A 65,385-nucleotide genomic window follows, 5' to 3' on the forward strand; every position below is an offset into this window, starting at 1 on the left:
ATGGCGAACATGAATGATTTATATGTGGACAAATGTCATGTCATTTAGTATGTCTCATAAACCACACAGTCGGTTAATATTAAATGCTCTTACACGCCCCCTCGCTCTTACTATCTGACCACAAAGCAGTTAAAAGTTTTATGATGGCCAGCTGGTGTTGATGATCATGAATCATTATTAACCAATAATTGGTTAGCATTAGAAACTCGTGTATGCACATGCAGTACGAGGAGTGCAAGTAAAAACAAACCACACATAAATTTTGAAATGGTAGTGATGATGATTTATAATTATGGTGATTTTATTATTGCCTGGATGTATTTGCAGATTCTGATATAATGGTTATATATATTTCATTTTATCATGCGGTCATTAAATAGCAGCCGATTTCTTTTAACAGCCGTTGAGCCTCGATAGACAGCGCATTTCTGCCAATCTGAATAACTTAGAGCGCATTATCTTTGAAACGGAGGTAGTATTTTGGGTTCCTTGTTTATAGCTTCTTTTTGAAAATTTAGGTAAGTGTCTCTCTCCTTTAACTACACATAACTGATGTACTATCAAATGAGATGAAACACTGAATCCAACATGAAAGAAACTATCTAATATGTGACATATTGTATTGTATAGCCTCCAAACTAGGCTCCTATTGAAATAGTGACCTGTTGTCAATGAGTAAGCTAATCACTAAAACTGAGTGTCTCAAAATGGTAATTTGAGGTTGGAAAGAGAACAAAAGTCAGCCGGTGCCGTATCAGTTGAATATGATGTTATTTTGATATTGAATTATAGATCGGAAACTCGTTAACAAAGATAGCGGCTTTATCAGATGGTGCATTATTATGAAGTAAAATCCATGAGTTTCTTCTCCACAAATTTGTAATTTTTCATCAAATTCGCAATCACAAACGCCACCCAACTTTCGGCAAATATTTTTTTTTTATTTATCTGCGGACCCTTATTCGGCAATTCCTGTAAACAGACGTTTTTAATTCCCTCCCGGTTTTTGGGGTTTTTTTTTTGTTGTGGAAATGGGAAGGATGCAAATGTCAGAAGCATTTTGGGTATTTATGTATGTTCTCACTAAAAACTTCACCTGACTTTCCACCGGAGCCGTGATTGTGTCTATGAACCCCAAAAGAAACGTGCGTCCAGGCTCTCTACTTATGACATACGGAGGATATATGTCGCCGATGGTCTCCATTACGTTCGTTGTGAAGCAGATAGAACTTCGTGCGATAATGTCTTGTCTGTGTATGATACGGTTGTGAGTCGCTAACTCAAGGGTTTTTAGTTGTCGCCGGTACGTCTGAGCTGATCTCCTCTGAAACACTATTTCATCTTCAATTCAGCACTTGTCGGGAAGTTCGGTGTTATCAGATGCGGACGAGGGTATTGATATTATATAGCTTTAGCTGCCGCTGCTGAAACAGCTCTATTGTTCGCCTTTCTTCGTCCTGCTTGTGTAGCGTACGCAACACTTGCTTGACAAACTTGCAGGTGTCATCCCAGCAATGTTTTGAATTGCACATACTGCCAATTAAATTTGTCAAACTTGGCTGTCTTCTAAAGATCGTGGCTAACTCCTCACGTTCACTTGCGAACTGTGGACAGTAGAAGAGAACGTGTCGCGCATCTTCAAACTCCTCCGTGTTCGTTTTTTTTATAGTATGTAAAGTGCTAGCAATGTATAATCATAAGCTATAAACTTCCCGAGCTATTCGAAATATATATAGAATCACTGGCACTGTTTACTGGGCTGACGGAATGGTGGGGTCCATGTTAGACTTTCAATATCATACGGTAACAGCGCAGCTGTCACTGGTCGTTGTGTAAAGTAGAAATATTCTTTATACTACCCAATTCTTATCTCAATGTAAGATAATCTAAATTCGACATAGATTGAGTAATCCAAAATCCAAGGATATTTTTTTTGTTTTTTTTTTGTAAAAAAGTATCAACTTTCTAAATAATATAGTAATATTCTCAAACATTTCTCACACATTCCGAACTCGTCTATGCTCACACGTTTCTCACGTCGTACTTTCTTTCTCCCCAACAGAACCCCGAAAAGACAAGACTGATGCACCATACGGTGGTAATGGCACACTATCACCCAATACCGAACAGCCATCATGTCAGAATTCGATGCTGCCACCACCAGGTGGCGGTAGTAGCGGCCCGCAATCAAATCACACTCACGTGACACATGTCTCTGGTGGCGGCAGCGGAAATAGTAGCAACACTGGCGGTCGTGATCAGCATGATGGCGGTCATACACAGAATTCCAAATTGGAACGCCCCAATACGCTTGGCACCAACAAAGTGTCACGTCGCGTGAACATTTGTTATCATAATGAGCATTGTAAGTTTCTTTTTGGCATTTCTTACTCGTAGTCTTTTGTTGCATTTAAGGATTTTCGAACTACGAATACACAGAATTGTATTCGTTACACTGTATGTAATGCATACATACAAAAAGTAGCGCAAATTTTGTAGTTTCAGCATATATTGTTCGATTTCTAAAGGAGATCATACACGGTTACTAATATAATACACACACACACACACACCCACTTATAAGCATACAAATATGCAAATGTAGAAAGTATTTTTGAAACTGCTCGAATTATTAACTCAGTAGAATTGGGCACTAAACTATATTTTCTAACAAAAACCAAATATCATTTTAAAATATTATATTGTGAGCTAAAATCGTAAATGTTCCAGGTGTGAGCGTAAGTGAACTCTGACCAAAATGAAATTAGAAACCTAAACGCAACTTGCTACATACATGCAGGCGAGATGGAAATTAAGCGCAAATCATTTAAACAATTTTCAATAATTATTACATTATTTCATTTCATATCATTTTCATTTTAATCGGCTTACGGCCACAGCTTATTTATCAACTCACTGTTTCCACCATGCAATTTATTTTATTGATTCTAATCGTTTACTAAATTTAATTCAATATAATATTAGTTTGTATTTAAATGTGTATGCAAAAGTCTTAGAAGCTGACATACAAATATAAATTTGATTAAAACTTAAAAGTAGAACGCTTTTACATACAACTGTACGTGGCGTGCATACTAACACAACGTAAGTGTACAGTGCAATCCAATTATGCAAATTGCCTGCACTATTAACATTTTTCCGCCATAAAATTGCTGCAATAAGATTATACTTAGTACATAGCGATGCAGTAAATCATATTCTTGTGAACTAAAGCAAACGTTTTATTGCCCTGTTTGCTTTATACGAGTACATAAGTTACATAACATTTAAGAGAATCTGTGGCGGATAAGTGGGGTATAAAGTAAACGTTGTACGTGTTTGATAGTTTTATAAGGAATACAACAAAGTTCGTAGTCTACATACTTTTTCGTGTATTGTGCACCTGATGCATCTAGCGCCCATACAGTTTCACTTTGGATACATTTTATTACTTGGTGGGGGTTTGGCCGAGTCCAACAAAATATGCCAGCCATTTAGCATTACGGTGTAACCGACTCCAATTAGAATTACCACGACAACGACAATCACTTTTACGTTACTGGAACGTTTCGGATTTGTAACCTGGAACAAACACCAGGATGCACTCTGAATCAACTGTTGAACAACTGATTTGAGTTCTGTTTTTTGTTAACCTGGCACATCTGTAATTAAAATTGCTACCAAAATTGTATCGTCACTGCTTGACATTTCTAAAAGTCACACCGTCTTGAGTAATCTACCTTGCGTTAAAAATGGATTGTATGTTGTGAAAACCTAGAAATGTTGGGAAACTGTTTCGATAATGCTACTCGAAAGAAAATAGCCGCCACCGTTTACGAGTTGCATAAACGCGTCGAAACGGCAGGCCGTCGACATCGAAAACTGGAAAAAAACCTCAGAAAGTACAAGAAAAATTGATCAATAACCGCAAATTAACTATCAGAGATCTGGTAGAGTACTTGAATTCTACTTATGGATCCGTTGAGGACATTGTAGTTAATTATTTGGGTTCGCGCAATCTTGCTGCAAAATTGGTCCCAAAGGACCTGAATTTCATGCAAAAAAGGGAACGCGTTGATATCGCCAAAGACATGATTCCCAAGACCGAATCCGACCCAACATTCATCAAACACATCATTACTGGAGATGAGTTGTAAGGGCGTGCAAGTGGAGAGCTTCGAATATAGCAAGGCCAATAAAACCATGTCGTTTTCCGTCAAACATTTGTCGGATTTATATTTGGTTAAGGACGGTCACTTCAACAGTATGAATTGTTTTGGAAGTTCTTATGTCTTTAGAATGTCTGGGGGTTTGTTAGGATCTTATGCTCTGATAACGTTTCATGAATTATATTCTACTGGACTCTTTTGTTTAGTCAATAATTTAAAATAAAAATTAAAAATATAGATTTTTTAAGGTTGCACTATTTTTACTGAAAATACCGTTTTTAGCATTTGTATGTGAAAAATGACATCGTCATCATTTAAGTATTCACCATGAGCACGTTTATAGATAAAATCCGTCAAACAGTCAATTCATAAATGCTTAGTCGTTGAAAACGACGAGATATCGATGTTGAAAGTTGTTTAGCAATACTTTGTGATATGGTGTGGTTTGCCAGTCCTTTTTCTATTCTCGACAGAATCAGTTTCTTGAAATTATTTCCCCAGCCTTTGATTTTTGACTCATCCGGACAATTACTTCTACCAAACAAATTACGCATTTTGCGATATGTTCTTTTAAGAACAATCAATCGGCCATTTTCATAATAATTTTGTGTTGTTCTATTGTGTAAGATTGTACATTTGTCTACTTGGCAAGTGTCAAAGATGGCATAGAAAATGGTACCGTCTAGGAATTATGATATATAGGGGTCACTTTTGAAAGACCATTTAATACTTATGAACGGCAACCCAACCGTTAAAATTGTTTACCGTTTTAAACCGCTTTAAAACTTTTTAATTCTACCAATTGGATTTCTGGGCTGCCTTGCTTGCTTCGATATGATCTGTGTAGAAGAGCTGGATACTTATCCTCTGCACTATAACGATGTAAGCTCATACTACTTGTCCGTCGATAGCTCGCAAATTTACATAAATTATCCACAAAATCATACTTTCAAATACTCCAAGGTCCGTCCAATTGGATACTCTTAGAGCTCGTACTTCTGCATTATATACACAATAAAATAAGCACAATGCGAAACTAAGAAAATGTATTTTCATTGAACGGTAGAACACTTTACCGCCAAGTCGCCTACTTTGTTCAAAAACACACTTGTTGACAAGAGAGATTATGCTTGGGATTTCAATGCTGGTACTATTATCTGTGTTAATGCTGGTTACCGAAGTCGTTTACTACTGCACATTTATAACTCTCAACAGTGACATGGGTATGGAGACTTGCGTGCACTCACTGTTTACTTGATGAACACAGATACTTTGTCTTATTTTTCTCTTCCATTCCAGATCCATTCGTTTCACCTTCTTTAATGACTTGCTCTTATAAAATATGCTGGAGATGTGTTTCACCTTCTGTAGCTCGAATAATATTTTGCAAACATCGGATCAAAGAAGTCACACGATATAGAGGCACCAAACGCATAGGGATCAAAATAAGCGAAGTGTTCCTTCCCTATTCTGATCAAAGTTGTTACTCAATATTATGTTAAATATCTTTAACTTTGCGAAAATACCAACCTTAGATCTAGCAGAACGACAGAGTTTTTGCTAACGGTTTTGAAAACTAAAAATTTGTTATTTAATCGGATATCAGGGTATCTGCATACTACAGCTAGCATAACACAAAATAATAATTGACATTTAGTGGCCGAGCTCCTTCTGCTATTTGTGGTGCGCGTTTGGATGGAGAAACCTGCAACTTTATTCCGTTTCCAAACGGCAAATTGTTTTATTATTTGGTGCGCAGAGTTTCGAATTCGAGCACTAACGGGCATAAAGCTCTATGATATCATAACTTTATGGCAGTACTCCAATTTGTGGCGCGCTAAATCTTAATACGCGTCTAAAATATTTTGTGCTTTACTCGTGCGCAATTTTCATAAAAATTTCAAAACTTTTTAATCAGAATTTTTAAAAAAATTGCAAATGTGCAATTTTAAAGCTCATTGAATTTTCCAAACTTGTAGTAGCTCACGTTGATTTTTGAGATTTATTTTTCTGGTTGTCTTGTGCATTTTCTTCATATATCAAACTTCGAGCAATCGTTAAATAGAAGAAATTGCATAACATCCTTAACCGAACAAATTATAAAAAATGTACGCGAATTTTTTAACCACTTTAAACTGCCGCAATACTTTATAATATTCAATGAGCTACAAAACAGCATAACCAGAATTTTGCTACAAATTTTGGCGAACAAATTTTAAATATTTAAAACTTAAAAAAATTTTATAAATATTTAAATTTTTAAAATTTTATAAAAGTTTGCAACTAAGGTCAAGTTGAAGTATGAATTAAAATATATTTTTATAATAGGACTATGAATAAGTTCGTGCGGTTTTTTTCGAAATTTGAAACTTTATTGACGTAAAATGGTTACAAATTTAATATTCAAAATATTGTCCATCGCTTACTACTACTTTTTCCCATCTTTCTGGCAATTCACGGATTCCCTTTGTGAAAAATTCGGTCGGTTTTGCCGCAATCCACGAATCGATCCATTTTTTGACTTCATCGTAATTACGGAAGTGCTGGTCAGCCAGGCCATGTTGCATCGATCGGAAGAGATAGTAATCGGATGGCGCAAGGTCTGGACTATACAGCGGGTGGGGTAGGACATCCCATTTGAGCGTTTCTAAGTATGTTTTGACCACTTGTGCAACATGTGGCCGAGCATTGTCATGTTGCAAAATAACTTTGTCGTGTCTATCGGCGTATTGCGGCCGTTTTTCTCGCAGTGCTCGGCTCAAACGCATCAATTGTCGTCGGTAGACATCCCCCGTAATCGTTTCATTCGGTTTCAGTAGCTCATAATACACAACACCCAGCTGGTCCCACCAGATACACAGCATAACCTTCAGGCCATGAATATTCTGCGCCGACGTCGATGTTGAAGCATGGCCAGGGTATCCATACGTTGCCCGACGTTTTGGATTGTCGTAATGGGCCCACTTTTCATCGCCAGTCACAATTCGATGCAAAAAACCCTTTCTTTTGTGCCGTTGAAGCAGTTGTTCGCATGCCATAAAACGGCGTTCAACGTCTCTTGGCTTCAATTCATACGGCACCCAATGGCCTACCTTTCAGATCATTCCCATGGCTTTTAAACGTTTGGAAATGGTTGATTGATCAACTCCCAAAGTTTTTGCAACCTCTTCTTGCGTTTGAGCCGGATCTTGATCGAGCAATTCCTCCAATTCGGTATCCATGAACTTTGGCGGCGCACCCTCGCGTTCTTCGTCTTCCAAGCCAAAATCACCACTTTTAAAGCGTGCAAACCACTTCTGGCACGTTCGCTCAGATAGAGCATGCTCACCATAAACTTCCACCAAGATACGATGACTTTCGGCTGCTTTTTTCTTCATATTAAAATAATGAAGAAGAATTCCCCGCAAAAACACATTATTTGGCACGAAATTCGACATTTTCAAGTGTGGTAAAAATATTGTTGTTTACGCTTCAAATAAAAAACTTATACTGACGTTTGTGCCTTACGACAGTAGCTCTCCAATGAATGTTTGGAAATGTGGATCGATGGAATAATAATCAAGTTACGCCATCTGTTGTAAAACCGCACGAACTTATAAATAGACCTATTAAAAAATATATATATTTTTTCATGAACACAGATGCACATTATATCGTATTATTATTATATTTTTTAGATGAACCAAAATGTGCCAAAATTTGAAGTTAGTATTCAAATGCGAGTATTAACTAATTAAAATAGTAATAAAACTATCAAACACCTATTCAGTAAATAGTCTTAAGAGCTTTACGCTTAATACCTAGTCGTTGGCAAAGAATTTATGAAGGCAAGAAGCTGCAATACTTTTACGTATGTAGTTCGAAGAAAGGACTTCAAGAAGGATATTAAAATTAATTACAAAGTTTTTTTGTTGTAGCGAAATCTCCTTCTGTCGTTGTGCTAGCAGAACAAACCTATTTGCACCTTCTTGTTTTCATTGTTCGTTTTCATCAGTGATTATTTGGTTTTAATTTTCTTACAAGCATCGAACAAGAAATATGAGCTTTAGATGAATATCTGTATCTACTAACTTGTTAAGTATCAAATTCCAACGCACTTACCCAATTTACAGATATCTTCCGTGAACATAAATACATACATACGTAATTAATTATTATTAATTATTCCCACATTCACTCATTTCCCTGCACTTATTATCTGCTATTTTTCTCCATCTTTTCCGTTTTCAGATCCAGATGGCGGCGCTGTAGTGAGTAATGTTATCGGCGGTCCGCCCGGCAGTACGCCACCACCCTACTCGTCCGATGGCAAAATGGCGAATGCCCAAGGTGGGGGCAATGTAGGTGCTGGCGGTGTATTACTCTCCGAATTGCCAGAACCACCGATACCAGTGTCGGAGATTGGTCCAATCCCACCGCCGCCCATGTTCTCCACACCGAGTCCAACACTGATAGCTGGCCGCGCACATGGGCCGGGTGTGATGAATGATCAAGGCTATCAGGATTATGATTATGATGGTAGGCATTGCGAGAGTTAATAAAAATATAATACATAGAAATATATTTCTACAAATGTAACATTTAAATGGCACACGATTTGAAGAAAAAGAAAAACGATTATTTGAAAAATAAGGAATATAAGAATTAATTTTTTTTAATATTTTTTATGCATATGTTACATGCAAGCATCATAAACTGAGTCCTCCTAAAACGTTATTGCTCTAGATTACATTGAAGTTTGGGAATTTTGATTAGTTCAATTTAAAAAAAATGCTGTTATAAAGTCGTTCAAAGCTTTCACTGTTTTCAAAGTTTCAACTTTTTTTTTTGCAGGTGGTGCTCTCTCATAGAAACTCTACAGTTTTTTAGCTCATACCTAGGACACGAGTGTACTGATAGTTCTTCTCCTTTAATTCGGTTAGGCTTGTTTTTTATTGACAGATATTCTGATACTTTGGTATTCTTCAATTGACAATTTCAAGAATTTATAGCTTTGTTATTTTACGACAACGTTTGTAAACCCGAGCATTTATACGAAACAAAGAAATATACAGATTTTAATGCACTTATAAGTTTTGGAAAACTCCTTTTATGTGCGGTTCTAAAAAAGTCAACTTACAGTTGTATACTTTTTCATGATCAAATAACATCTTGAAGGTGAAACTTGTAAGAATTATAAAAAAAAAATACTTACCGAAGTGATGGAGAAGAACTATAAATACACTCGTATCCTATGGACTACGGATTTTTTATGTGAGAATGCCTGCTCATTTGTTTTTACTTTTGTATCACTGTTTTTGTTTTATCAGAGATAATGTTAAATAAATAATATTTTAAATATGCGAGTTGGTCCATATAGCGTTTGGAATGTGAATTATCGATTTGATTTTTACTTCAATAGCTGAAATAACATTCGTAATATATCAGAAATTTAAAAAATTGAAAAATGATTTAACATTGATAAAACGGTTAGTTTTTCGCTTGAACAAAGTTGAGGCCAGTTAACCCAGAGCTGCAATTTCACTCTGTGAATTGATTCTTTGTGGTGTGCCGTGAAATGTATATCCTACGCCAGCCACCCAGATATAAATGATGGCCATCCATGAAATCGAAATTTGTATGTGCGAAAATATACTGAAAAATTGTGGTGACCGTCATGAATTCAAATGGAAGTATTTTCAACGAAATGGTTTGGTTTCCCACGCTTATTGGCAAGGTCTGCTCTTTCCATATAGAAGAAAGTTTATTGGAAAATATTTTGCGAAAAATTTCATTTATTGCCAAACTAAACGCTAGGTGGACCACCTCGAACTCGTTGCCAATTTTAATATGGCATTGATTGACTTATAAATTACATACATTCACTTGACGGCATTTTGCTTTCATATTGAAATCAGAGTAATAAAGTTTTGCCGTGTTTGAGTGAACATAAAAACGGGAAACATGTGGAATTTGAAAACATTTAAAAATCGAGTGTTTTTCTTAGGGTTTCGAACCGAAATTTCTAATCCAAAAAATTGCCGGAACTAATTTATTTATTTTACGTGGGTACAATTGCACAGAATTAATCATCCATTTTAACTTTTTTACCAAGTACATAACAAAATGAATTTGAATGATGTAAATCTTTAATTTGACCTACACGCGTTCCATTGCTTGTCTGTTTCTATACGACAGCTGTCTACTTCAGTGGGATGATTAATCTATACCATATAATTTAATTTTCTTGACTTCTTCAAAAAGTCAGCAATTAACCGACATTTTCTGACCAATTATTATTTTTTAAATTACAAATGACGGGCTATTGTAACTTTGATTTTTTCGGTGAAAAAAAAAATAACCGCCAAGATTTTAGTTAATTTTTTTCGATCAAAAAAATAAAATTTTAATTTAATTTTCTCGGTCAAAACTTAACCGGTCAAAAGCTAGAACTTGAGTTTTATTAACAGTAACAGAAGGGGACTGAATTGGACTCAGAGGGGGGAAGCCTTGTTAAAGGGGAACTGCACAAATTATTTCTCAAGAAAGCGTAGAAAAGATGGAGCTCTATTTCTTCATGTGCTATTTCAAAAACCCTTTGGCTCCAATACGATATACGAAGGACTCAGAAAGTCCTTTGGACTCCTCGCCATGCAATTTCCAAACTCGTAACTGTATTTACCCGTAACTGGACAATCGGCACACTCTCAGAAAAGCTAGGTTTAACATTTAACCCCCATTGCAGAAGCTGTGGGGAGCTTTCAGAGAAGGAGACTGTAGAGAATTTTCTCTGTAAATGTCCGGGTTTGGCAGCTAGACGACTAAGGTCACTGGGGGCTCCTTTCTTCGACAGTCTGGGGCAATGCGCCAACCTAAATCCAATCAATCTCCTCCATTATATCAACACCTCTAGCTGGCTGTAGGTCTCATAATGCAAGTTGGAGGTCTCATAATGGTATCAAAACGGCGCTTTAATGCTACTTGAGGAGTGCCAGACCGGCACTTCAACCATTTCACCTACCTAACAGTAACGGTTAAAATTTCACATTTCGTTTTCAATTTAAACTTTTAAAATTACAGCTCAATTTTTCTTGTCAAAAATAAAAGCTGAAATTTTAGTTTACTTTTCGATCAAAAATAACAGTTAATTTTTAGTTAAATTTTTTCAATCAAAAATAGCAGTTTACATTTTCATAACAGCACTTCATGTTTTGATTTAAAAAAAAATATAAAAAAATGCTCCGTTGTTCCCCTTTCAGGGCACCGATGACAGATTTTACTACAATAACATAATTATTTTCAGTATTATTTTTTACTCCAAAAATAAAAAAAAACGAAGGAAATTTAAACTTTTAATGTTTTTTTGCAAAGAGCACATACATTTTTAAGTTTTACTTTCGACCGCAAAAATAATAGTCAAACTACTTTTATATTTCATGGAAAAAATAAAAGCAAGTTTTAAATTTTATATCTGACTGAAAAAACAAAAACCAAAATTTAACATTTTTTTAACGAAAAAATATAAGACAGATTGTTTTTTTTTTTTTTGTTTTTGGTTGCTTTTTTTTATTGGCTGAAAACATATCGGTGAAAATATAGGAATTACTTAGTGACTCTTTTGAAAAAAGCCTAACAGTTACGCTACCTACATTTATTACAAATGGTCCTTTGTTCTCTTATCTTTAACCTTTATTATGATTATTTACCTTACATTAAGGAATATCGTTAAATTTATGCTGCACGTTTTTAACTGAAAAAGTTCTTACTGAAATTCGTTTATGTCTGCAGAATTTTTTTCTTTTATTCATTTTGTTAAATTTTGCATTTCATTCACCTCTTCCATTGTTTTAATGCCCATCCAATTTTTTTCTTTACTAATTTCATTTACTTCATCGGCCCACACAACTCTAAAGCTCATAAAAAGTGTTATTGTTCCATTTTCATGTCATCAGCTTTAAATGGGCGTCGTTAAAACAATTTTTATTGCGAATTATTTACTTGTGCTAAAGTGTTAATGATGCTCTTGAGGATTCCTTTATGAACATATCTTGTACTGTATTCATTTTAGCAATACCTATGCGTACACACATACATACAAATTACATTTTATTTTGATTTTCAATCAAATTTCAAACAGCTCGCTTGTCATTTCCAATGCTTGTAGAAATATATACTATATTATTTTAATTTAAATTATCTTTACATGCATATATGAGTAGTTGCATTTATACAATTATATATATTTCCCAGATCATGAACCTGACGATGATCAACTAGACTCCGATGAGGAGTATATGTTCCAGTTGCGACAGCAACAACAATCATTACATCCCAATCATGTCGATACACAGCGCGTTGAGGAAATTCCAGCCAAAGAGCCAAAACCAAATGCAGTTCCTCTCAAGTCGGCACTGAAGAAGAAGACCGGCCAAACGTCCACCTCATCACCAGCCACGCCCACACAGGATCACAGTAACGCCAATGGCAATGTACAACAAGGTGGTGGTGGTGGTAGCGGTAGTGGTGGCGCAGCCACATCGGCTAGTCAGCGACCATTGGTAGTGCGCCAGGATGCAACCAACAGTTATTCGCTAAAGTGAGTATTTATGGAAATCATGGCGGCGAGAGGGCATCGAATTGAATATTGAAAAAGTCAATGATTGCAATGCATAACAAATCAGTCCGGGAGAGTAAATTTTGCAAATTTATATGTATGCGGTCTACACATTTTTTTGTTTGTGTGTCAAAAAATGAAATATAAAATCGTGATTTGCGTAACTCCAAAAACGCTTCGTTTTCACTTTATTATTGTTATGCATTGAAATCATCACTTTACGTAAAGAATGTTTACACAATTTTGGGTTAAAATATCGTTTCTTACATCGTATGAAAAAAATGTAAGTTTCGAAAAATTCTATTAACTAGAAAAGTAAATGAATGCAGAGGAGAGGTCTCTGGAGATGAGTCGCAAAATTATCATGAGCTGCTTACCACTTCTCAGTCAGTCTGATCATGGCTCATGGGGATGCCTGTAAGCACTTTGAGTTTATTAATAGGAAAATTTGTAGTGACAGTAAAAGTATATTAGCTTGCACTCTGCTCTTTTATGGCTAGTTGCCCCACCACAAGAAAGGGATCCAGGCCTATTGATATATGTATACCGTTATAGCGCACTCTGTAGCTAATCTATCAGCTTTCTATTTCTCACGAATGCCTTTGCAATCCGGTATCCAGAGGAACCGAGAGTTATTATGAGCCTTCGGGCGGCTTAGTCTCTCTGTGCACTTTAGGATTAGTACAGCATTTACCTTAAATAATAGAGGCTTGAGTGTAACTTGAATGAGGTGTTGAAGTCGAAATGTCAGAAACATTATCAAAGGTACCATCACACCAGTGTTATGTGCGGTAAGCTGCCACTAACACTATAACATTCCTCCTCTTCGGCGGATTTCCACCCTGGAATCGCCTGAGCATTTCTTTAAGGAGGAGCCGTGTTTATGTATATTGACACAATAGGTTCTTGCATCTAGGTTCCACTCCTGTGTGCGTACGAAGACGTTACGTCATGGATATCCACTCCTTCCACTGCCTTCATAAGTGGTTGTGGAGGCAATGAAATATCTATTGTCCTATTCTCACAATGTATTGTCTTGTCTTCAGTTTGAGTGATTGACTCAAGCGTTTCTCTCAGTCAGTGGAGTTTTGTCATCATGACGATGTAGCTGCGAACGAAGAAAAATAAAACTATGTTTTCTGAGAAGCTATCAGAGTGTGTGGCGCTTAAATGAGAGGTTAGTTTGAAACTTAGCTGCAAAGAAAGAAAACCACTATCCTTCCCCTCTCTTCTTCTTATATTTTTCTAGTTAAGATAAGGGTAGGAAAGGAAAAGTTCAAAAAAACTAATTACACATATATTATTATACTTTTTAATCAAAACTCAATTATAAAAATAATTTCATAAAAGTTTAACCCAAATTGTGAAAACATAAAATTTTTTTTGTAAAAAATTTTGAGCTTACTTTATTTTTAGACTTAATTCACAAAAAAAAAATCGACCTAAATGTAGTTTTCCCAAATGACAGTGATTTTTTGCCCAGTCCATTCCCCATGCATTTTTTTTTAATTCCTTATCTGCATTTACATTTTTTTTTTTTGACTTTTCCCTCTTTGGCTCAAATCTTATAAATATTTTAACAAATATTTGTTAGTTACAAATTTTTGTACTAATATAAAAAACGCAATACCAAACAAACGCTACCCTCCCTGCAAATAAAAATAAACTTGCATAATTTTATTCACTATATTTTCTTCTTTTCTTTCTTTTTCCTACTTATTTTCACTTGCAAACAAAAAAAAAAAAAAACAAATAAAAAAAATAAAAAATAAAAACAATCAAATGAATGCAAAACGATATCGAATCGAACAAAAACCAATCAACAAAAACCAAAAAATAAAAATGAAACAAAAATCGGTATAAACCGCATTTGTTGTTTTGTATTCGTACTATCCCCGAATTAGGCCAATACTACGACCACGGATTAGAATATGGTAATAATTTAGATTCTTTTTATCAATTTGAATGGTTTTTTGTGTGTATTTACTTTCTTACTTACTCTGTCTATCTATCGCTGTCCACCAATATCAGTCGCACACAAAACAAAGTCAATCCACGAAAATAAACAAATTAAAAAGTATTTAATTTTTCCCATAAATATTATATTTATAAAGTAACACATGCATTTTTCCTAACTCCAACGATGTTATGACTTTTATTTCATTTTTATTTGTTTATTAGCAGTATTGAAAAAAACATCCAATACCCAGCCCTACGTCCTGGTTTCCCTACAAATATCCCTCCACTTTTATTGAACCCTTCATTTTTCGCTAGAAATCATTCCACTTGTATGTACCTAACTCTACGTGTATGTGTGTAGACTAGCGAAGTCACTTTGCCAATTGTTACTACACTTGCACTTGAATGTATTAAATGCATGCCCAAATAAATGTTTTATTGAGTTTTTTTGCCTAACGTACATTTCATTTGCTTTAGTATGCATGTAAAATATACATTTGTGAGCCGTAAGCCCTGGAGAGCTAGTACTTTTCGTTTGTATTTAGGTATAAACATTTTTGGTATAATAATATTTGTAAGTGCCTTCGTAAAGTTTTATTCGAGTGCGTAAACATTTTTCGTTAATACTTTTTTGGACTTTTGATGCTAGAAAATTTGTCTACGCAAACATGGGCTTGAGTAGCTTTTCTACGTTCGCAACTCATTGGCATCGAAAATATAGGCGCTAGTGTTACATCTGCATTTCTGCAGTAAAAAATGTCTTTATACTTTGCATTTATGGTCAAACCGGGCAATACCAGGCCAATGGTAGTATACAATCTGTCTAAAAGAAGCGTAACCGCCATAACTTAAAAAATGTTTGACCACTTCGATTCTGACAAACTGCATCGTATTCGCTTTTATAATACGCAATATGAATATTCAACAAAATGTAAAGTCACAACCATTAACTTTAGTGGCTGCACATCTGTGAATCATACTTTGAGTTCATTTTTGCTCAAGTTGTGGAAGTAATCGACTCCAAATGAGCCGAATTTGCCTTGGAAAATTTTTGAACGTCGATATTGGTTTTCCTTTCCCTATTTTCCATAGGGTTGGCACCAGGCGCCTGTGAAGGCCAATCCATCATTTCAAACACATTTTGCTGTTTTCTCTCTCCACACCTTCAGCTTAGATGCCTGGGATCGTTGCCTTCTTATAAAATTCAAGGTTGTCTAGTTCTTCCAAGCATTCTCGCAGGTGTCAGTAATAATGCTTTGTGCAAAATTGTATTCACCAAAACTGCATTAAAATTAGCGATAAACACAAATAAATGGTCAAATCCTTTTTCTAAAAAGCATCCCCAGACATGAACCTTAACTGGCTGGTTAACAGTTCGTTGAAGTTGCCAGTTATTAGCAGTATACCAGGGCTGACGTATGCAACTACTCACTCAAAAGGAAGATTTATTCGTGAATATTACGTTTGCCCAATACCGTTCCTTAAAAAATTTGAATATTTGTTGAAAATCTATCGAATTTTTATAAATCATTTAGAAAGCTTGAAGCTTGGTTTAATATTATAAGGTAAAATAAACAGTTCTGAATGTTTTCCCCCAGGTGTCGTATGGTTGATATAGATTGTCAGCATATTGTAAGTATACGCAAAGGATAATACTAATAAATGTCGATTTTAAGACGGCAGAACGCTTCAAAAAATAATTAGTTGTGTTTAGTGACGCCAGTTTTGTGGTGCAAAGGTCCAAAATAAAGGTAAAAAATGGGGAATTTGAATGTATAGAAAAATGTAACCTCTGAAGGTGAACTTCCACCAAGGTGAAAATTCGTTTTATATGACTAAAAAAATGATGGCTGTTAATGGCCTTAATGTAGTATCTAACGCAGCGATAAAGCGATGGCTTCTACGATTCCGTTCTAGTAGGATATTCGTCGAAATTGACATTACATTCATATAAAACTACAAGTCAGACCAGCATGTGAATGTGAGCGCTACTCAGGAAATAAGAATTTGTCAGAACACTAACTATTTGGAATAATTTGTATCGTCGAAATAAACCGAAAAATTATCCAGACCTTTCTAAATACTTCACCTAATTTATATTTACATATTTATGCATTTGCATATTTCTCCGAAAAGCCAACGGAGTAACCACAAACAGTTATTTTAAAGGCTTAATTACGCACTGACTGCAGTGTATGACCTGTTAAAGAATACTAAATGGTGCAACTGCACCTAAATGTAAAGTATAACCGATTTTGGGTATTCTTTTTGCAGGTCGAATGCAAAAAAATTCAGCAAATGAGCGTGAGTGAAGTGCACTTCAAAAATAAGTAATCAATCACGGATTTGATGCATGTTCTTTAAATCAATCTTTATAGAGCAGTTTTTATAAGACTGTACATGTTGTGCAGACTTTTAACCTTTTTATTTCTAAAAATAAAACATGAAAAATATTGACTTGAATTCAAAAATTTTTTTGATTTGCTTATTTATGACAACCGCTGTATGTATTCGTATACTTTTTGATTATGCAACGTAGAAAATTCTAAAGCGACAAGGGGCAAAAAGTCATCTTTATTCAAGTATTTTTCATTTCAAACTCAACAAAGTGAATAAGTCACCAGTTGTTATATTTTTCCAAAAAAAAAATATTTTATTTCTATCAATGTGTTCAACAATGACTTAATATACACACATATGTATGCATACACATCAGGGCGAATCAGTTTGTATAGAATAATTGTTTTCTATGATGCATCGTTCCTAGCAGAATCGGATCCTAAATAAATGTATAAGAAGAAAATTATATTGGAGCTTAGCGCTAAAGTCAATTTCAAGTGTTTTATATGTAATTATAACTAAAACTTGCAAACAATAAAAAAGTATTTTAAATATTTAGCGCCATTATGCGTTTCTTTAATTAAAACACAGATATAAAAAATAAATTCTTCGTACCCTATGAATCCCTATGTACAAGTTTGTACTAAAGAAATATATATTTTCTCGGTAGATGGCTGTAGTGATCGATATCACGCAAAGTATCGATCAAACAATTTAAAGTTTATGCTCATTGCCAAGGCTACATTTCGTACTAAAAAAAGTTGTTGCTGTTGTTTTTGTTTTCTCCATTTGTGAGTTACAGGGTGTCAACAAAGAGAAAATTGGCTACATTTTAGAGTTTTTCTTTGATAAAGGCATTGAAATTGTGAATCGTGCAATTAATTACAAAAATAATGTCTTTCTTTTTCTCCGAACTAATATATTTCTATTAATTAAATTAAGCTTCTTTCAAAATTTGGTGGGCTCGAATATAACTTTCTTCCAATTTTTTCTTTTTCTTTAATCTGTAAGCAATGATGCGCAAAAAAATTCGTCCACCCTAATGTGCATACCATACATTTTCTTTCAAAGAAAATGTTGTGATGGAAATTGCATTATCCTTTATTGGCATGATGCCGAACTATTTGTTTCACAACAAAAGATGCACAAACCAGTTTAATATTATATTTCAAATTATTTGCCACATTTCACAAGCACACATACATGCATAAATACATATGTACACAAATATAAAATTGCAATTATGGGGAACTCTGCAAGCTTGCAATCAAAATAAAGAAACAGTTGAAATCTAAGCCTAAGCGCTTACGTATACTTATGTACTCGTATGTATGTAATGGATATTCAGTTTTTATTAGATTTTTTAAACATATGTATGTTTATGTTCTTAGTATAAAGAATTATAATGTAAAGAATTTTTAAATGGATCACACGAAAATGAATTATGAGGAAACAATAAATTCTGGTGTGATTCATTTTCTTCAAATGCTGAAAGAATTACAACAACAGATGCCTCCTTTTGCAATTGCAATATGCTGCGAGCGTTACGAAACTCACTTATTAGGCATATTTCGTTCTTTCGATAAGAATAAATATACACGGAGGCGCAAAATTAATCACCCAGTCAGAAGATTTATAATTTTCGCCATACATCACATACAATTGAAGTATACAAACAGACAAGCAAAGGAACTCGTAAAAAGAGTTATTCAAAAACAAAATTGGATAACTAATTTTGTCCACCTTGTAATACCTACATGAATATAAATGGAAGTGGCACATGTTGCGTGTTAGCCCATTCGAGAGAGCACTTATGTCACAGAATTCACATTTTTTTTTTTTGCTGAAAAAATGTTTGCAATAAAAATGAATCGCTTTGTAACTTCCTTTGTACAAATAAGATGATTGCACACCGTGTGTGTAGGTAGCTTCTCTGAATATTTTTATTGCGAGGGATGGATTGTATATGAAATGCTTATTAAATTGAATAATATTCATCCAAACAACATCAATCCAAAACTAGTCAGTTAACATGAAATCCAAATTTTAAGTTCATTATTATAGTATTATATATACAAGGTGAAGTCCGAAATAAACAAGACCCGCGTCACAAAAATATTTTTGATGGTATCATCCTTTTAATCAGAAAGCTTGGTGACATTCGATTCGGTGGAAGCGAAGTTATTGTGTCTAAAGTGTCAAAGTACCGAAAGTGTGTTTACCGAAACATTTAAATTGATGAAAAAAGGTTATGGCGATGATTGCCTATCCCGTGCTAGAGTTCACGAGTGATTTACACGTTTCCGAGTTGGTTGTGAGGGCATAGGTAAATGACAATGAACAAACTCAGTGAGCCCCCAAAACTCCATCGAAATTCTTCATAAATTTTTTATAAATGAATCGAAATCATCGTTGAAATTCATGGAATCTGAGTTGAATATCTCCAAAACATCGATTTATCGCATTTTAACTGATTATTTGTGCTTACGAAAGGTGTGGGCACGTCTCATTCCGCACAAGTTAACTGGGGGCCAAAAATTGTTCAGAATTGAACATTCGAAAGACGTAATTGAAGAGAGGAGAGGCCATCCAAAAGGCTTGTACCGACATTCTGAAGGACATTCCGATCAATGACTGGAAAACTCTTTCGAAAAGCATTTAGATTGGACAAAACTGTGTATCGAGGCCAAAGAGGAATATTTTGAATAAATAAACTCGAGATTATCAGAAAGCTCCTGCCGGTTGTAGTTTAACTCAGTTTTGTTTATTTTGGACTTGCATTGTATTATTTTAAGATCATTTCGCCGTACTTGTTTGTCTCACATATAGTCATAGAGAAAAGTTTATCATCAGATAAGAGTTCGAAAAGTTATACGTATCACCTCTTTTAGGTACATTTTGGAGACCGGGCTTGCTCACAAAAGGTTTTTTTTTTAATCACCGTCATTCGCGCTTCTCTCAGTATCTTCACCAACTTTAGTTTCACGTTCTTCAAATTTCGCTTTCACTTTCATCTTCTTTAAAATCTTACCAATCGTTATTCTCAAAAATATCATGAAATCCATCATCGAACTGTTCTGTATTCATATTAATTTCCTTCTCATATTCCGAATCACTATCTCTAAACATACATATGACACTTCGGTTCTTTTTTATCTTTTCTGCAAACTACAGCACTTTCAATATCACTGCTCATTTTCTGCCAAACCTGATGACTTTGGCTTTGGGTCTCTCCTTTTAAGGGTTAATTAGAAACTATGTAACATTAAATATTATCTTAACACACTTCTAAGACAATTTTTATGTTCATAGAGTCTTGTCTACGGCTGCTTTATCCAGACAGACTGATAATTGCAAATCAATATCATTGCACACACGGTGTGCTGTCCGTCTCGAGTGGGTTAATTCACCTTAACTTTTTATTCGACTTCAATATCATTCGCTACGTTGAGAGCTCTTAAATTTTTTACTTTACGTAACCATTACGTCCTTAAATTTGATGTATAATGTAAATTTATGGAAGAAGATCCCACAGCACTTAATTTCACACACACACACATACAGCCATTTATTTAATAACTTAAGCATTTAAGGGGAAAATGCATTACCACATCAAATATACATACAAAAGTACAATGTGCAGTTGATGGGACCTTTTTATATGGTAACTTACCTGTTTGCCGCGCCGTCTGTCCTGTTAATAAATATCCTGTTGCATTGTTAACTTTCAGCCTTCTTAGAAAGTTTAGTCTATATTTATGTATATATCTATATGTTTTGTATAAGAAGTTTTTCCATGGAGGTGCGCTATTACTTACCGTAGAGTGACCACTTTAGAAAATACAAATACAGAAAATACGAATACGTGCCCAACCGAATTGTAGCCACGCACAAATCCATTCAGCTATGGCGGCCGGTAATTTTACTGGTGTATAAATGAGTACATTGGAGTTGTAATTTTTCATTACCTTCTCTGAAACGAAATGAGCGAAAGCTGTGAAAGCCTATTTGTACACGTAAATCTACTTAAAAAATGCTACAAAAAATGTTTCACTGTTTGCTGTGGCATAAAATTGTTTACGCCTTGCGCATTTCCCTTTTTTTGTATGATCGTAATTTTCCTGACATTAACTCTCAGAATTTCTGTTAAATTTTGCTTATGTTGTTCAATGTGTACTGGTAATTGTATGTAAATATGTACGCAAATAAATTGTAAATCGCAAAAGTTGGAATGCATTAGTGTTAAATTGAATTAAAGCACCCGTACATTTTGAATCATAGTTTTTACTACTGGTGCCGGTAGCATTTGACTGACCAATGATTATTAATTTTTTGTAACCATAAACCAAAAGTTATATTATATCTACCCCATATGTACGTACAACAGTTTCTATTTGGCAAACAATGGCAGGCAGGTCATTAACTTTGTGTACGAGGGTAAAAGGCAGCTTCTGTAAATTTGGCTTACACACTTACATATATGGTATACATAGCCTAACGTTAGCAAGAGTAGGAAAGAAATTATTTATGTAAAAAGAATGGCAGTATTCAGCCCCTTTTTTCAATACATTGAGGATTTTGACTCTACTGTGGTATCAGAGATTTTTTGATTAATTTGCGAACATAGTGATGAATTCCCGTATTTAATTTTACTTTTTCAATCAGAAGGTTGCATAACGAATGATTACCAGCCACTGGTGGTAGGGGGCTTCGCTAAGAATGTACAAATAATTTAAGTGGCTATACGAAGTCAGGAGGCCGAAGGAAAGTATTTGCCAATAACATTTTCCTGGAGAAACATTTCACTGCCTCAATGTAGAAATGTGCATTCGGTTACATACTTTTATTAAGGTTATACAGTAACTTTTGTGGCAGCACAGTGACTTGCCCTGATAACCATGACACAAACTCTCACATTTATATACCATACATTAAATTCAAAGAAATTGTGTGCAGATAATCTTCGTGCATAACTCTATAATATTATAAATAAAAATAAAATAAAATAAAAATACCTATACAAATTACAGACACTCAAAGACAAAACTGAGTTGCTCTTAATCAGGAGACATTTCGTTGTCTAATTAAAAAATATTTTTCGTTAACTTCTGATGCAAAAGAAATCGTTGTGCTTCACTTACTTCGGCAGTCACCATTATCAAGTGCATTTGTGCGTGGGATTCCATATCTGTTGAGGGCATAAATCACTGAAATAAACTGCTCGAATCACTGAAATAAGCTGTTCTATAATAGAAAACTTCCAGCGTATTTTTACACTGAGAAATCTACTCATAAAAACTATCTAAGTTCCGAAAATTCGATGCACTAGCAGCCGTCCGTTCTTCTTAAATGGTGATTAAATTGAGAAGGTTGACACCTTTACCTACTTGGGTGTTATCATTGCCGCTGGAGACAATGTGAAACAAGACGTTATCGCCAGAATAAATAAAGCGAACGGCGCGTATGCGAGCTATTTGGTTTTCGAGCATCCTCGGCGTACATACAAAATTACGGACCTTTAAGACAAATGTGCTATCAATACTCTTATATGGATCGGAAACCTGGCTCACAATAATTGGATAAAAAAAAAATTCAAAGCTGTGTGAACAGATGTTTACGAAGGATATTGAAGATCTGGTGGCCCAACACCATACGTAACGACGATCTATACGTGAGGTGCAAGGTCCAGCCGGTAGCTCACATGATAAAACTGCGAAAGGGGAGGTGGATTGGGCATACGCTTCGCAAGGACGCAAATAAAATCTGTCGTCAAGCACTGTATTGAAATATCTTGAAGGAGTACAATTCAGAAGGTAGTTGAAAAGTCAGAAAAAACTTGGAACGAAATCAAGCTTCTTGCAAAAAATAGAATCAGATGGAGGTGTTTTACTGAGGCCCTATGCTGCAGTGCGAGAAACAGGAACCGATGATGATGCTGATGATGAAGTTCCGAGGTGGCAAAAATCTGTGTGATCTCCTATTTATAGAAGAACATTGAAAATGTACCTATGGCTTGAACTAAAATTCCATGTGTGTATTTGCCACTCTTTTTGTTCGCAATTTGTTTTTTTTTTTTTTGTTTTGCCGTGCAATATTTATTATTATACTTACGTCGGGGAAACTACTAAATTAAACTTTTTGACTCCATAGCGCATCGTTCGTTCAGCGCGTTACGAGTGCAAATGCTGGGATTTCCTTATTATTATGCATGCACGTGCTGTATGCTTTTGTGTGTAAAACATTAATACAACAACGAATTTCAGCAACAGATTCACAAAATTGTATGGTTTCCGCACACTTGCATGCTCTCATGCACAAGAATACATGTATGTGCTTTTCATTTCATCTTCGCTTTTCACCGCATTTCATATTAAAGCACGCATTTCATATTACTGCAGGGCTCTTGTACTTGTATGTATGAGTACCTACATTAAAGGGTCTGAACCGAAAAAAAAATTTAGTTTTTCCCCGGCAAATCGTAAAATCTGGTATGTTCGAGGTAGGGTTTTTAGATACAGATACTGCGAGTCTTGGCTCCTCAGGGTACGTGCCAACGTACATAAACAAAAACTAATCAGATTATTGAAACAGTAATATTAGAACGCCTTGATGTTTTACAGAAATTAGAGGAGGAGCTCGGTCGGCCAAACATTGAAACTAGGAAGTACGCGTCAAATTTAATATATACGTGGTGCAAAATTAATCATCCCATGTTGTTTTTCTATTACTTTATTACTAACTAAACAGAAATATTTTGAGTGACCTTTACTTTGACGCTTACACCCTCCATTGTTTGTCTGTTTGTATACTGCAGCTGTATACTTCGAAAGTTTGCAATGTGATTGCTTAGTGCTTAGTTCTGCCATCAGTTCTGTTACAAGTTAAGTCCGTTATATAAGCAGATATGAAATTATAATAGTTTTTTTAATAAAGTTAATTTTATTTAACCATGTAAATAATAAAGAAAAAATTTACATTTTCATTCGTAATCGTCACCGTTTTATTTTATACAAGCCTTCAAACGATAAGGCCATTTAGCTGTTGCAGCACGCACGGTTTCCATGGATATTGACGTCGCTGCTCGAACCAAAGTTTGTTTGAGACTCACCAAATTTCTGTGAGACCTTTGGCAGGCCATGCTCTCCAATTCTGACCACAAACAGTAGCCCAATGGATTCAGAGCTAGGGTTCCAGGCGGCCAATATTCTGCGGCTATGAACCCATGAATGTTGTTTTTAGCCACTGCTGGGTGGGTTTGCCGTATGGGCTGGGGCGCAATCTTGCTGGAAGATCCAACGCTCTCCATTGAAAAGGTTACTGCTTAACTGCTCCACCACGCCTTATAAGACACCCTCCTAGTACACTTTTGCCACCATCTTAACCTCTTTTTCGCAGAAATGAAGAGATGTAACGCCTTTACAAGACGCTTCCCACCAAACTATTACGGAGGCTGGACGGTGGCCACACTAAACCCTTGGAACAAAATTTTTGCGTCTTTAGAAGTCTTAGCATAGATTTTGTCGTTTTGCTTATTAAAAATTCCTTCAAGAGTGAAAATTATCTGATCTGTGAAAATAATATTTTTATGGTCGTTGACCGCGTGCCACCGGAGAAGCTGCTTGCATCTGTCGAGTCTAATTTTCTTCAAGCGCGTGCTGACCAGTTAAGCAACGAAAGGCTTTCATGTGGATATTATGTCTAATTAGTCTTGACATGGATCTGGTCGATACATCCATTTCCCTGGACATGATTTTCTGCTTTCTAAGGGAATTTCTGAGAATTCTTTGGCTGCACAGGTTCGAACGACCCAAATTGGGGGACATCAGAATTCGTTTTAGAGGTATGGTTCCTTCAGCAAAGTTTCTTATTTTGATCCCTAGAATATGATTTTCACAGAGCAATGGGCGATTTGTTTGCCTCCCCACAAATCGACCCGGCCTAATATACATGTTTTTTTTTTTTTGTTTTTCATTTTACTTTTATATGTAGGTATGTAAACTTATGGGGACGTCAAAAGTTTAAAAATAAAATAAATAAATGAGAAAAACATGGTTGCCTAAATAAAGTAAAATTGGCTATTTTTATTTAATATTATATTTCCATGACATACATCTTTTAAAATCTGTGTTTGTGCTTTCAACTCACACAATCACCATCTACATGCCAACCAACCCCTTACATGTTAACTGTTTTTGCGCATTTTGTATTAAATCTTCTATACACACACAACCACACCATATATAATACTTATTTGTTCTGTACACAAATCTAAATATGGAAACCTCATTAAATTGTAATCAAATAAATCATAATAAAAATATTTACTTACTCTTGTTTTTATACAATTTTCTCTCTCTTTATTTCAATAAAAAACACTCTTAATGGCGCTGCCTACATGCATCACTTGCCAAATACACACAACCTGCACCCGCATACTCACGCTTATACATATATACATATTTGCAAAACTGTCAACTGTGCTGCGCCACATTTTTGTGGCTTTCACTTAACGCAGCAGGCAGCAAGTGTTCAACATCAATCTGCCCAGCACCGTTGAGAATAAGGAGAATACACGACCGTTTGTGATACGCGAGAGCAGCAGTGACAGCGATGAAGGTGATGGACGTATTCTGTATCGTGATGATGATAATGACCGGCAGGCGAAAATTGCGCGCAAAGAGTCATTATCGCTGAAGTTGCAATTGCGGCCAGATAAACAGGATTTGATCAATCGAAATATCCTGCATCAGGTCACCGATAATGAGCTGAAGGAGTCAAAGGAAGCCATTGGCGCACGACTCATACGTCGACTGTCAATGCGGCCCACAGCTGAGGAGCTGGTGGAACGCAATATATTAAAGAGTGAGTGTTTCAGTGTCACAATTATGAATTTTACAATATTTATACGAACATACAAATATACATGCATACACTTACACTTACCTATGTATGCAATAAAATGTTTTTATTGTATGAATTTATATGATTATTGCTTATTTCTTATTGGTTCAGCACAATCACCCGCCGAAGAGAAGAAACAAAAGGAGGAAAAGAAATCGTATTTGTTGCGAAAGCTGAGTTTCCGACCCACGGTCGAGGAACTGAAAGAAAAGAAAATAATACGTTTCAACGATTATATTGAGGTGACACAGGCGCATGACTATGATCGACGTGCTGATAAGCCATGGACAAGACTGACGCCGAAGGATAAGGCCGCCATACGTAAGGAATTGAATGAATTCAAATCATCCGAAATGGCGGTACACGAGGGTAGTCGGCATTTGACAAGGTAATTAAGAATAAACTACATAACTATAGTAGCTCCATATTAAAAACGTCGATAGTTTTGACTTTCAACTGTATATAAACCGTATTCGTTTCGCCATGTGTTAGCGAGTGGCGAATAGACGAAGCAATTGGGATAAATAAACTAACTCTGGCAGGTATGGAAACTGTCATTTGTTTGGAGGCACGTAATCAGAATTAGTAACGAAACTTGCTTAATATCAGAATAGAGAGTTGACAAGATGGAATGTAGTGATTTATTCCAGTTTCATGAGATATAACCAATGGCGAACCTTGCTCGATGACATTTTTGTTGCTTTCACGTACAAGTGAAGTTATTCTTTCGTCAAGTGAACAGAGAAGTGGCAAACCGAAAACGGCATTCTACGCGAGTATATCGGCCGCCACGCTATGGCCTGTAAATCTCGAGTTTTTGCTTTAAACCTGAAACATCAACTTCTTTAACAACGATCGACGCTCGGAAGCTAATGTCGAACCTTTGAGTACATTTATGCCATGAAAAAGCATCTCCTAAACCAGCTGCTATTCGGAGAAGGCGTAAAACTGTAGGCTCCTTCATTTTTCTATTTGTGGGATAACATTAAGAGACACAGAAATTGAAAAATATGCTAAGATAAACATCCGACAGAGGATTTACGCATACGTCTCAATTACATGTTACGTGAAGCCCTGACTACTAGTTGCCTTTAGTGAGCCCTAAACCTGTGTTCACAATAACAGCAGCCCCGACCATATATTCATTTTTTATTTCTATTTTTTTATAAAAACATGGTTCATACTACAACAAAAACTTTATAACTCAGAGTTTCTAACTTCGAATAAAATGAAAAAAAAACTAATTTTCCTCAAAATCTCAAACTTTTGTACAGAATTTTTAAAAAATTCTGGGTATGTAGTTTTGCAGCCCGTTCAATTCTGATATTATATTGTGTGTTGTACTGGCTTAAAATTCGCGTTGATTTTTGATAATTATTTGTTGACGGTGCTATGCACTTTCTTCTAAAGATTCTTATTTACAATAAAAGGTTAAAAATTTGGTAAAAGCTTCTCAATTTTTTTATATACTATACTTTCTATTGTATAAGTAGTATACACTATATTTTTATAAAAAAATTAAATTAAAAATTTATTAATAATCAAAACTTTCCAATATGTCGCATTGCTGTTATTGTGAATGCAGGAACATTTATAACTCTTTGACCTTTATATTCACCAGGTGTGTTCAAAAGCTAAGGTGAATTTCATTATTCTCAAAAAATATTTATTTATTCATCAATTTCTATTTTATCCCCTTCAAAGCAGACCCCCCACTTGTGCCAGCTTTTTTTCCAATCCTCGAAGCAGTTATGATATGCACTTTTTGTAAAAACTCCTGATACACTACTCCATGGTAATTGAAGAAAACAGTGAGTAAAACCTTGACATTTGATCAAACCTGGTCTTGGCTCTCCTGGACTCTTTCATTGCAACGATTGGGTTTTGGTTTCGATGTCATAATCATATACCCATGATTCGTCACTAGTTATTATCCTTTTAAACAAATCTGGATCATCGTTGACATCACTCAACAATTCCTGAGCGATGTTCAGCGATCCTAAGCGAATTCGCATGCGACGTTGTTTTTGGTCAAAATTCAGCAATTTTGGAACAAACTTCGCTGCCACACGCTTCATGCCCAAAATTTCCGAAAATATTGCACCTAGCATATGTTTTAAAATCCATATACTTTTGTTCAATTACCAATTTTTTTCGCTTCTTTTTGAGTTTTAAATAAATACAATTTCGTTTTGGAAAAAACAGATACTGAACCAAAGGAATTAGAATTTGTTTCACATTTTTTTCAGAATTTTTACACAAACTAATATTATTCTGCACAATTTAGGATCACTCCCCAAGATTTTTATTACTGGTAGCAGATGCAGTACCATATATAAAAAAGCAGCTAAGGGTTTTCTGTTTGGGCTGCATGGAATTTGTGAAGAAATGCAAGATGATGATCCTTTAGATGGCCGTTTTATATCAAATGTGAAGAAAATCTTTCTAAAATCTCCAGGACGCATAAAAATACTTAGAGCATCTGCCCCCCACGTTCAATATAAACACGGTGAGGGACGTGGTTTGAAATTTAAGATCATCAGTTATTTCAGTCATTCTCTCACTTCATTGTGATTCACAGTTGCCCACCCTGGACTTTTTCTGCAACTAGCTCGACAGCTGTGAAGAAAAATCGTATGTAATGTATGATATGTACTTTACTGAATGATTCATTCGATTAATCGAACGCAATAAAGGAGACAAACGACCGACAATCACACCTATGTTACGCGGTTAAGTATCATATATCCGGCCAATATGTATAGGGAATGTTTTATGCTATTACATCAACATGCAAAGCCCGGATTGTCTTGTTGAAAATGAAATCGGTGACTTATTTTGAAAGGATATTTTATGGCACATTTTCTTGCCTCATTGTATACCATCTAATCCAATTGTTTTTTTTTTTTCAAAGTTCAAATATCAGTCTTTTTAAACGAAAACGCTTCAGTAAAACTAGCTAAGAATTTGATGTGTTTTAAATTGAAAAGATTCCGCATTTTACAATCTCATCCCATACACAGCTCGCTCACTACCAGTAAGTCAGACTCAGCTTATGCAATACCCAGTACAGGGAGCTTTCGCTGTCAATTGGCTTAATTAAAATGTCATTTGGGCATTACTTTAGCCAATAAAACACCGCCACAGGTCGAACTTAAATTGCCAACTATTAACGACGAAAAGTATCTACACAATACACAGACACTTTTACATCAGCAGAAGGCATCTCAAGCAAAGGTCAGTTAAAGTGTGAGATGGACAATTTGAAAAGATACTATTGTTGTAATGATGAAATTTAGTATTGTAGAATTGTAGCATGAGACAGGGAAGTAACTTTGCTCTGCGCAAAAGTTTAATTTCAATGCCACTTCCTGTCACACAATGTCACTGTCGAGGGGCACATTTGTTACAAGCATTCGCCCTCAAATCCGTTTAAGCTCACATAAGTATGTGAATATATACATATGTATGTATATGCGAGTGTTTCTGCATAGAGTCCACTTGCATTTTTGCCCTATGCTATGTGTGTATTCTATACTCGAAAACAATTGAAGCTGGTTCAATAAAGTGCAAGGCGACAGAATGTAAAGAAATTAGAAAGTAAACATTTATTGTAGTCGCAAAGTGACTTGAATGGGCGGGCGAGTGAAATAAATGGCGAAGTTGTTAAATAGTACTTATGCATTGTAACATACAATGGAACAGTAATTTTCCACAAAAAAAAAGAAACAAAAAATGTATTTCAAATCCTTGCACTTATGTAAATCTTTAATTAGTTTTGTTGGGAAAAGTCTAGATTTCTCTCAGAAAAAGGACTATAATTCAATTAGCACTTTTTCTTCTAAATGAAAAGAAGCTCCAATTGTAGTCTATCTGACGATACTTCATTCCCATACAAAATAGACTACAATCGGGTATTCTAGGAAAGAAGCCTTTTCTGATTTAGGCGAAGCTGAACTTTTTTTAAGACGAGCCCTAACCTAAACTCACACACTTTGTCAAAGTACGTTTCGCCATTTTAGTAAAACGACTTTCATCGGGACCATAATGTTTCCAAATGTATGTGTAACGCGCGCTTTTTAAATGAATAATTCCGATCGTTTTTTGGCAGGAAGTAAACTACGTTTTTTTAAATTAAAAAATAAAAAAATAGTAAAAACCTTGCGCTCCCGTTGTTTTAAACACAGGTTTCATATTTTGCACAAAAGTTAAAAAAAATTTCAAGCAGTTTTCAAAATTTGTAGTTCAAATTTTGTAAAAAATTCTACGAGATGATAATTATTTTTTAAGGTTTTATGATCCAAATGATCACAAATGTTGCTTCACTCGTACCACAACCGTATGAATATGAAATATTGATTACTAACTACTATGCTAATACTCGTACCTTCTGCTCAAATATGAACGAGACGTTATCAATAAAACGGTCCGCAGATGACATATGGCAAAAATAAATTTTTTGTTTTTTGGTAGGACTGTTATAAGCTTACATGGCAAATTTCAGCGTGATATGTCACATAGTTTGTTTTCTGTGCTACTGTAAACAAGTCAAGCTCGAGTGTGTTCTTCGAATTTAACGATGGAAATTCAAGTTGAACAAAGAATTTGTTTGAAATTTTGTTATTCCAACAAAATTTCGGCTTAAAAATGTTGCAGACAACCTATGGGGACTCTGCTCTATCGCGTGCACGTGTTTTCCAGTGGTACAAATCGTTCAAAGACGGCCGTACATCGGTTGAAAACTTGCCTCATGAACGTCGTCCAGCAACATCAGTAAACGACGAAAACATCGGAAAAGTAAAGGAAATTGTGCTTGAAAATCGCAAAATCGGTTAACGCTGAATATTATTTAGACGTTTTAAAGGGTTTGCGCGAGAACATTCGTCTTAAAAGGAAGGAATTGTGGGACAACAAGTCATGGTTCTTGCATCACGATAATGCACCAGCTCACACATCACGTCTTGTTCGCGATTATTTGAACACAAATAATGTTAATATCGTTCCGCAAGCACCGTATTCGCCTGATATGGCTCCATGTGACTTTTTCCTGTTTCCCAAGCTCAAGTTGCCGCTCCGTGGAAAACATTTTGAGACAATTGAAGTCATAAAAGAGAATTCGAAGAACACACTCGAGCTTGACTTGTTTACAGTAGCACAGAAAACAAACTATGTGACATATCACGCTGAAATTTGCCATGTAAGCTTATAACAGTCCTACCAAAAAACAAAAAATTTATTTTTGTCATATGTCATCCGCGGACTGTTTTATTGATAACGTCTCGTTCATATTTGAGCAGAAGGTATGTATACCACACCAAGTGTATGTTGTAAAATGCCTTTTTCAAACAAAACTGGCGCTTACAGCACATACTACTTGCACCTAGCATGTGCTCAAATGTGGCAGATTAAGTGTCCCAAAAGCACCAATGTATAGAAATGTATGTTGTGATCATATATGCAGCATTAGAAAGAAAACTAACGTGAAAAGTATTAGCATTCTAAACACTAATAAAAGAAGGCCTACATGAAAAAAAATATTTTCTTAGCAGCCACTAACCCCAGCACCAACTGCCCTCTTCCCCTGCTATTTGGTGTGCAGTTCATGAACAATATTTTAACATTTCATATAGCTACAACTCCAGTAGTATCGTTTGATTTTGTCAATTGTTCAATTTTAAATTTTCATTAATTGGTCTGCTACCCACCCAGAAGTAACAAAGCAAGAGCAGCAATGAACCGCATGCACTTTTTTCCTTTCATTTGCCATCACTGAGCTAGGACTTTTTATTTTAGAAACAGAAAATACCAACCTTTTGAGTTACATAAACCATAAGTGAATTATTTGCCCTTAAATCTTCTTCGCTGCCTTGCCGCCTACCAATAGAATGGACACAGCTATGGCCTCAATTCACACAGTTTTCTAGTTGGCTCTGTTGAACACATTCTGAGTCGGCTATTTCAATCAAACATTACTCATTTATTTATGTACCTTTCTCTTTTTTGTTTTTGTTTTTTTTTTTGCTAATATCTATGTATTATTCAATTTTGGTCTTGAAAATTGTGCAGTTTTTCGATTTACTCCTAGCTTTCATTTTGGTTGAGTTACCAAGTAATTTTTCAACTGAGCGCACTCAATTTATATTCGAAAAGGGACTGTGTATACGAATGTGTGAGAATATGTTTAAAGCCCTGCAGGAAAATCTACTAGCATAGGACATGTGCATTTGCAATGAATTTAGAACCATAACCATGGCGTTTATTCACTTTTCAACATCAGCAACCATTGCAGTAAGAAGTGTCAATTAGCCACTGCTGCATTACTTTTTCTATAGACGAAATAGACGAAACAAAAAATAATTGTTTTAATATTTAATATGAAATAATGATATTGTATTATAAATTAAATTTATAAACAAAACAGCATGCCAATAATTACCAAAACATATTAGTTTTAAAAATTTAGTTTCCTTATTAGCTAAAAGCTTTCATATTATTCATAGAAGGAAAACGGTTGTAATATAGAGAGTAAAGGGTGCGCCATCTTTTATGTCGGTATGAAAACATTCAATAACTTTGAAAAAAAAAACTGATTTGTGGAAGTGAGGTATTTTTATTTGGTTTGATTGTTTACAATTTATTAAAACTATTTTTTGAATATAATATCAATCAAGTGTCCACCTTTATTAGCAATCATAAACTGCGATTTTTTTTGCGTTTGTCATCACCTTGTCAATCATTTCGGGTTTTATAGCGTCGATTTCGGCACGAATGTTTGTAAACCTTACTTTCAGATAACCCCACAAAAAGAAGTCCGGGGGGGCCCGTCGATGTCGCCTCTTTTTGACACTAGACGTCCCGGGAATTTTCGTTGCAGAAATTCAATTGTTGCATTCGCAGTGTGGCATGGCGCACCGTCTTGTTGAATGTAGGCATATATGTAGGTACATTGTATATAGATGCCAGTCACATCCATCGTCAATATATATGGAACATATCCGCGGGAATAGTAAAGTTAAATATATAAATAATTAAGTGTCATTCATAAAATAACTTTATGTTATTTTATGGCTTACAACGACCTTTTCTCAATTTGTACTACCTTAGGGTATAAACTTATGCCCCCTTTCCCGTACTTTTAAATTGCATCATAGGTTAAGTATAAGTAGCGTCCGAAATCAGTTGTCAAACTTTACACAGTCTTTTATTATTGCTTCATGCTGTACACTTTCTTTTGACACTGACTGTAGGTATTTTAGAACACTCGCAAATTTTCTTTGTTTTTCTTTTTTGTCGTTTTTTTCTCATATCAATAAAATATTAACCTAACCCTCTTCTTTCTCTTCTTGCTTGTTCTGCTTGCGGCAGGTTCCATCGGCCATGACAAATGCAAGGGCAGCAAACGACACTTGCAACAGCAGCCACATCAGCAGCAACATCAGCGAAAAACTCATTTTCTAAATGCAACCAATACAATTTTGTGCTTGAACAGCAAAAGCGGCAGCAGCAGCAGCAGCAAAAGTTTGAGCGAGATGGCATAAAAACGAGAAAATGAGATTTAAAAAAATAAAAATAAAAAAATTTACAAAAAAAACTTCAAAACTTCATCAAAAAATGTAATAAAAAAAATTGAAAAATAATAGCTCAAAGGCGGCAAAGTAAAAAAAAATACAAACACAAACAGACACACACACGCATACACAAATGCGAATTAGATTGTTGAAAGGATGGAGGCAAACTGAAAAACAAAAACGAAAGTTAAATGAGAAAATAAAGACAAATTGTAAAAAATGGCAAATAAATTTCTATTTCTACAATAAAAGTATATAAAATAAAAAGTTGATAAGAATTGAAAATAAGTTAAAGAATAAAGCAAGAAATTAGAAGCAGAGAAGTTTAACAAAAACAAAAAAAAACAAGAAACAGAAAACAGAAAACTGAAGTAAATTGAACCAAGCCAATAAATAAAGTTGACGACAGCAGAAGCGGCATACGTTACCATACAGCGATAATTACAACATCAACAACAATAATAACAGCAAATTAAAAGCAGCAAGCAATTTGTAACAACATGGTACGTGGAGCACCACCACCAACAACAGAAAGAAAATAAGAAACAGCAAGGCTAACAAGCAGCATTGAGTACCCGTAGCCTGGCAACTCGGCAACGCGACCATTCTGACTGTTGACATTGAGTGTACGATTCCTGGCACGCTTAAATAAATACATACTTGTCACTTTGAACAAAAATGCCAACAAATAAACTACTTGTGCCACCAACAGGACACCAACAATCAGCTGCAGGTAGATAGAAAAGCTGCAATGAGAGTGTGTGATGATAAGCAGCGAACTGTGACTCTCAAAATTTCTTAGAAACTCGTTCAAAGAGTCAAAGCCGCCAAAATATTCATTCCATTACAAAACAACTACAACAACAATTATAATACGCAAATGGCTTGCAAGATTCGCCATTACGATAAATCCCGCTAGCAGCAGCGTGGCAAAACTAAAGCAACAACAACCACAGCAGAAAACAATATTGTCCGCAATAGCCATGTTCAATGCAACAGCACCAGCAACAGCAAAAATAATAGCAACAAAGCAAATAGCCGTACATTTTAATTTGTCCATTATAACTGTAAGCTTGAATGGCGCACACTTTCGGTCATTTAAAGTACCCTTAAGCACATTATTGTTATTTATTATGTAAATGTGTATAACAAAGGCTTCCGACAAACATACTTTCATCCATTCAATAACTCAACTCGCCCATTAAATCTAAATACAAAGTTTTCTCCTTGTCTACTAAAGACTTTGAAAAGAATTTTCTACTTTTCCACTTTGTGTGTGTTAAAGCCGTATTTATTGTTGTTTATCTTTTGTAACGCTTGTTTACATCTTCCGCAAAATGGTAGCTGCTCTAAAAAGTTGAAGATGCAAGTATTTTTAAATATAATCTGTAACTAGCTAATGTAATTGTAATTCATACAATAAATTTGTTTTGTAATCGTTGAAAGTTTCATAGTCGAAATAAAACAATGACCGCATATGAAATGAAATGGGGAAAACAGTTTCACAAATGCTTACTTTCTTGAATTCACCAAGAGGAAGGAGAATTTAAACAAAACAAGAAAAACTTATGCGTAAATCTTTTAAGTTAAATTTACACAAAGAACATCGGCTAGCAGAACATCATAATCCACCAGCTTTCACTCTTCCGTTGCGTTAAAACTTCACAGCGATTTCTATTAGCAGCATCTAATTAAATGGAAATGTGTCTTTGCTTTTACTTAGAGAGATATAGTAAATTGAAATCGCTGAAGCCCTTCTTCGCGAATTTTTGAAGTTTCTTGGGTTATGATCGAGGGATGTAGGTGGTAGCGATAGTACGAAAACGAAAATTACACGTATTTCATGTACAGGGTTGGCCATATTAAACTGACCCATGTGATTATTAAAAAAATATGGAAAAAGAAACATTTTTTTGTGTTTCATTGTGAAAAACATTTAATTTAGTTCAAGGAGATTCGTTTACATCACTTTTTGAATATGATATCGCGCAAGTGGTCGCCCTTAGCTCGTATAGCGTAATGTGCCCGTTTTTCGGCGTTTTCCATAGTTTTGGCCAGCGTCTCGGCCGATATGGCGGCTATTTCCCGTCGGATATTGGCCTTAAGTGCGCCTAGTGTCTTTGGCTTGTTGACGTAAACCTTAGATTTCAAATAGCCCCAAAGAAAAAAGTCCGGTGGCGTCAAATCCGGTGATCGTGGCGGCCAGTCAAAATCGCCGCTTTTTGATATCAAACGGCCAGGGAACAAAGTCTTCAATAAGTTGACGGTGGCTCGTGCTGTGTGTGGTGGTGCGCCATCTTGCTGAAACCAGAAGTGCTCCGTACCATTTTCACGAACAATCGGCGTCACAAAATCGGTTATCATGGCCAAGCGACGAGGCTTATCGGCCGGCAACAGTTGTTGATTTAGTTGTATTTTGTACGGGAATATCCCCAAATCCAAACGAATGATACGTCGTAGAGTGGTCCGAGGGATGTCCAACTGAGCAGAACGACGATTACCTGACGTTCGCGGCGATGACTCGATACTGGCTCGTACGGCCGCGATATTTTCGTTAGATCGTCTTGGCCGCTTTTTATTTGGACGTCGGGTATTAGCCACAGTGCCGGAAGACAAAAATCTTTTGTGCATTTGCTTGATTGCGTTCTTTGACGGCGCACTTTTCACTTTATTTTTTTTTCTCCACGCACGTTGCGTTTTTACAATCGAGAAGGAATTTTGAATGTACAGCTGAACAATTTCAGCGCGTTCTATTGGGGTGTACTGTTTCATGGTATAAATCTCCTTCGACTGACGCTTCCAACGCGGTATGTCATTAGCTGATCTGAAATTACAGTAAAAAGTTATAGGGTTACTCAATGGGTCAGTTTAATATGGCCAACCCTGTATTTCGTTGTTAAAGAAATATCCTTTCGCTGTTTTAAATAAATATTTAACTTGGCATTAAACGTTGACTTTAAAAAGTAATATACATCCATGGATATTTTCGTAGTGTATACAATGAGCCAAGTAGCCAAAACAAAGAAAATGTATACACCTTATTTGACAATTAGTTTCAATGTATTGGTTGAAAGTTATCATTAAGCGTAATAGAAGAAATTTCCATTACTGGAAGGAAACAGCCACTACATACATATAACTCACTTCACATACAAATTGTTAAATAAGCGTGTTGTCAATGGCTGGCTCACTGTGCAGGCTGTAGGTACTTTGGCGGAATTTTTTACAATTACCAAAATGCGCATTTACCAAAAATGCGCTAAAAGAAAACCTTTTTTTGGAAGGGATAAAAATAAAAATAAATATAAAAAATTGTATACATTGTTTTTAATACTTAAACTTTATAAAACAGTTTTTTACAATATTTAAATTTTTTTTTACAAAAATTAGTATACAAAAAGTCGCGTGAAAAAATGAAATCATTCAATAAGTATTATTTTTATTATTTGAGACAAATTGTCACAACGACTCCAGCAGTCTCCAAGCAAAGCTAAAGCATTCTCATAGTAGTCGGTTTTACTTTACCAGAATGACAATAATTTATGTATGTACGGCTGAAACCTCGGCAGTATTTACCAAATATTGATGGGAAATTTGTATACAGTTACAACAACATAGTATACATAAGTATGTGCCTCACCTCTTCAAGGGACATGATGAAATCACTTCCCGGCAATACGCAAGTTGCCAGAGAATTTTACTTCACATCGTATTGTTTGGAATGGAGCATACGAACGGTTCAATGCATTTCGATGCTGCCTCTTATTTTTTATTTTATTTTTACTCTTCGCTTTAATTGAAGTAAGTTTTGAGATTAGTTATATCCTCTTCAGGTAGCTACGTTTTGTGGGTAATTAAGAGCCACATTTCCGCGGCAGTCGGGTCTGCATTATTGAAACGAGATGGATTAATCCCGCCAAGGACTATCTATTAGCGGTATCCCAAAAAACAAATCGGAGAAATATTGTTTGCAGTTAGAACAACAACAATAACAACACCATGATTAATTGCAATTTTATTATATTCCGTATTGTCGTCACCCCGCACTTGAATCCGCTTGGCATTTTAATGGTAATTTTTAGCCTATCAAAGCCAATTTAGGGTCTGGACTTTTGCACACAAGCCGTTATTCTAAAAAACGAGTGTGAGATTGATAGCACTTATTTTTGAGTTTTAAAAACTGAATTAAATTATTAGTGAAAAGAAAATATTGGTATCTGCTGGAAAACATTTTTATGGTTGCTTTTCTAGAAGATTCACGCACTTATTTTGTTGGAAAATATATGTATATACATATATGCGCGATAAAAGGCAGACAAGTTCTCAGAGAAAACTAAGAGTTTCTAAAGTGAAATGAATTAAAAGCAGGAAACATGAAATTGTTGTTGACTGTGTGAGTAATCAACAAGGTGGTGCAAAATTAATCACCCAATCGCATGATTTATAATTTTTGCAAATGGTGCCCTACGTCAATCATATTTGACACTTTAGAATTAGTAATAAAATTATTTGAAAACGTAATTAGGTGATTAATTTTGCGCCACCTGATACATCACAGTGGAATTTTAAAAATAAAAATAAACTCTCTGAATAAAGAAAAGTTCACTGATACTCAATCGCCTTTTTTATTTTATTTTATTTTTTTGTGTTTTTCATTTAATAATTTTGATGTGCAGAGATTATTCGAACGGCTTTTACTAAGCTTACACGTTCGCAGTTTGACTCGTTATTTGCTCACACATACGACTTGGCAAAAATCTCTTCATTTACAAACTGTAACAGAGGCTGCAAGCAATTTAATAAGGCCGCGTTCATACAGGGCAACTTTTGTTGCTTCAACTCATAACTGGTGGACGAGGAAAGCGGGAGTTCACCGAGTTGTTTATGCTCGGTCAGCACGCCTTGTGTTTTAGAGCTTCTTAATGTTGCTGTTGGATTTAGGCTAATAACTAAAACAATAGGAGGTTGCGGAGTTGCCGTGTTCGAACACGATGGGCAGCACCAAAAGAGAATTCGCAAAGTTGAAGCAAGAAATGGACTGGATCTAAGGAATATCATTTTCAAGACGCCATCGTCAAGGAGGCAGCTGAAAACTCGTATTCATTTTATGTCATTTCGGCGTTTTCTGGAAAAGTTTCGCATTTCATAGAACTTCATGTTTTTTATAATTTTCTACGAAGTCTAAAATTGCACATGATTTTTAATTTTTCCACCTTTTATTTAACACAAGAACTCACTTGTCAAAATTTTACAATAAATGCAACGAAAATTTGCCTACAAGCTGATTGGGAACTAGAGAAAGCTAAGCTGGGTGTTATTATATTATGTAAACCCCTAAGTTATCTTTAAACAAATATTTTTTTTTAACTTTTTTCGATCTTTGCAAATTGATAATTTTGATTTATTGTAAAGAACTTTACCAAAAATTTTCTAATAAATAGAATAAAAGCGACTATTAAATGACACATTTTTTTTGGTAGTTGATAGAATGAAAAATGTTTGCCTAAATGGTTTTATTAATAAAATTACAACTATTAAAATGTAATAAATAATAAAATTTAATTTTTATTATTTCTCAAGTTCAAGGCTTAAATAATAATGGTACCATAATGGACGAATTTAGGTTGAAGAGCAATCGTGGCGTCTCACCCTTCAAGGGCAACCATTTAACCTAACCTAGAGCTTTAATAATAAAATCAATATAAATCACAATGACAGCAGTGACGTGTTATCATTTTTCAAGACAATTGTATGCTAATAATATTGAGTCAAGTTAGCTTAAACAGAATTTTGTATAATTTTAAGGAGTTAGGGGTAGTCAGAGGCCTGAAAAATTATGATTTTCACTATTTTTTTTTTTGCTAGTCAATTGTTTTATTTTGCAAAAATAAAAACGTAGCATTCATACATTCAAGTATTCGACTTGATTTTAATAAAATTTCAAAAACAAAAATAATAATTGTAAAAGTTATCGCTGTTTGTGTGGAGCGCGTTTCTCCAGAAGACCCTTGCGGTGATCATCACAAGTTCTTGGAGATTCATCTAAATTCAAACGGACAAGAGAAATTAATTTTATTAATAGATAATATTGTGCCTAATCGAAGCTTTTTTTCAAAAATAACAATATGGCGTCCTCAGAAAATATTTTTCAGATTTTCGAGAAAAAACCGATAATTAATTGTAAAAAAAACCGAAATTTTTGAAAAATAAAATCCTTCGATCAGGCACGAGTTGTTTATGTTTTGCAGAAGCAGTATAAATTTTATTGAAATCTACCAAGCGGTTTTAAGTTACAGTGATAACCAGTTCCGAAAACATAGTTTTGAGAAAAACGCATTTAAAGTTTTGCTATTGATTCATGTAGAGTTATACGAATTATTTAATTACTTAGACTGTGCAGTCTATGCCTTGGCCATATAATAGTCTTCATCCGTCATAGCACCTTCGAAAATATCGATTTGCCGTTGCCTACGTAGTATTCTACCTTCTCGAGTGTTATCGTTAGCGCGCTTATCTGCCACTTTCATACGTGCAGCATCAATTTGTTCAGCATACCGATGAGAATAAGGCCCACAATTAAGTCCCAGTGTATTCATTATAACCAATAATAAATTTATACCTTCATTAAATAAACAAGTAGGTTTGTACGCACTTTGTACGATAGCATAACTAGTATTTACCGTTTTTGGGCATATTTTCCATACTACTTGATTAAAGTCGGTTGCTTGCAGCTGCTGCTGGGAGCGCCCGAGCGCTCTTTGTTAATTGTTGAATAACTCGAAAAGTATTTATTGGATTCACTTCAAATTTTCACACAACATTTTTACGATATTCTACTTTAAGAAAATGCAAAAAACAAAGCCGAATTTTTTAAAAATTCTGACTAGCCCTAACCCTTTAAAATAAAAAATTTTAGCAAAATATTAGATCAACAGTTTTTACACACACAAATTTATCAACAAACTGACAGTATTCGTTGAAGAAACAACTATCCTTCTCATATCTGCATTAAGACTGATCATACAAGGTGGCGCAAAATTAATCAATCGATTTTTTTGTTTTTTTGGATAACTTTTTATTAAATACCAAAAATTATTTTTAGTGATGGAAGTATTCAATTTGACCTTTACGCGCTCCATTGCTATTGCATTGTCTATTTGTATGCTGTCCAGTTCGCAAGTGCCAATTGTTAATGACGTACGATGCCATTTGCAAAAATTATAAATCTTGCGATAGGGCGACGTTAGCTAATTCGTAGGGAAAATCATATTTTGAAATTAAAATATGAAGGATATACAGCTGCTCATATTTTTCAAACCGTCTTCTGGAGTAAATAGTTAGACAATTAAAATTCTCTTTTCTTTTATGTTAAAAATTCACGAAAACCAGTCAAATGTCCCGTTCCGGCAACACTAACTCGAATTCCTAATTGTCTAAATAAATAGTTAAAAATTCTTATATTTCGACACTTCTGTCGTACAAAATATTCACAATAAAATTTTTAGAGCATCAAAGTTGAGTAATCAATGCTTAATTTGGGGCAAAATTAGTAAATTTTTACGGCCATTAAGTCGAAAAAATGTTGACTTTGAATATAGTTTCAGTTTACTCAAACAAAATTTTGTCGGAAGAGCGAAAAAAATGTATCCATAAATTGATGTAAAGTCAACTATAAATGCGATTGCATCAGCGGACTTTTTACAAAACAGCAAATCTGACTCTAGCAGTCTAATATCAGGAAAATCTTTTCTTTCTTAAACAAATTAAATGTTTTAATTCAACCGCTTTAAGAGAGACTCGTCAAGCTGCAGATACGAAAGATAAATTATTTAATTATTGCCTAAAAGTCCCGTAATTTAGTGCTTGACTGGTGAAAAATGCTAAGTAAATTTAATCTTTTTTTGCAAGGTGGCGCAAAATGAATCATACGATTTTGTTTTTGATTAGTTTTTTACTAAATGAAAAACATGATTTTGAGCGATGGAAATCTTTGTTTTGACCGTCACGCGTTTCATTGGTTGTCTGTTTGTATACGGCAGCTGTCTAGTTGTCAAAGTGTCAAATATGACTGACGTACGACACCAGCTGCAAAAATTATAGACCTTCCGAAAGGATGATTAATTGTTTGCCACTTTGTATTATCACCTTCTTGAAGTTTTATCGCAAACCGGTCAATGTAAGTCGACCTAAAAAACTTTGTTTTATTTTATCAAATTTCTTCCTTTTTTTTTGGAAAGCTTTGCTTGTGCTTTGTTGCATTTGCTGGAAGATTCATCAATGCTGTTGCAATTTATGACTAAAATATAGTTGTGTTTCAATAACATTCATGTCATGTAAATATTTATTTGTTCTTTCGCTTATGTATATTATGAATTAATTTTAGCTACATATGTGTTATTAAATTTGGCGGTATGTAAATTGTTTGGAAAATTAAAATATTTTTTTTAAAGAACAATAACAGCCATAAATACATTCATATGGATTTAAAACAGTTATAAAATAGTTATATTACGCTTAGCATATGTGTGAGTGTAGCATTGCTTAACAAATTATGTTGTAAGGAAAATTATTGCAATAATGCCAAATTTTTTTATTAAAAGTTTTAAAGCATTTTAAACTTTTTTTTATTAGCTTAAACCAATGCGTATGGGCAGTAATCGGTTAAGAGTTGAATATGTCATAAAACGCTTAAAGATATGTATGTTTTACATGGATTCAGGTACATATGTACATACATACTCGTAGATTGCAATGCTCTTTCATTTTTTTATATATTAGACGTATTTAAAAAAAAATATTAAAAATTGTTTTTAACTATTATTGCGTAAAGGGTTTTGACTCTTGTAGAGCATACAAAATATTAAACAAGCAATAATAAAAATTGAATTTTTAACCTGTTAAGTGATTATGTCGTATATATGCGTCAATTTCAAAAGTTAATTTTTTAGTTAATGTCGTATATGTGCGACATGCCGAAAAAGGAAATTGCATTTGCTATGAAATTTAAAGTTAAGCAAAAAACGAAAATTTCCCTGTTATTTTGACATTATACTCGTAAAGTAAGCATGAACACTGAATTTCCTGATAATCGTCATCATAATTAGCTCCTGGTGATGCTCAAGCATGCATGACACACGAACTTGCTTCGTGTCACACATACTTGTTGTCGGATTTTGAATGATGAAAATCAAAAATTTTAGATATTAGCGTCAAGCACCCGACACGTACACATATAAGCTGCAGGGCATGCATGCTTGAGCGTCACCAGGAGCTAAATCGTTCAACCAACGGTGAATCGAATATTTGGCTGAAAACCGGTTTTGCATCGACAGTCCATCGGTTGAAATTAATTCAGCACAGTAAATCGAGCTGTCTAAGAAAAAGTAATCGCTTAACAGGTTAAAAGTTAAATTTTGAAAAATTTTAAATTTCAATAAAAATTCTTTTTTCGAATGGAATTAATATGTGAACTTTTGACAAAACAACTTAAGGCTACTTAGCAATTTCTGGCCGTCAAGCATTAAGTACCAGCTAAGCTCGGCCACAACACGTTATTTATTAAACTTTCTTCAGTTTAGCCTAAAATGTCATCTTAATAAAAGCCGATTAAAAATTTAAAATCTTGTATGACACAAAAGCAAAAACTGCTAAGGTCAGCTAAGTTGATTTGACAAAAGACAACAGAAATATAACTTTTTAGTTAGCATTGAAGCGCTGATGAAAATCAACTACCCGCAATACGTATGCACATACAAGGTGGCGCAAATTTAATCATCCAATTTTTGTTTTTGAATAACTTTGTTACTAAATGAAAAACAATAATTTTAAGAGATGGACGTCTTTATTTTAACTCTCACGCGTTGCTTTGCTTGTATGTTTGTATACTGCAGTTGTCCATTTCACAAGTGGCAAATATGATTGACGTACGACGCCATTTGCTAAAATTATAAATCCCGCTATCGGTCCAGTTTTTTTGTGGCACCTTGTACATGTGTACGTATTTTCATACATATATATTAATGAAATTATAAAATTGTGAGAAGCCAGAAAATTGATTGAGTTTCTGGGAATGTATTTTCCGTCTTTCAAATGATTGCCTTCTTTTTCCATTTTTCCGAACACCACAATTTAATCATATTTATGATGTGAAATTGCGTAATTGTGTAAATAAATATTGTCAGGAAAACAAGCAACAAAAAAAACGATTAATAAATGTGTTTTACATTGAAATAAAAAAGCTAACACAAAATAGACAAAAAGACGAAAAGGCCACTTAAATGAAAATTAAAGCAAATAAAGATATTAATGCGTATTTGTAATTGTATTGTAGCGAAAATGTAGAGTATATAGTTTGGAAAAATGAAGTAGAGTTTTAAGGCTTACCAAAAATAGCCACCACGCAAAGTAAATAAATAAATGCAATGGTGATGGTCGCATATGCGGCGCCATCAGAAATTCCATTCTTACAAATATTTTATTAAGTTAACATTTTACCAATGCGTACACATGCCTACTTATACTTTATTACTGTTATATCAGCCAACTACTTTTTTGTGAACATATCGTCAGTTATACTAGATTTCTTCGTTCATATTTTGTTAATTAATTTTTTTTCCTCGTTAAGCAAATGAATAAACTGAATAAGAAAACGAAAGAGAATACCCTTTTAGCTACTCTTCGAAAAACAGTTTCAATTTATATGTAATAATTTGTAATTTTAATACACATTTGTTTAATTGTAATTAACGGTAAAATAATAAGCGAAAGCGAAAAAAAAAAACACGGTATAGCAGCCAAGTGAGTTAATTAAGCAGTAATGATGCATAATTCATAATTATAAATTTTACATAAGGGATAATGAATATACAACATAACATACCATAAAAATGCTTAAATGCATCTGTGTATGAACATTCAAAAGTTAATTGATAGTATTGTCAAAGATTTGTACTATTATCATACAATATACGAAAAAAAAAACAAATAAATAAAAAAGAAATTAAAAAACAAAAAACATTTCAATTGATTTAATTCAAATTTAAATTTCTCTTTTTACTCATTGCTTTCTTCACAAACACCACCATCGATATCATCACCAATTGCGCTCTTTTCATTTCTAATAATTTTTTTTTTTTTGGTTTTTATTTCGCGATAATACAACTACATATATACGTTTAGATGACCTTTAAAACAGAACTAATGAACTGCTATTAAAAAACATAACTGCACATACCAGCTTGATCAAAAAGTATCCGGAATATATTCAGAAAATTATTAATTGTTAAATTATAAGTACATATTATCGCTCCTAGTCAGAGCATAGGGCGAAATACGCATGAAAAGCTGTAAATATTGAATTTTATTTTATTTGATTTAAATTTGCTATTATTTTTACTTTTTGAATGCATATCCACGCAATATGAAAATGTTTAATGTTTTAAAAAAATGTGCCTATTTTATAAAAGGTTTTGTAAAAGACGCGAATAGGGGTTGTTGTAAAATAAAACATGTACAAATTTAGATTAATTCAGGTTTCGCTATTTCTATTAAAATTAGACCTCTTAACAGTTGTATTGTGAAAAATTACATGAACATGAAAGTCTACTAGTAAAATCCGCAAAATCGTCGATTCATGAATGCCGAATTGTTGAGAGCGCCGGTATATCGATGTTCAATTGCCAGTCCTTTTTTTATCCTCGCCAGTTAGGTTAAGTTAGGTTAGCCTGGTTGGCAATAAGCCACGCAAAGACCTTTTGGTCCCTAGCGATACCAGATGGAGACCGACGTCTATGAATACCGAAAGTAGACATCATGTAGGATGCCAGCGCTTTTGGTGAATCTAAGTAGAGCTGGGAGCTCCGCTTTTGAAACATCCTCCAGACCCTCAAACAGTGGGGCTCCCAGGCATTTTAGTCGCGCTTTTAATAATGCTGGACAAACGCACAGAAGGTGTTCTAAAGTTTCCTCAACATCCTCTCTGCATTTCCTGCATTTGTCCGTGTTAGCAATCCCTATCTTGTACGCATGTGCAACCAATAGATTATGACCTGTTGGCATACCTATGATAGTTCTGCAGAGTGTAAGTACGAATTGAGTCAGTTTTTGTCGTTAGTTCTACACATGACTTTTGCTGTTTTGCATGTGGTCAGATTAGTCCACCTTCCACTTGCCTTTTCATGTGGTCGTCCATTTCATTGTATATTGTATTTAGGGGTTTTGGTATGTCGTTCTCTTGTTCAAAAGGTAGTCTAACAGCACTTTTTGCTATCTCATCTACTATTTCGTTCCCCATAATGCTTTTGTGACCAAGTACCCAGTAGATATGCAGCCTACTGTTTGTGGCTAGCCTTTCTATGGCCTCCCTGCTCCGTCGAACATTTTTGGACTTAATATAATATGAGCTTATTGCTTTTATTGCTGCTTGACTGCCCACGTATATATTAATTGTTGAGTTCTTTCTAGTTCTAGTGTAGGCTAGCTCCGCGGCTTTCTCCACAGCAAAAACTTTCGCTTGGAAAATACTGCTGTGGTCTGGCAGCTTGATAGGCTGCCTTATCGCTAGTTTTGAGCAGTAAAAACCCGCTCCCACTCCGTCTAAAGTTTTAGAGCCGTCTGTATAGATGTGAAAAATTTTATTGCCAGGCTTCATGCCTTTGTGCCATCCCTCCTCTTCAATGGTAGTACGAAACCTTCTCTCCCAATTAAAGTATGGAGTCATGTAGTCCGTGCAAGTTAGTCCGCGCCAGTTAGAGTTTCTTAACATTTTTTCACCAACCTCTGAATTATCGACTAATTTTTTGGGTGGAAATATCACGAATTTTGCGATATGTTGTTCTTGAAGATTTGAAAGACCCTTCACAAGGTGGCGCAAAACTAATCGCCCTATCGGACGATGTTATCATTTCGGATTTCTACCACTCAAAATCATTTTTTTTGTTTATCTATTTATTTAATAAAAAAGTTATTCAAAAACAAAATCAAATCATTAATTTCTCTCTACCTTGTGTACAAGCTAAATATTTGTAAGCTTTTGACCAAAAAGAGCTTAAATTCACTTAGCATTTTCCACCTGTCAAGCACTAAATTATGGGACTTTTAGGCAATAATTAAGTAATTAATCCTTCGTATCTGCAGCTTACCGAGTCTCTCTCGAAAATTATTTATTGATATTAGACTGCTAGAGTCAGATTTGATGTTTTGTCAAAAGCCCACATATGCACTCGTATTTATAGCTAACTTTTCCGAATAAATTTTGTTTGACTTAACTGAAACTATATTCAAAGTTAACCTTTTTTCGACTTAATGGCCTTAAAAATTTACTAATTTTACTCCCAAATTACTCATTCATTACCCAAATTTGCTGATCAAAAAATTGTATTTTCAGTATTTTGTGCGGCAGAAGTGTCGAAATATTATATAAGAACTTTTAACTATCTCGAAAGAAAACATTAATTTAGACAATTCACAAAAATGACCAAACAATGCCAATCAAATGGCAAAATGATTGTACTTGTGTATGGGGTTTTTTCTAATAGCGGTCGTCACTAGGCAGCAAAGACAAACACATTTTTTTAAGTACATGAAATAGCTTCTCATAAAAACCACCAACACCAACTGCATCGGAAAATCGGCATTAAAGATGCATAGAACTCCCCACTTATTGGAAAGAAGTGCATCCAGAAAATATGGAGAAAACTCGCCCCAAACTTCTTCTTCTGAATGATGTGTGCTTGCTGCAGTCATTGTTCTTGTCATAGCTCACTCCGACAATATGATCGCTGAATGAAGAATATTTAACAAGCCAAAATACAAATACTTATACCATCTGAAATCTTTGATTTACGAGTAATTATAATTACTTCAGTTACAAAACAAAAAAAAAAACAAAAATCTCAAATTCATACATTTTATAAGTTTAATTCTTTATATTTTGTTTCGGCTTTTTTCGTGTTATTTTATTAGATATTAAACGCGACCAGTGGGTTTGCAATACGGAGCGTTTTTTTTTTAATTACACTCTGACACTCTGTGTTTGATATCAGGTGCTCTTAGCTGTTTGAAATAACTTATACAAATATATAGTGGCTCACAGCAGATTTCGTATAGTTTGAAAGTTAGTTGGTGAAACCTTAAAAACAAATTTAAAAATGTAAAACTAAAAAAGAAAACAGAAAACCAACGATGATATTAAAAATATTTAAGGCACCAGAAGGTCTAGAGACGTGGAAATTGAAGGCGTTGAAAATTGACAATAGGTATCAATTGAAAATCGTTTTCATTCATTATATCAATTCTTTATTTACAAAAACAAATTTTGTTTTTTTTTTTTCAATGACAATAATAAAAAAATTTGCTTCCCCATACGTAACACATGCCACTGGCGTAACTGATTGCTGAGGTACGTATGGAAAAAAAATTCGGTCGATAATTCATCAGGAGATATGTCGCTATAGTGGGTAGCAGATTTACAAAAAAAAAAAAAATTCTAATAGGACTATGAATAAGTTCGTGCGGGTTTTTTTCGAAATTTGAAACTTTATTGACGTAAAATGGTTACAAATTTAATATTCAAAATATTGTCCATCGCTTACTACTACTTTTTCCCATCTTTCTGGCAATTCACGGATTCCCTTTGTGAAAAATTCGGTCGGTTTTGCCGCAATCCACGAATCGATCCATTTTTTGACTTCATCGTAATTACGGAAGTGCTGGTCAGCCAGGCCATGTTGCATCGATCGGAAGAGATAGTAATCGGATGGCGCAAGGTCTGGACTATACGGCGGGTGGGGTAGGACATCCCATTTGAGCGTTTCTAAGTATGTTTTGACCACTTGTGCAACATGTGGCCGAGCATTGTCATGTTGCAAAATAACTTTGTCGTGTCTATCGGCGTATTGCGGCCGTTTTTCTCGCAGTGCTCGGCTCAAACGCATCAATTGTCGTCGGTAGACATCCCCCGTAATCGTTTCATTCGGTTTCAGTAGCTCATAATACACAACACCCAGCTGGTCCCACCAGATACACAGCATAACCTTCAGGCCATGAATATTCTGCGCCGACGTCGATGTTGAAGCATGGCCAGGGTATCCATACGTTGCCCGACGTTTTGGATTGTCGTAATGGGCCCACTTTTCATCGCCAGTCACAATTCGATGCAAAAAACCCTTTCTTTTGTGCCGTTGAAGCAGTTGTTCGCATGCCATAAAACGGCGTTCAACGTCTCTTGGCTTCAATTCATACGGCACCCAATGGCCTACCTTTCGGATCATTCCCATGGCTTTTAAACGTTTGGAAATGGTTGATTGATCAACTCCCAAAGTTTTTGCAACCTCTTCTTGCGTTTGAGCCGAATCTTGATCGAGCAATTCCTCCAATTCGGTATCCATGAACTTTGGCGGCGCACCCTCGCGTTCTTCGTCTTCCAAGCCAAAATCACCACTTTTAAAGCATGCAAACCACTTCTGGCACGTTCGCTCAGATAGAGCATGCTCACCATAAACTTCCACCAAGATACGATGACTTTCGGCTGCTTTTTTCTTCATATTAAAATAATGAAGAAGAATTCCCCGCAAAAACACATTATTTGGCACGAAATTCGACATTTTCAAGTGTGGTAAAAATATTGTTGTTTACGCTTCAAATAAAAAACTTATACTGACGTTTGTGCCTTACGACAGTAGCTCTCCAATGAATGTTTGGAAATGTGGATCGATGGAATAATAATCAAGTTACGCCATCTGTTGTAAAACCGCACGAACTTATTCATAGTCCTATTAAATATTTTATCTGCTTATTGGAAAAATAAAACAAAGGTTTTTTTCACCTTCTCGCTCTTAAAATAGAAAATTTTATTATGCAATTATAATTCTGCTACCCGCGAGAGCCATAAGTCTACTCAATAACATATTACAAATTCAAATCAATCGGTTCAGTACCTTTTTGAGAAATTACCAACGCCAACTCGGGAACAATTGTTTCGAGAAAAACACGGTTAACGCGCTTATACCTGGGCGTCGTACTCCGAACCGGTCTCGTTTTAAAGGACTTTAACGTCTAAACTACAACGAATTTCAATGTAAAAATTTCCAACTATGTTTTTGAAAGTAAAAATCGATTTTTTCGAAATTTTAGACCAGAAAGGTCCATTAAATGCAAAATTCAAATAAAAGTGTTTTTTCTTATTAGAAAAATTTTCATTTTAATAATTTTCAAGTAATGGAATTACTACTTTAAAAAAATTGAGGTGACAGCTTAGCTCAGGTTCAAACGATTTTTCAGATAGTTTTTTTGGAAAATGGTTTAGTATTTCGATTTTCCATCGAGGGAATAAAGTTTTGGGTGCTTCCTCGACCAGAGCTGGAAAGTTTTTAATTAGTTGTTTTGTTGTATCGCCAAGTTCAAAATTGCGCACGAATTTCCAGTGTTGTTTAAGTCATGAGATTCCGGAGACGGATTCATGGGGTGTGGTTTTAATTATCAGCCGTTGAGGTGTGAATCCGTCTCCGTAATCTCAGTTCCATAACAGCTATGATTGCAAACTCCCCAATTTGTACTTCAGGTCATTCAGGTTATTTTCAGGCTTCATAATACGGAGAACGGAACTTTGGAACTAATTGTCTCTCAATAGCTTTAAACACAAATTTTGTGCTTTGTGATAACTATAAAAGTTGTGTTGCAAACTCCCATGTTACGCCCAATTCATTACGCTGTCACCATCATATTTTACAGTTGGTAGTTTGCAATTCTCTATTGGTTAGCATAATTTATGCCATTCGTGCCGAAAGTAAATATTAAATTTTGATTCGTCACCAGAAATGACGTCTAAGCTGAAATCGTGTGGCTGGAGCTTGGATTAATCACAAAACTGCAACATTGCAGAGCATCCCATTATGAATCGCCAAAACGCCAATAATTAAAAACACAATACAAATAATTTTAACATAAAATCAGCACCATTTTTAAGAGACATCAATGCACGATGTTAGCTAATATTAGCCAATAAATTGTTGGCCGCGAGAAGCCCTTCTAATATTGTCCCGTGAGAATGCCTTGGTTTTTTCCAATTAATTGAAAACGAAAAATTGCCTAAACTTTACTTAAGCACCGATTATTGGGTTAATTAAAAGGTGCATATAAATTAAGCCTATTGTCAAAATGAAAAATAGTTACGGTTACGATGTCAGTGAATGATGGCCACATTCGACATGATGGAAATACTCATATCTTGATGTTTTTTTAATTTAAAAAGATAATTTGTTGTATTGCGTTATTGTATTTCGAATTTTTGAAATGGTTATTGAAGCACACTAACTTGACGCTATTAAGTAATGCGATAAAAAATTAAGTTATGCGGTAAAAAATCATTCGAAATGTTTAATTAATGCGCATAACGACGTTTTATCAAGTAGTTTTCGCCACTTAAGTTAGCTTTTAAGCATCAAACGTACAAAAGTACATCTTTAGCTTTAACACCATGCTACAAAAATTAACTTTTTTGATTATTCAGAAAAAGTTTCATATGCATAATTTATAGAGTCTTAAGTTCCAAAGGACTAAGTTTTCAGAAAATTATTTTGCATACACTTATACTCGCTTTATTATTTAGTAGTGTTAACTAACAGCTATCAGGCGATTCGGCAAAGTGTATATATCCTGATTGTGAAATTGAGAAAGCTGATCTGATCATAAGCAACAATAAAACAAAAGCAATGAGAGCAAATGCTAACTACTAAGCATCGGTACCGAAAATATCGAAGATGTGGCTCAGTTCGAATATTTTGGAAGTCTCATTACAAGCAACGGGGGTGGATGATGTCGAGAATTCAAAAAGTTCATGCTGCATTTGATAGTTTAACCAGAATATGGGGATCTACTACGATTCACCAAAAAAAAAAAACAGAAATCAAAATATTTAACGCATCCGTTAAAATTCCGCTATTGTGTGGATCAACCCCATAATTACATACAATAATTTATAAACCGATGTTTGAGGCGTAGCCTGAAAATCTGGTGGCCACGAACTATTAGTATCGAGGGGCTTTGATATGTTTTCAAAATGGCATTGAAGCTGATATAAAGAAATTGAAATATGGTTGGATCGGTCACACGTTCGGGAAAAATGTAAGTGAAATCCCGCATGGCAATCTCCAAGCCAGACGAATAAAAAGCAGAACAAGAAGCGCATACGGTCGTACTGTCAGCAAGCAGACGAGAAAATCCATCAATGAGCTTGGGTCTATAGCGGAAAACCGCACAAACTGGAAGAATTATGTGAAACCACTCATCGCTTATCGCTTTGATTGTGAAAGCAAAGCATTGGTAAAGAAGAAAACAAAGAATGAATTCGCCTTTGTAGCATCGTTTGGAGCAGAAGGCATTTAAGCGAATGCATCGAGAGAAGAAATTAGATTCGATGGAATTGAACCCACAACGGCCAATAAGCTACAAAATACGCATTTTTTTCATTTAAACGCTTCTAATCATGTTTCTTTCACTTATATAAATAAATTCTGATCTTTTAATTTAACTCAACTGCATTTGCTGGTTAGTCAATCACTTAGAAACTGGATATCCGATATCGGTATCCCGCTAAGCTCAGCTTTCTCTAAATCTATGCAAAACAAAAAAAAAAACAAAAATTGCCAAATTACATGTTTGTACCCACATACATATGTATATTTCACACATGTGTGTATTCAATAAGGTCCTTCATAAAGTAGAAAAAAAATTTATTTGTAATTAGATTTTTTACATATCGTCAAAATAATCTAACTGCTGAATGCTTACAAAAAAAGTAAAAACAAATCTCTCATATTCCATGCTTTCAATATACATATGTACATATATACCGCCATATTAAATGCGTCTATAATATTAGATAATGCATTAAAATTAAGATGTGAAAGTTTTTAAAAAATGTTTCAATACAGAGATAACAACTATATTTTCTATTTGCTTCATAACAAAATATTACATATAAATGCATACGTACTACATACATACATACACAGCAATAATAAAGGCATAAAATAATCTAAAGTAATCCTAATAATGTTTGTATATTAAAAATGTACAAGTGTGCATGCACACATACATGCATACCATATGTGCGTATAATACCCATATAGCTGTAAATGAAAGAATGTTGTTGTATTGTATAAATACTATTAACCAACTATATAAGTGCATGTGTGATTATTTATGTCGGTGCTGCATTTGAGAGCCCTGCCTTTTTTTTTTGTATTGTTGCGTACTGTCCAAATATTCACACTGGCAATCCAGTTTTTGACGACTTTTTCGCGCAAATCAACGCTTATGCCATTTATAACTCACACAATCTTGGCTTCTAGGTCAGCCATTCTTGATTTTCTGCTAGGGCGCTGAAAAAAACCCAATCGCCCATATCATAAAAGGCTACTAAGGATATCCAGATCGTGAAACCACTCAACAAATACTATAAAATGTATCATGCAAAAAATGGGCTTTAGCGTCATTATTTTGTATTCGTGCGTTTGTGCTAATTTTCCCAAACTGAAACATTCCATCTAAATAGACGACCTAGATATAAACTTTTATTTGAATCTTACGAAATCTCTTAGTAAGCGAAAACTTCTGAATATTTGGTGTGAATGATTATTTATTGAATAGAAAATGTTGCTTTTCTCGCGATACCGCTACATATTTTTCAGAATCACACGGCTATTTTGACACTTTCCTCTCAGTTCTTCCTCGTAGCTTCCCTAAAATAGCCATACGCAAAACTAGTCTATTACTTTTGGGAGCGTGAGACTGATTTTTAAATTGTTCTCATACGCCAACATCCAAGAGTCCTCATGTCAAATTAAGCAAAATTAAGAATTGAAATTGTGGATTGGTTAACAAAATCATATCATAAATTAGCCAATGCCTATACTGTTAATGGCAAGACTATTAAAGAGTCTTCACAAATATTTGCAAAACTAGGTGTGCTGGCTGATAGCCTCTGCTGCTGATTGTCCTGATTTTATAAGATGATTATTTATAATTATTTTTCAATTAAATTAATAAATAAACAAAATAGATTTGCAAAAACCGTACTATCAGTTTTTAAAATCAGTCAGTACTTTTAAAGCATAGACTATGCGCCCTTTCTTTGCTACGGGTTCCTCTTTTATTTGTGTAATGGACGAAAAGAATTATACTATATGGTAGTTGAAGGCAATGAATAAACTTTAAAATATTGCTTTGAGCTTCCAAGCATCGAATCACTTGCCCAAGTCGGTAATGCAAAGGCAAAGTTCCTAGAAAGTTTTTAAATGGTAAGCGTAACATAAGCGAACCTAAGTGAAAAAAATTCTAATGAACAATATGGATTTAATTTTATGTAACTGAAATAAATTTAATAATGCTCTGCACAAAGTTTGCAGAGAAGTGGGCTACTGCGTTTATTTTCGTTTCAGATTTTCCTTCCATTTGCCTGGATCAATTAGGGCTTAGTCTTCGCTCTGAGACTTAGTGTTTCTGTTGGCCAAAGTGGCAACTGGTTCGATGCCAAGTTCGCATTCGACTTTATTTTGGAATCTTTGTATTGATTTTATACTAGTAGATCTTGAGCAGCCCCATAGCTGGATGCCATAGGTCCAAATTGGTTTTGCACTTGCGTATACAAGAGAATTTTATTGCATATGGATAAGGCTAATTAGTTGCCCATAAGCCAGACATATTTCTAAATCTCATAAGCTGAATAAGTACATCGAAAAATGCCTTCCTGTTAGAATATCGATTTAAAAAATTTACTAAAGTTTGCAGCCGTAGTTTCTTGCGGCCGCTATAGCCAAATAGGTTGGCGCGTGACTACCTTTCGGTAGTACCCAGGTATTCGAAACCACAGGCATGAAACACCAAATTTTTTTTCTAACAGCCATTGGCCCGCAGCAGGCAATGACAGACCTCAGAGTGTATTTCTATCATGAGAAAGCTCCTCATAAAAACCCATCTGCTTCGGAGGCGGTATAAATCTTTAGAACCATCTATACGACAATATGTATATGTAAGTCCTGGCTATTTATAAACAAGGCAGGTTTTGTTTTGGAATAGCGGATATAATGGTGGTACTTCTCATGCAAAGTTTTATTGTATAGAAGTATTTATGACGAAATGTAAGCAGAGATCAACAATTTATTATATAAACGAAATAAATTTAAAAAAAATTTGATTCGTACGCCTCATAAATGCAAAAAAAAAACAGACGCTATATAGTATTCCAAGCTCTCGAAAAGAATGCAAAAAGTATTAATTTTCACTACTGGCTGTTGGTATCACCACCTGTAGCCACCTCAAAACCCCTTAAATATATTAACTAATCGTTACCGTTGGCCGCCGTAGCCGAATGGGTTGGTGCGTGACTACCATTCGGAATTCACAGAGAGAACGTCGGTTCGAATCTCGGTGAAACACCAAAATTAAGAAAAACATCTTTCAAATAGCGGTCGCCCCTCGGCAGGCAATGGCAAAACTCCGAGTGTATTTCTGCCATGAAAAAGCTCCTCATAAAAATATCTGCCATTCGGAGTCGGCTTAAAACTGTAGGTGCCTCCATTTGTGGAACAACATCAAGACGCACACCACAAATAGGAGGAGGAGCTCGGCCAAACACCCAAAAAGGGTGTACGCGCCAATTATATATATATATAATCGTTACCATACAAAAGATTGGCGCTGGGAAATTTAGACTTATAGTAGCTCACTGTTCGTCTTTTTTTCGCTCTCTCAAATGATTATTAACATAAACTACCAGTCCGTTATATTTCAAGGGCTGTTAATGGTCTCTTTAAATGGCTAATTGCTGACAAAACAAAAATATTCGAAAACAATTCAAAGGGAGGAACCATTTATCGTCTCGGTTAGCACAGCGCATTCTATTGATGAGATAAGAAGGCGGCCCTTAGACTTTTACACATCAAAATAATCATAAAGTTAGGCTCGTTCCTTGTGCAGAAGCTTTTAAGAACTTGAGAAAAATGTGCGAAAATAAGAATATGGAAATTTGTATTTGAAATTGTGTTTTCACAGCTTTCGAGCACGCAAGATTTTAATCAAAGAGAGCAGAACTAAATGTGTATGTATATTTGATAAAGTATTAGTAAAATAACCGTTATATTATTGTATACAACTTTAGGTTAAACTACTGAAGCGACAAAATATTGCATAAAAAAATTTAACACACTAAATAATGAGAAAGTTGGAGAAAATAAAAATATTTCTACACATTTTTGGGTATTAAAATAAGTAAAAGTTAACCTTTGACTTGAATAAAAGCAAATATTACTCATAAAAAGCGTGCAGCGAGATTAATTATTTTCAAAATGAAGCAGAAGCAATGCAAAAAGGCCAATGAATTCAAACAAAAAAATTGTATTGCAAAGGTTAATGGAAAACAAAGATTCTAATAATTGACACTATAAGCATTTGTAAGTTTAAACAAAGTAGACAAATCGAAAAGAAAATTAAAATAAAACACAAAATTTCTATAGAGGCATGCACTTACTTCATGACATTTACAAAGGATAATGCTAATAATAATAATAATAAGTAAATGAAATGCAGAAAACTCAAAATGCTTCAAAATATAAGATATTGGCTCTAAAGGGTTTCTAAAAATATTTTCAAAAGCGTGTTGTGAATTGTGCAACTCCAGTGGGTCTTACGCGAGGCATAGAGAGCTTTAACACAGACTCATTTTTTCAAGTAAAAGTTGCACATCAGTTGTTTCACTCACTCACAAATATTTGCCAATGTGTGTGCATCTCTGCCTTTTAGATCAAGCACATGTCACAAGTAAGAGCAGAGACCTTTTTGGTAGTCCTCTGCCAAGAGCGGACGATTAAGCAGATTTTATATAAACAAAACGTAACTTTTTTTCGGAAAATTGAGTCTGTGGTAAAGATAACTATATTTTCATAGGACCGAATACGTATGTAAAAGAGTTATACAAACATACATACATGCATAAGATATATTTGAAAAATAAACTTAAATACTTTTAAAGAAAAATAAATTTTAGGGTAATGTAATTTTCAAAGAACCAAGGATTGTCGTACAAGTTTTTTGATAAAGAATTGAAAGCAAGCGTTTGTAGGTATGCATGATGTTATAAGACATTTTTAATGACTAAAAAAAGCGATTTTGGAATAGGTATGGAGAGAAAGTGAATGCAACAATTAATTGAATAATTAAAAATAACACAAACATATTTTAAATAAAACGGTGTGCCACAATTCCAAGCACATACCCGAACATGCACACATACATACATACATAGTAGGTACGAAAATGCATCATTACCTAATCGCAGGCCCTGCAGCGAATTTACCATCATTCCTAATGTGTGTTCCTTTTCTTTTTCGTATAAGAAACTGGTGAATTTTACAAGGCGATGCCCTGAGAAATGTTAGTTGATCTCGCTTACAACTACTTTTTGATAACTTTGAACTTTCACTACATTCGACACTATTTAGTACGCTCTGCATCCTTTTTTCGATAGTTCATAGCCAATGTTAAAATCCGTGCTCTATTCCAAAGTGATTACCTTGCAATCATTGTATATAAGCGCTTCTCATGAATAGAATACATCTTCTTAATTGTTTGGGGTACACCTTTTTGTTTCCTTTTCCTTCGCTTTTCTTTTAGCCTTATACATTACGTGCAACGCCTTTTCTGCAGTGTTTTCCAAGCGGAGGTAGCCGCAATTAAAGGATCAGTGGATAGGTTGCTCACTTCGGTATTACCGTTAAGGAAGTAAATATTTACTCCGACAGCCAACCGGCAATTAGCGTTCAAGTTTGGTCGAGGAACGACTGGCTTCTCTCTCGATTGCATAGAGGGAAACTGCTGAGCTTATGAGCTGGCTAGACAAGGAACTTTGGAGACGGTTTCGTCGCCGAATGAGAAGATTGGGATTTCCTTGAGAACCTGTGCTCTGTTCCTGGAAAGATGGACCTCGCGTCAACTCAGCGAGCGCTGGGCTAGAGCGCAAACGTGCAAAGTCACGAGATCCTTCCGACCACGGGTAGATCGGGGGCGCTCGAGGGAACTCCTAAGACTAACAAAGCCGCAGCTCTCGAATTTGGTGAGTATTCTTACCGAAAATTGTGCGTTAGGTGCCCTTGCGGTGAGATTTGGAATTGCCTCAAGTCCATTCTGCATAAGCAGCCTGGAGGACGAGATGGAATCATCTCAGCACCTTCTTCTCAGCTATCCTGCTCTTGTCTGGCAAAAATTTAGACATCTGGGCTCACTCACTTTTTCGCTGCACCGATGAATATAACGGGTTTAAATATTATACATCTGATGAAGTTCATCAATAGTTTTATGCGGCTAATAACGAACGTAAATTAGCCACCGTCGGCGTCGTCGTAAGTGCATGGTCATCATTTCCTAATCACAAGGTCCCTTCTTACCTCTCTTCTGTTTTCCCCCCGTATGGTATCACAACAGACGAATTTTTTGAATATTTGTTCAAGTAGGCCCCAAGCAAGGGCAGCCATTTAACCTAACCTAATCTATCGGCAACTCGAGGTGCCCTCCATTCTCTTTTGTATGGGAAATGTAACCGAAAGTTCTTATCGAAATTTAGTTTTGCTAGTATTTAGACCGTAGACCTAACCGCTATTTGTAAATTATAAGTTATCGATCGATTATCGAACGCTTAAGACTCTTTAAATCTTGTTCTCGGGCATGCTGCCACTTCTTTCAGTTGTAGTAGATATAAGTTCACATATGTATAAGTAGATGATGTACTTTTTCGTGCTTATCTCCCAGTCCGTAATTAAGAAGCGTGATTCCCCATACAAAATGTCTCTCCCAAAATCTGAGATTATAAAATAATCCTAGAAATCCATACTTTTTGACATATAACCCTGTGTTTTCTGTGCCATAGACAATTATTTTTACGAGTGTAAAGAAAAACGTCAAAGTAAAAACTAAATAAAGTGGATGCCGGCAAAGAAAACAGGTTTGTAGACACAATTCTAATAAAATGTTTGTTAGGTATTATTAACCATGCATTCATATAATAGAAAAAAGCGTGTGCACATAGACGCCTTGGCCTTTATTGCTTATTATAAAATGTAATATGGAATTTCGAATGCGTAATTTTCGAAACCTCAGTAAACGTCTTTTACGGTTTTCCTCCAACTGTTTATTATTAGCAGCAAATTGCGCAATTAAAATAGCTAATCCTTCTCCTTGTCTTTTCTTCATATCAAACCAAAAACACCGAAATATTCCACCAAAATAATTTCTATGAACAGTATTAACAGCTGATATTCAATTTTACATTAATACATTAAGAATACAAAATGTTTTTTCTAACGGCGGTCACCAATCGGTAGCTAACGACAAACATTCAATTACAAAAACATCCATTTGTTATTCTGAAGTGCCATGAAGAATATGTCTTTTAAATGTTTTTTCCAACATTTTTTCTAATACTGAGCGAACTGGGTTCTCAATTGGTGAAATCCTGCATCTCAAATCCAATCCTGCACCAGACATTTTTGTAATTATATGTAGGTATACCATAGTTCAATTCTTTCCCGCTGAACTCTTGCAAATACAATTCTGCATAGATGCGCATTTAAATGTATGCATTCGTACTTATATGTATGTGTGTGCATGTGTGTAAATAATTTGATATTTGAAATTTGATTGAATGACGAAAATGTTTAACACCTTAAAAGGGCACAAAAGCTTTAGGTCGGTGTTTTAGTGGAAGATTTTTGTAGAAGTACTCTAAAGGCGTAAACAAATGTATAAATGACTGTATAAATATATATTAAACTATCTTAGTAGAGATAGTTTTCAAATCTTCAGAAGACAAAATCTTGGAAACTCTATTGGCAATTGTGTTAATGGACATATTAATCTCTTTTCTAGTAACGAAGGTACTTTGCAAAAATTATCAATAAATATTGTAAGAGTATTTGTGAAAATAAGAACAAAGCATTAAATATTACACAATAAAAAAGAGAAACAAAATAAATATAAAAAAAGCATTAAACAGAAATAAAATTAAAATAAACTATTGTATTTAACTGAAATTTCTACTGGCTTACTAATTAAAGTGGATGTGAAGGGCTAAAAAACTTGGCGCACAAGGTGCATGATTTAAGTTCCCTCCAATGCATGCAATTAGGCTACGAACAAATATTTATTGAAACCACATTCACGTATAGTCTATAACCATCTTAATGGAATCTTGGCCCTTGAATACCATTAACGAAGTCAAACTTCCATCCTTAGCAAACGAAGAGCTTAAGCTGACTCGTGAAACTCGCGCTACCCTGGCACAATTGCGTTCTAGATACTCTAGCAAGTTAAACTCCTGCTTATATAGAATTAGCGCATGCCACTAACGATCATGCGTTCACATCTAACGCTCTATATTTTGCCTCACCATGTTGAAACAGCTTCTCTCCCGAAGCTACTACTAGATGAGATTGACGGTATACTAATGGCCTTGCCACACTAAGCAAAAATTGATAAGCTGCCGCAACAAAAACAACAAAGAATAAAACTTTATTATGGACCTTCAAAATAATATCCCTCCAAGTCTAAGCAACAAAGCCAATGTTTTCCAGCAAAACACACTTGGTAGTCCTCCAAAGTTAACGCTTTCAACAAAGCTATAGTGCGGCTGCCAGCTAGCCTTCTTGGCCAGACGTAGGGGCTGTAGCAGTGTTGAAATGGTTTTTATCGCCAAAAATTCGGGCGAACAGTGAAGGAAGAGTAAGCCGGCGTGTTTTCGCGTGGAAGATGTAGGAGTTATGGGCGAGTTCGAGCCACACACAGAAAATTTGAGCCGGTAGCACCCCCAAAATGCCAGCGGCGACGATGAATGATGCCGCGAATATTGGAAAAAAAGATTAACATTGCGTCAGTCGTTAATTGGCCACACACTATCAAGTATTCGCTTCCGTTGGCCGGACCCTACCATTTTCCTCCCACAACTGACTTTATTTACGAGTATCGGGGTCTTACTCAAATATAAAGGTCTCGTGTTCAGTGATTTCCGAACCATCCAATCTCTGCCAAGCCGACAGATTTTACTAAAAATTGGATCACAGCTCGAGTCGGTAATTTTAACGAAGCAATTAAAAAAATTACTCATTAACATAAATCATAAAAAACAAAAGCTCTTTATTTCACCAAATGTTGTGGTGAAGTAAATGTCTAGATAGGGTGCATACTTCAGCCATGCCAAGGTGCATTAAGTTCTTTTTCATAAGACGCTCAATAAATAAATTTGAAAAACGGCAGTTAGTTGCACCTTGGTGTGCTTTATCTGAGGTAAAAAAAAATAAAATAGTGATGGAGCTCACCATGAATCCTATCTTCGGTCTCCCCTTAAGCTAATCGGGAGCATATACGAATTAAAGGTCTGATTCCTTAGAATCAGTCGTCTTGCCGAAGCCTATGCCAACAGTCTCTGAAGCTGAAAAATGGAAGTCTGTAACAATGACTAAAGAGATGTTCTCTGGTAGAAATTTCCTCGACTGATTCCTAGAGTAGAATGGATCAGAAATGGAGCAACACTCCATTGCGAGCCTCGATATTTTCGTCGAAGCACAGACAGATCAAAATGGAATGAAGTAATAATGCGCAGAAATTGACTATTTGGGCAGGTGTTGGCAAAAAAAAACATCATTGTTAGTCAGACCTGGCGAGGTTGTCCATGGCGATCGATATCGGTAGATGTTACTTTTTGTTAGCGCAAATGCTGCAAAGAGATTCTGGTTCGAATAAATCGGTATGAATTATTTCCAACGCAATGGATGTAAGCGCTTCAGTATGTAAGGTAATCATCAACAACATCAACATAAATCTTGCAAAATGTTTTAAAGCCGCATTTAATGCCATCTGAATTGACTAATAGCTCTTAAGAGTGAATTCAGTCGGGGTTCCTAAGTTATGATACCCTTCAGCTAATATCTAGAAAAAACATTGTAATGCCATGTTAACTACATACTTGGTCACTGCAGGAGTGTAGGAAAAGTGGTTTTCGGCGTGCCAGTAAAAGCAGGGGCCCCTGAAATTATTTGGACTTAGCTAATATTTAAATTATTAAGATTGCTTACAGGTACCTCAGATATGATTCAGCCTCATACTCGACTGCGTTCTCACTGCGCCGGATGGTCTTATACTTTTTGACACTAGACGTGGCGGGAATTTTCGTTGTAGAAATTCAATTGTTGCATTCGCAGTGTGACATGGCGCACCGTCTTATTGAAACCAGTAACCGTCTAAACCTTTCTCACGCATTTGTGAGCAGACATAATGAGCCAACATCCATCGATATCGCTGATGCCCCGCATTGTGGTTTCACTGACGCCAAAGTGCTGAGCGCGGCGACGATACGACACTATTGGCTCCTGGGCAACGCTCTCCCTCACTGTTCATTCAACAAGTTCATTGGAACGTCTTGGTCGTTGATAAACGGATCTCCTACTCAAAAAAATTCAAAACCAAACGACGAATAGTATTGTCAGACGGTGCCTGTTTGCCGCGATACTTTTTGCGATATGCGCGTTGAGTGAGAACAATAGAACGACTATTTTCGATGTATAGCGTCACTATTTCAGCGCGTTGTTTCGGTGTAAAGCGATTCATGGTTGACATTGTACTGAATTGACATATCGAAAACATGTATGTTGAAGTCGATCGGTTGGTAAATGACAAAGTTATTCAGCGTGTACATACCGGCATAAAAGATGGCGCACCCTGTACAAATATATATATAAAAGGATACTAACAAGCAGTTTTCATTCGATGATTTAACTTGTTTTCAGAAATCATTTTACATCATAAGCTCGTCGCTCTCCAATAAGGTCTGCTACCATTGTGAGTTTAAACGTTTGTGAGAAGAATTCCGCCGAAGTAAGCTGGATGCTGCATTGCTAGCATGGTGTTTTAGTCGCTGTTTGTGAGATATGGCCAAATGCATCGCTGCTTCAGTCACATTTGTATGCAAATTCCTCTATTATGATACTTATATCGTATGGTACATTCACCATGCTTCGCTGGATTTGACTAGCGTATCCCCAGAATTGTATACAAAACCCAAACCTATAGTATTTGTTTGAAAAGAAACAATTTGTTGCGGATTAATAAGCTTGAGCGCCTACTAGTGATGTAATATACAATAGCTTATTTAATTTCAAGTCATGCTCTTCTCGTTTTTTCTTGATAGAGATTGGCTTGTAAGTAGCTTGCATTCATTCGTTTTTGATACTACTGATATTACTGACTGCAAGTATTGAAGTGTCATCCGCAAATGTTGCAGTTACTTGCTACGGTAAGTTAGTTACGGTAAGTCGTGAGTTTATGATCAAAAAGTACCGGGAAGGTGATGTTAACTTGTTTCTTCGATTGCCAAGGCGTAGTGCACCATGCGTACCTTCTATCGGGCCAGAGGCAGTCAATAAAGAATATTATTTATCCGTTTTGAAGCGTTTGAGAGATGCTGTGAGTCGCAAACGGCCGGAAATTTGGAAAAAAAAATTTTTGGCTGTTGCATGATAATAACGCCATCGCACTGAGCTCAAATTGTGCTGGATTATTTGACTAAACACCAAGTAACTCCCATTGTGCAAGCACCGTATTCACCTGACATGGCCTCGTGCGACTTCTTTTTGTTTCCCCAAGTTGAAGTTACCACTTCAAGGAAGGATACTTCAGTCGATAGAGGAGATCAAAGAGAATGCGTCGAAGGAAATGAAGGTCATCCCTTCTTCGGCCTACCAGGGGTGCATGAAGGACTGGGTTAAACGTTGGCACAAGTATGTTGCTCCAGACGGGTCATATTTTGAATGAGATAAAATAAATTTTCCTGAAATTTAACTCTGTTTGTGTTATTTAAACCTTCCAAGTACTTTCTGATCATAGTATAGTATGGGTACAATAGAAGACCCAAAAATGCTGCCCTGTGGAACGCTTACGTCTATACTCGTAGTTTGCATACATTTACTTTGGCGAAAGCTTACGATACATCAAGAAAAATGGCTGAACACACGTTTTTCTTTTCCATAGCGCTTTCTATGGTGCCTAAGACTCTGTGTATTTGATCAAGCGCTGAATGAAGTTTTCTGTAACCAAATTTATGAATGGGAATCGGACATTACAAATAACAAAGTAAGCAGTAAGAGGACACTTCCTTGGGTACTTTACCAGGCTTATATATCATGGTAAGTTTGGCGAATTTTACTTGTTGCACTTGTTAAATTGAGTGGTCAAATAGAGAATGCAATTTTTTGGCAGATTACGAAGGACTTCAACCGTGATTAAATCAAATCAAGAGAACAAGAAATTTTTGCTTATTCAACTTCTTCTGGTGCAACTGGAATAATATATTCATTGTACTCAGGGCAGTTTCTAATACATTTTACTTCATCAGTGCCTTTATTAGAGCTAACGATTTTTTTTAAAAGTGCAGCGAATAGATTCGTGGGAACATTTTCTCCGATAGTCAAACCGCGACTAAGGCTCTGACGGCGCCATGGTGCAGAACGAAATTAGTAAACTCCTGTAAGGAGGAGATCAAATTTCTTGGGTGTGTAGGTAACATTTCTCTGATAGAGAAATGAAATTACTGATGAGCTTGCCAGGAAAGGGGCTGGATTGGCCTCAGAGACCTCCTACCTGGTCATCGGCATCCCCCTGACAGTTGTTAAAGGGGAACTGCACAAATTATTTCTCAGGAAAGCGCAGAAAAGATGGAGCTCCATTTCTTCATGTGCTATTGGCTCCAATACGATATACGAAGGGCTCTGAAAGCTCCTTGGACTGTGTTTACCGGTCACTGGACGATCGGCACACACTCGAAAAAGCTAGGGTTACCATTTAACCCCCATTTGAGGAGCTATGGGGACCTTTCAGAGAAGGACACTGTATATCATTTTCTCTGTAAATGTCCGGGTTTGGCAGCTAGACGACTAAGATCACTGGAAGCTCCTTTCTTCGACAGTCTGGGGCAATGCGCCAGCCTAAATCCAATCTCTCCTCCATTATATCAACAGCTTTGGCTGGCTGTAGATATCTGCCTGTTGGAGGTCTCATAATGGTATCAAAACGGCCCTTTAGTGCTTGAGGAGTGGCAGACCGGCACTTCAACCAATTCATCTACTTCACCTACCTAGTTTCGCGTTTTGCTCTTTTGTCTGAGATGGAATGCCAACTAATAGACATACATATGTGAATGATGATGAGGCGATAAACTACATTTTGAAAATGTCAGCTTTACTTCGCCGTTATACTAAATTTTAAAATTTGACAATAATCTCAGCTTAATTCTATGGTTTTGTACGTTTGTAGAAAATACCGATTTGTGGAACAATATCTAGACGTTCGCTCCAAATAGGAGGAAGAGCTCGACCAAAGCCCCAATAAAGGGTATAATTGACTCATAACTATATGTACACATTAAGGTAAAAACCATCGACTTAAGTATTTTTTTTTTATTAATTTATGCCAGCTATGGTATCTTTGTCAAAAATATTTATTTACTAATACAGTTCTGAATATTTTTAATATTTTTTTGAACTTCGTATACCCAAAGTGAAAATTATAATTTTTTGCGTGCATACATATTAAATAAATAAAAATAAATAATTGGCGCGTACAGTTCTGTTAGGTGTTTGGCCGAGCTCCTCCTCCTATTTGTGGTGTGCGTCTTGATGTTGTTCCACAAATGGAGGGACCTACAGTTTCAAGCCGACTCCGAATGGCAGATATTTTTATGAGGAGCTTTTTCATGGCAGAAATACACTCGGAGGTTTGCCATTGTCTGCCGAGGGGCGACCGCTATTAGAAAAATGTTTTT

General features: G+C 35.3%; 1 protein-coding gene across 3 annotated transcripts; it reads left to right on the forward strand.

Moving 5' to 3' along the window:
- Positions 1-2,047: 2,047 nt before the first annotated feature.
- LOC128862441 (phosphatase and actin regulator 4-like) lies at positions 2,048-35,039 on the forward strand. 3 transcript variants are annotated; one of them, XM_054101057.1, is made up of 7 exons: positions 2,048-2,365; positions 8,400-8,687; positions 12,399-12,744; positions 14,667-14,696; positions 25,580-25,923; positions 26,074-26,350; positions 33,328-35,039. In XM_054101057.1, the coding sequence occupies exons 1-7, from the start codon at positions 2,149-2,151 to the stop codon at positions 33,341-33,343; spliced, it is 1,518 nt and encodes a 505-aa protein (XP_053957032.1). In that variant the 5' UTR covers positions 2,048-2,148; the 3' UTR covers positions 33,344-35,039. The 3 variants fall into 3 exon arrangements, with proteins under 3 accessions (XP_053957032.1, XP_053957033.1, XP_053957035.1); XM_054101058.1 differs by lacking the exon at positions 14,667-14,696 and having other exon boundaries at positions 25,577-25,923; XM_054101060.1 differs by lacking the exon at positions 14,667-14,696.
- Positions 35,040-65,385: the final 30,346 nt, after the last annotated feature.

Source organism: Anastrepha ludens, chromosome 4, assembly GCF_028408465.1.
Source record: "Anastrepha ludens isolate Willacy chromosome 4, idAnaLude1.1, whole genome shotgun sequence".
NCBI classification, from domain to species: Eukaryota; Metazoa; Arthropoda; class Insecta; order Diptera; family Tephritidae; genus Anastrepha; species Anastrepha ludens.

Coding starts and splice junctions, on each gene's coding strand:
- LOC128862441 (XM_054101057.1), top strand. CDS start 2,149: ATGCTGCCACCACCAGGTGGCGGTAGTAGCGGCCCGCAATCAAATCAC. Junction 12,745..14,666: donor ACCAACAGTTATTCGCTAAA/GTGAGTATTTAT, acceptor TCCCCGAATTAG/GCCAATACTACGACCACGGA. Junction 14,697..25,579: donor CGACCACGGATTAGAATATG/GTAATAATTTAG, acceptor TTAACGCAGCAG/GCAGCAAGTGTTCAACATCA.